Consider the following 71,647-nt stretch of genomic DNA (forward strand, 5'->3'; position numbering starts at 1 on the left):
ATACCATAGCTGCTTATTTTCCGCCACGTTGAACTCTGTCGAGACATGGTTTTCCTGTGAGTCACACTCCTGAGGTGGAAATTCCACAACATTGTAGATTACATTAGGGCCTTGTCCGCATGGAAACAGAACTTTCCCTAGAATCGGTTTCTTTTTTGTTTTCCATAAACACGGCGTAGTTTCAAGAATTGTCTCCTTACGCACATTAACCCCCAAATCTCTCTCACCGTTGTTGCAGTGAATGTAAGAACATTGTATTCATGAAAATGCAATGGTGGCGTTTGAGGTTTTCTCAAAACGTCAGTTTTGTTCCGCCCAGAATCTTCTGGGCTATTCGTAATATAATAAACAATGGGACCAACAGTGAGTCACAGTCATGTGAGTGTCGGTGATGTTCAGTTAAACCTGTTTGGTTACAGACTGGTGTCAGTGGTGGTTTCTATGACATTTATCCAGGTTTCAGAGTAGATGAGGAAAAGATAGTTGATTGATCAGCAACTTTTTGATGATTGAATAATGGGTAATTATGTGGCTCTTTCTGATTATCTGGTTTGTAGACAAAACAAGACGTTTAAGTTCCTCATAATTTTAAGTTTTAGGAAACCAAATGCTTGTTTGGTTCATTTGATAAAATGTGTCTGGTAAAGTATCAGAACATGTGGATCAGTTGATTCTTTGTTATGAGGAGCAAAGAAACCAGAAAATAATCACATTGAATAAGCTGAATAACTTTTTTTTAATTATTTGAAAACCAGTAAGTGATTAAAACGATTAACAATCATTCAGTTATTGTGGCGGCCCTAACAACGAGTAGAATGAGTAATGAAAAGACTTGGGACCCAACACCTAAAAGTGTAAGAGTGATACATTTTGGGAAATTAGCAACTTGCAATGGCTGGAAATTTGGATATATGTTGACTAACACAGCCAGAAATTGTTGTGTTGTTTTAGATGATTAAATGAGCAAGAATTAACACATTCATTGCCAACTCTTTTGATAGTTTAATATTTGGTTTAAATGTTTTTTCATGTAAAAAAGTTTCTGCCAGCTATGTAAATGTAATCTGTTTTTCTCTCCTGGCTCAAGGAAACCAGATTTTTCACATTTAAGAAACAGAGAAGTCTGAGAACACAACTGCAAAACTGATTAATCGATTATCAATATAGTTGACGATTCATTTAAAAATTGCTTAATAATCAATCGATGGATCATTGCAGCCCTAATCGAGACCATTGAATAATAAAAAGATTTGGACCCAACACCTACAACACATCGCGACATGGATTTGTTTGTAAAATGTTTTTCATTATTATCTTTCAGTATTGCTCAGATTAGCAACTCAGATTAGAGATTAATTGCAAACTCTTTTGATAGTTTATTTGGTTTATGTGTTTTTTCCACTTTGGTTTGGTTTGTGTGATTAGTTCTGTAAAGACGGAGCAGTGACTCTGGTGAGGACACAGTCGTTTTTCCGTCACTCTTGGTGCTGTGTCATGAAATAAACACCAAACAACACAACGTGGATTAAACGCTGGTCTCTTGTGACGCAAATCGAGTCGACATTTTACCACAAAGAACCCCATCCCAAAGAACAAGACAAATTATGTCATTTTTCTTTACCGTGTAATCAGCTTTAACACGACAATGGGTAATTTTTTCTGCTCATTTCCTGATGAGTCAGTCTCATGAAAGGACACAGGAGTGACAGTAGGACACGAGTATCTACGTCAGAGCGGAGAGTTATTATTGTGACATAGTCAGCGCGTGTGCCATTTGTTTCAATGGAAACCTCGTCCCATTGTTCACGAGGATAATCTCGTGGCAGCACAGTTGATAGGGGATCAGTATTGAATTTTTTAACCACTTTTGCACTGTGCAATCAGTTTTTAGCATAAAAATGAAAACTTGAAGACAAAAGGTTAGGTATTTCACCTTTAAATAAAGGGCACCACTTTCATCTATCTTACATCTTTGACGTGACAGTTTTTGCACCTTTTTACCACCAACTTTTTCCTCTGCATATATATATATATGTATATATATATATATCGCTTAATCTTTCCATCGTTTTCTCTTAATCTTGATTGAGAATATTTTTGAAATGCATACGTTTCGAAATGTTTGTTTACAAACCAACATTTTTTAATTTTTTAATGATTTCTTTGTCAAATGGAACAATGAAACAATGAACAAAGAAAGTGTTTACATTTAAGACACTGAAAAATCCGAGAGCTTGTTTTGGTTATTAAAAAAACCTAAAAATAGTTATCAATTAATCGCTGCAGCCCTAACATATATACTGCATACATTTATATAAAAACAGAGAGAATAAATACAAAAACTATGATCAAAATAAGGTGAAGTGACTTAAATAAAATGAAAAAAACAACAACACTCTGGTCCCATTCGTCTTCTGCGCGTTCTATAGACGGAAACACCTTGCTGATGACAGAGGTGAGAGGGGAAAGGTCAGACTGAATGGAGCTAATCATTCTTTACAAAAGTGAGGAGCACAAAAGCAGCTCAGAAATGGCAACATCACATTCCTGTCAGCCAAGAGTAGAAATGTGAACAGTGGCGCTTTAAAAATGGACTGTTGAAGAAGCGTCATCATAATTTTAAGGTTGAGAAAACAATTTCTGACATTTGAAAGCGGTAGAAAATGGATGGATGGATGGATTAGGTGTATGTGTTTGGTCAGTAAAATATCAGAAAATGTTAATCATTGATTCTTTGTTTTATGGAGCAAAGACACCAGGAAATATTCACATTTAAGAAGCTGAATAACTTGTTTCCATTATTTGAAAAACACTCTGATTAGACGATTAAACATTTACCAAAATAGTCGACAATTCATTTAGATATAACTGAACGATCGTTCGATTAATGATTGCAGACCCAACAAAGAGGTTGTAGCTAATCATTCTTTACAACAGTGAGGAGCACAAAAGCAGCTAGGCTACTTTCATTGAATATTCTAAACTTCAGTGCATGATTTAGTGAAAGTACTGCAGGCCTCACAGTGTGTTAAGCTGAGGAGATGCATTCAAAGACCCTGGTAAATCTCATAACTTCTACAGGATCTACAGCATTATTTGTGGGCCACATGCGGCCCACAAATAATATCAACTTATGAGTTATTTATTTTTTTATGAATATATTCGTTTGGCATCATAAATACGTTTTTGAGCTATATCTTGTTCCATAACAAAACAAACACCTTTATTTTGAAGTTCTGTGAGATATCGTTACTAATATTGTTATCGTGATATAATTTTAAGATCGTATCGCTCACGCTTTCCCCCCCAAGAAGTTTGACTCTTTTTATGCTCAGTGGCCCCCAGGTCATTTGAGTTTGAGACCCCTGATCTACAGCCTGTTTAGCTTAGAGGAGCAGCTTCAAGATGCATTCAAGAAATCTCTTAAATTTGCCACCTTGTTATAATAGATGGCACCACAAATTGGTTGTGAATACAATCATTGATAAAACATCATCCCGTCTTTCTATTCCAACAATTTATCGCAAAATTATCCTCATGTGCGGTCTTTGATTTTTTTGATCTCTTTAGAGTTCTCAACGGGAAAAAATGTGGTTTGGTCACACTTTGGTCATGTTAGTGTAATTTTTGGAGCCCTTTTATGATGCTCGGCGTGAACTGGAGGGGAACAAATATCCCACTATGGGCAGAACGTCTCGTTCCCCGTTGAGAACTCTACATCACTTTATGCCACCATTCCCCCATTATGCCCCATGTCCTAACGACGGAAAGTCATCTTAAACTGGTTTTCAAGAACATGACAAAGAGTTCACTGTACTCCACTTGCCTTTTGCGTATCATAGTAGAAGCTCTACGATGCGGTTGAGCAGGATATTGGCATTGTGACTAATGCAGCTGACACATCACAACCGAGCTCATGTAATTGTGCAGTCAACATGGACCAGAATCTCAAATGGAAGGTTTCCAACTTCTTGTGGAATCAGTGCCATTGAATAATGATAATGACTTAGATTTATAAAGCGCCTTTTCACGAAACCCACGGTCGCTGTACAATCGAGAACACAGAATAAAACAACCAATCAGGTGGCAAAAGTGTCGCTTCAACAGAGATTTAAATGACTCCAGAGTTGGTGGCTGGCAAACAGCCAGAGGGAGTGAGTTCCAGAGGGTTGGAGCAGCGACACTGAAAGCCCTGTTGCCAAAGCTTGAGAGCAAAAGGAGGATCTGTACGTACTGGGTGTATTGTTGCAAAAAGAAGTAGTAATGAATCACGAAAAAATTGTGGTTTTTTTTTTAGCTAATTGAGAGAAAAGGTAACACTTCCTGGATTTTCTTGGCTTAGAAATGCTTAGGATGTCATTGGCTGGGATCTTGTTAGACTTAAAAGAAGTCCAAAACAATGGTGTGAAAAGTTAGGTTACATTGATAAGTGAATATTCCTTCATTCCCTCGTTAGTGTGAAGTAAATATGTGAAAAACATTTGGTTTGTGCTTTTTAACTGATGCCATTGTGCTGCCAAGAAATCAAAGGGAAGAACAGCATGTGCTAAGTATGCGTGACAGCAAAAATAGTGATGGTAATTATTTGATGAATAGCAAAACAGCATTGCAGCCTAAAGGTTTCTTAGAAAAGGTAACAATTCCTTGTCCCGGTACATTTGAAAAGTGAAGTGACTTTCTTCATTTATATTGTTACTGTAACTCAAAGAAAGGACCTTTGACTCTTGAGAACTTGGACGTAACTTCAACATTTCTGTGGTTTTGAAACATGGTCCAAATTTAAACCAGTGGTAGTCGCACAGTGTAGGCCAAGCACTGGAGGCGGGAAGCAGCGTAGGATCATGGGAATTGTTGTCTTGTTTGGTTTCCCTGTTTGTTTGCACTATAAATAGGAACAGTTTCAGTGGCAGTACCTGCACCAACAACATGAGAAAACAAATGGCAATATGTCCGTTTAACTTGCCGTACCAAAGATGGCTCAACACTGATATCGCAGTCTTGAGAATCGTCCAATACCGATATCAGTACGATACAATCTTTTCACGTCTTTCCAATTACTTACGCTGTATGAAGTACTTTGTACTAAGGATTTTTCTGCTTCCAAAGAAGAAATTAGTTCAGTTTGAATGTTGGTGTTACTGCTATTTGTTTCATTTTTTTCAGTCTGTGCTTAGGGATGCAGTTATGTGATATTAAGGGTTGACAGATGTTACGTTTGTCTTTTTACGAGTACCAAATATTTCCTTTGTCACACATATGGATTTCTGTGGAGTTAAAATGTTGCATATTTTAATGCTGAAATGTCACATATTATATCTTGAACTCATGCGTCGTCATGATCACATGACTGAAGATGGATGTTGAAGTCTGAGTTGGAACTGTTGTTGTGGGAAACTCCGTAGTTGGTTATATACAGTGCTTAACAAATGTATTGGAGCCACACCCAAAGTCACAGCAGTCCTAAATTAACAGCACTGGTAAATGTGTATATATATGTGTATGTATATATACAGTATATGTATATATATATATATATATTATGATTCACCGCCATAACTGACCAACTTTTTTTTATGCCCCTCCCTGGCGTATATATCACCCAAGTTGACATGAAACTGGCGTCACACCTGTGTCTGGTTATTGATGTGTAACAGAGCGCTACTCATCACAAAACTTCCTGCTTGTGTTGTCGTGTTTGCTCAAGGTTGGTTTGAGTGGCCTATGAAGCAACAGCAAAAAAATCCAGCACTGCCACATTGTCTGGAGTTTCTCTATGGCAGATGCAGAGTCATGGCATCTTCATATCCTGTCACTCTGTTGACCTTACCAGTTTGTGATCATGCACTCGTCTTGGCAACCTGTCAACATCATCGAACCCGCCGGTCGGGTCCGACCTGACGCTCATGTTGGAATGGAATTCATACATTGACGCAAACAAATGTTCAAGGACAAAAGGCAGTCGATGTGTCTCTCTCCCCTGAGTATGCACCGAGCTGGCAGTTCAGAATCGCCAAGCTCAAACAGATAATGCAAGATGAATGTGATAAATTCCCCTCGAAGGTGTGTTAAATTCGCCTTTTTAAAAGGGGATTTGGAGTCGTGTCAGCCGTATTTTGATAGATGTGGTGAAGCTTAAAGATTCTTCAGTTTTATCAGCCCTCACTGACATAATGGGATTAGAAACATGCGCATATAATAATAATAATAATAATAATAATTACAACAAATAAATCTTGAATCTTATTAACAGTGATAATAATAGTACTTGTATCTTTAATTATACAAACAAGTTATAAAAGAGTAAAATCAGTACTACTCAAGTACTATTTATGTCTGCTAAATAACTTTTTATTTTAACGTTTTTTGAACTCAAAAATGTCGATTTTAAAATGATACTGAAACGGCTGCAAATGTGTTCAGTGTCCAAATCTGTGTGCGTTTGTTAATAATACAAGAAATTCTGAAGCACGTCAGACTCAGTGACGCAAGAGAAAGGTAAACGGTGAATGATTTCACCACATCCTTATTGCCAAGGATCTGTGGTTTACTGTGTTTACTTCACCGACAACAACTGAACCATGGACACGTTCACATATATGGATACATCCGTATTCTCATTCTCTAAGTTGTATCCTACATTTTAAGTTGATCAAAAATAATGCATATGTTTGAAATGATTGTATCAAAGCACAATGTTTAAATTAGGAAATATTAATTTAATCCTAAAAATTGTCATGACAGTTATTAAAAGTCAAAATATAATTGAACTAATTAGCTTTCTTCTGAGAGACAAGTTAGATTAACAAATATATTTGACTGTAAAGTAGATAACTTTTACTAAAAGTTTTTTTTTTGAAGATTTAAAAGCTTTACAAGACTAATTTAATCCTGAAATACCGACTTTAATATTGATAATGTCTTTGATCTTTCGTTGCTACAATAACCTGGTTTTAGTGATAATTTAGTGAAACATACGTAAATGAGGATTTTTTTGTCATAGTTTTTTTTTCCAGACAGTAATTATATGGTCTCGGATGCGTAGTTGTAGTAGTTTGGCCTCAGGGTCTCTTTAGGTCTCTGAAAGTCAGTTTTTGTTACCTGTGGCGACACTGATGAGTTTTCACGTCACTCATCTCATTGAATTGTTGCCTCTTCTGTGTTCACAAAGTTGTTGTGGCTATTTACCGCCTTTAAATGGGGTCATGTTAATGGGGCTTTTTGTGCTTGGACTTGACTGAAAACCCTAAATTTGCTCAAGTTTGTTTTTGTTTTTTTATGAATAGTGATCGTCATAATCTTTCATTTTTCATTAGATGGTTATTTCTTTCCTAGGCTTCTATCCACACACACCCATAATGCTAATATTTGCACCCATGAGCCACTTTCTCACGACTTGATCACATGACTTTTTTTTTTACCCAGTAACCAACAGGCTGTTGAACTAGATCGCAAACTATTTCAGTTGCAATGAAAAACCATAGTGTTGACAGTTAATTGGTACATACAGCAAATCTTGTGGTTGTAATTAAATGGGAGACAAGAGCGTATGATACCATATATATAAATTCTGGCACAGTGCAGGTCGTCTTCAACATGCTGACATGGTGCCATGTGATTAGCTAATTAGATATTTGAGGGTGAGTGTGACTGTTTGTTAGCTCTGTGATAACACCCAGGATAAGCCAGTAGGTAATGGATGGATATTTAGTGAAGGTAAATATCAGGTCACGCATTAAAAGTCTCCCCAACGTGCAGCAGCACCAATTCCAGACTTGCTAGATATTTGCTTAAAGTCTGAGAAAACATGTAAAGAGAAAAACAAACACTGAAGCAATAAAATGTCTTTTCTTCTCTTACGCAAAAGTTGTAATTTATTACTTCTTCTAACTTGGTCTTGCTCGATAATGCATCAGTTATTTAAAGATGGATTTTTGCTCCTGGGTGAAAGTTGAAGAAGGCAGTTAACGTCTTAATGGTCAGAAAACATAAAATATTTGTTGCGTAGCGATAACTATGTGGTGGCACGTCTCAAAGCACACACCGTATTGATGTTGTATTGCCGTCAAGTGAAATTCCATTGGGATAAATGTCATTGAACTTGCTGACCTTCTGTCTGACGTAAGATGAAGTCTGAAACTCTCAGTTGAGGTTGTTAAGAATGAACAGCCCATTGTTTCCTTCCTTTGTTGAAGTTGCTCAACCTTTTAGATTTGTGGTTGCAAATTCATTGGGTTTAAGCACCACAGGTTTTGTCAAATGTGTGTCGTTTACTTCACAGTAGTATTTTATAACTTTTGAAATGGCAGACGCTCAAGATCTTATTGACACGGAGGGATTAGTCAAGGTCGCCCGTCTACATTTTTGTCTTTCATGTGTGTACTACTTTCTGATAGTTACTCATCTTGTGCTAATCATCTGATCAAACTTTGTCTTCCTTATCACAAATGATGCACATAAAAGTAATAAGGAACAAGGAAAAACCTTTATTTCAAAAAAACATTTAATAGCATAGTCACAATAAAATATGGTAACCTTTAATGAAATAATTAAAATGACTACAACAATAAATATGCACTACAAAGCTGCTAAGCGAAAGTACAGCTGTCATTAAATAAAGGCAGTGATTGTGAAAACTGGTGTTTTTTTTGTTGTGGTCAATAATCCTCTTCAAGCTCCACAAGTTTCTTCAGATCAGACTTCAGTTGCTCTTCGTCTTCTTCTTCTTCCACCTCCACCTCGATCCCGTCCATCGTTTTCTGCAGCTGCTCCTTGACGCTGTTCAGCTGGAGCAGCCCGTCCTGCAGGCTCTTGCAAACCTCGCGTATTTTAGCAGCAAACTCGGTCTTGGCTCCCTTCCTCAGCTCCATGGAGTCCTTGGCCAGGAAAAAGACGTCGAGAGCCAGGAAGAGGCCCGACATCACTCCAGTGGTGACGCTCATCACCTGCGCTGCTTTAGCCGCCCCGCCGGCAACGGTCAGGACTTGAACGGTGTTGATGAGGCTCTCGGTGTTGATCACCAAAGACTTACCGGCCCGGCCGCCCTCCTTCATGACATGTTTGACGTTCTGGTTGAGGTGCTTCTTCGAGATGCTGTCAGCGTACTTCTCAAAGTCCCACTCCTCAAGCGTCTCCATACCGTCCTGTCAAGCAGAGAAAGAAAGGAGCACAAGCTTCAAATTCTATAGAGATAGTCGGTTTAGGCTTACTTAAACCCCACTTGTATTCAATTTCTGCCTCTTAAATATTACAGTTGACCAGTTATTACCTCATGTACTTTGTTTATGAAAGACCACTAGTTGAACTATGTGTTTGTGTCTGACGAGCTGAAAACCCGTCTTCTCACCTGCAGAAACTGAAGACACTCCTTGATGTCCCTCATCTCCTCCTCATAGTCCTGGATCATCTTCTCCACCTTTTTGCGGTCCGTCTTTGAATGGACCGTGTCCGTGATGTTGGCGGAGGCCGACGTCAGCCCACCTGCTGTGGCGACGCCAATCCCCACGGCCGTGACGATGAGCGAAGTTCCTGCGGTGAACGGCGCCAAGATGAGGCCGGTGATGGTCGTGATGGACCCGGCGATGCTGGCCACACCCCCGCCGACGCTGGCCGTGACCGTTTTCTTATGAAAACTGTCGGCCATGTCGGCCAAAGCCAAGAGTTCCAGGATGCGCTGCTGGAGCGTGGCGCCGCGCTGGTTGAAAAAACGGACAAAAAGACGAGCCGCCATGAAGACGCGGTCAGCCGCTTCTTCCACCACGCTGAGACAAGGAAACAAGAGGTATACATGTTCATTTTTTTCAATTTATATTGACCAATTCTATAAAGTGACATATTCTTCTAATTGACAGCTAGTAGTGTCCAAAGAGTGTCTGGTTGCAGGTGAAGTCTGTTAACATACTACAAGTTTGTTTTGGACAGCGTCCACTTTTTAAATACCATCAAAAATATATACATTTGTAATATTCACTTACTCTTCAGGTTCATCGTCCTGGTTTGTTGCGTTCCACTCGTCCCATCCTAACATAAACAAAAAACAACCACTGTGACATAATCAGAGCCAAAAAAGGCATTTTCGGTTTTCGCCTGAAAGACTTAACACCGAAACGAAGCGTTTTAACGACGCATCGCGCCTATTTATTAGATCAGTTTGGAACACCACTGAAATGGTTCCAACAGGATGTGAGTACACGGTGGAACAGCACCTATTAAATGCTGGAAAGTCCCTTTTGCGCAAAAGCAACACTTTCACTCGGATCCCCTGCGACTGTACTCGATCCCCGTCGTAAAGATCATTACGTAGGGGTTAAAGCAGCGCGTCGAACATTATCCAGGCTGCGCTGGATACGGAGAGCCCAACGGACATGTTAGTCGTGACCTTAATAACCTAAGGTGGAGTGCAGAATAAAGCCAGTGGTTGGCAGCAGAGACCAACTGACCTGCTATTACAAGGTTACTAAAGCAGTTAATGTGGTACAGCTTGTAGGAAATACTAGCGCGCATACCGTCAACTGTTCTCCACCATGCCAAGAGTCCTTCTTCATCCTGGAAAAGAACAAATTAGAACAACTTTAATGACACACCACCGGCATCACACGATGACATCACTACAAGACAATAGAATTCCATACGTCCAGAGGGTCCAGAGTTGTCCCTTCAAGGGGCACCGGTACTTCAGCCAGGTGTAGAGTCTCAACTTCAACGGCCTCCTGCAACAGAGACGCGACAACATCAGTCACTCGTCTTTGGACAGAATTTCTAAAGAGCTGTTAAACAGTTACTCATTACACACAGGAGACAAAAGGACGCTCAACAGTTATTTAGCAGCAGAAGGATTTTCCCTCTATTCCAGAATGCTAATAAACCGTTGTGGTTTGATAGCGAGAGTGCTTTTAAGGTACTAAACATTAACCAACTGCCTCTCATTACACGTCTATCTATGGGCTAAATCTCATCGGGGTCACGGTGGGGGCTGAAATCCCAGCTGACCTTGGGGCAATTCAAACCCAGTCCATGTAGGACACACTACTCACTAAGTTTTTCCTCATGGTAAAGTCAACAAAACTGCAGACTCGGATGTTGGCTAACGGCAAGATTAGCACAAGTACTACAAGGTTGATCTAAGGACTTTATGAATCATGTCTTCCTAATTAGATAACATATTTGAACCCATGTAAACCTGCTTATAAAAGAGTCCTTTCCCAGTGCGTGTAAATCTGTTTTCCGGTCATGTTCGATGCCTAAAATGTACCACAAAAAAAAACAGTGTTTTTTCTAAATTCAACTGTGCAGAGAGCAACATTAGCAGCTGTGTGTTTTTTAGCCAGTGAAAAAGGAGATTTAGACTCTAGGAAGCTCGAGAGGAACACAGGAAGGACATGAAGACTATTTAAGCAGGATTTGAACCAAGAACCCGTTTGCCAGTGCTGCACAGCCGAGTCATACGTGTGATACAGGTTATAGGAGCGAGTGAAACGATCACAGTTGGGTATATTGAAGAACAGGGTGTGTCGCGCATAGCAGAGAGTCCGCGGATTAAACAGTAATGCCTGGAGCGTACACGATGGCCTCCAATCACAAACCGTTCAGGCCTGAATTCTTAGGTAAATACGCCTCACCCTTGCAGCAGAACAAAGGCCAAATGTGGTTTACTGTACAGAACATCCAATTAGTTTAAGATCTAACATGTTGTGATGCACTGGGCGTGTTGCTGTAACTGATAATTTATCTAAAAATGAAACAAGAGATTGCCTCCATTAATGTGACTAGGTTTCATTGTACTGTACGAGCGTCATCGGCAGTTTAACTGTAATTAAATGTGTCGCTGGAAGCAATTTGACTGACTTTATTGGTCAAAGTTGGTAATGCTGACTCTTCTTGAACTAAGTTGATTCAAACTAGAAAATAATTGCGTCGGAAAAACAGACGCCCAGCGATTCTAAGACTACAATCAAACATGTTTAGATAAAGAAACTTCTGCTAGGTCAGAAATTATACAAGCTTAATTAAACAAAACTTTCCTTTGAACTCACACCCTCGGAAAAAACAAAAATAGACGCCCGAGTGGCTTATTAAGCAAACAGAAGGCTTTTATGTCCGCTGTTTAGCTAAAGCCACTGTGCAAACAACGCTACATGTGAGAATTCAATTTCGGCTCTGGTCAAACACAGCCCGCTGAGCTGTCGTCAAATCGGCGCGTCCTTCATTTAAAACACAGAAGCGGCAAATTTTTAAAACCGCTGAAAAACTACATTTTATCCCGTTGCCCCCAAAATTTAATTTGCTTTAATGGATTTTTGTACGTGCTTTCAAATTCTGTTAAACACACTGCATGACCTTAACTTACAAAAACCGATTTGCTTTGGCTACATTTTAAACATGTTTGAATTCATTACTGTATCTTGATACAAAGCAGGGATGAGCTGATACTAGTTAAAAACAAACAAACGCTGGATCAGATATCGGAACACAAATGCTTCACTGAGCACGTGTGGATGTATTTTCGGATAAAAGCAGGCAGAACGTCGAATATTTCTTTTCAATTTTTATGGACGCAGAATCTGAAACACGTGTTTAGAAAGACCAAAAAAAGGCTTTCTATCCTACTAACCTCAGGTAATACGTCTCCTGATGCTGGTTCAGAACCCTGTGCAGCGAAAACAAACAATAGTAAACATTTCATCACTCGCAACTGCAACATTATAATAATAATGACTAAAAGTTTATTCCCCAGGTGACGTACCTTTGAGCCAAACAGAGCCTGGGGCAGAATCCGCTTTATTCTGAAAGTCTTGCGATTAAAAAGGAAGGACAAATATTAGCCGCAGCGCGTCATTAACTTTAGTCACACTTTTAATTCACATGCTCCACTAACTTATTTAAATACAATTCGACCGCACCCAGCCTGCGTGTGACGTACCATGGTTCGCTTCTTTGGCACCTCCACTGGTGCTGGATTCTTCACGTCTGAGCTGGTGTTGGAATCTACATACCAGGTAGACTAGTAACGGAGATTAATAGTTATTACTACAGTATCACATGAGTGGTTTTGAAATAACATCAGACATGTACCGTTTGATTTTTATTTGGATTGTTTCCAAAAAGATTAACTTGAGAAGCTGAAAACGGTTTCCTTTGCTTCATATAACAGAGAAATCATTAAGACTGAATCTTTTTACTTTGTAGACAAATTTTAGGAACCAAAACCATTCATAATTGCAGCCCTAGTTGGCCATATGATCCATATGAGATCTTAAGAAAATGTTTCCCTGCTTTATTTTCGCAGAAGATGGCCCGTTATGACTGGAAACTGACCTCTCACTCTCCTGCACCAAATCCCATAAGGAAAATGGTCGTTTTTAGCTCACGGGGACACAGGAGCTGCTGTTCTACTGCCCTGTCAGGCAAGTTTTTTCCTTTACTTTATTAAAGTTGAGCATGGAATTTCAAACACAAATGTCACCAAATAACACGTGTTAATCCACTGCTGCCTCAGACAGTAAATTCACTGCTCCCGTGCGCCGTGATATAAAAATGGCTGATTTTCTCTATGGGATTTGGTGCGGGGAGATGAGCAGTTTACAAAACAACACAATCTCCAGTTTATTTTCAGTAAGAGGTGTGTCTGCCGATGAGATAAAGCCGTTGACACATTCTTAAGATGGCAAGCACCGCTATTGTTTTTGTGCCCTGCACCTTGTCGAATGCTTGTCATTTTTCCCGACTAGACGGTTTAGTTTTACCTGCGTGTACCATCAGTCCCTTCGTACAGCGGTAAAGGCAAAAAGGAAACAAAAACACAATAAGCTCTCTGTTAATGTTAATGACTGTGCTGAATCAGCCGTCTGCTAGGTCAGACATAAGTGAGGTAATTAAGTGTACTACGTGGCTTACATGTCGCTCTATGGCACTGTCGTCCAGACTTTCAGAGCTGGACGAGTTCTCGCTGTGAAGGTCTTGAATTTCCTGATGAGAAAGAAGTGACAGGAGGAAAAGGAAAGAGCTGCTCAGTATTAGAACGTTTAATATATATATATATATATATATATATATATATATATATATATATACATACATACATACACATATATATATGTATGTATGTGTGTATATATATATATACACATACATACACATATATATGTATGTATGTATGTGTATACATATATATGTATGTGTGTATATATATATATATATATATATATAAATATAAATAAAATGATGTTGTCATTGGAGTCTTAATCTTTAAAACTCATTAAAACGTGGACCAAGTGTTTCCAAAAACCACCGTACCTGCGTCTGGAGTAAGGAGCTCGTGTCGGGACCCACAGAGTCGGTCTGACATTCATCCACTGGCGTCTGCATCGTAATATAATACAGATAATATTCAAGGTCACGGTCCAATCTACTGTATTTATATAGCACCTTTAAAACTAACCCTGTGTTGCCCCAAAGTGCTTAACATGCATAAATCAAGTAAAGGAAGCTAAAAAAAAGGTAAAAGTCAACAAATAAAAGGAGTAAAAACAATAATAAAGACATAAAACTTTTTACCTCATAAAAACAACTTCAGAATACTTAATTTGTTCAGAAACGCCTGCTTTCACATGTTGAGGCTAAAGTTGCATAGCCTTGCTTTAAATCCGGTTTTTCTAATCCAACTTTAAAAGTAAAGAGAACATTTTAGTTTGATACAGAACCTGTGTGTGAGATTTAAAGGGGTTGACTTTCTGCATCATGCCTTTAAACATCCCGGGGTTCTGAAATAAAGAAAGAAAAGAAAAAGGTCAAATATCGGAATAAATAATAATCCTTGTATGGCATGTGCACATCTTTCAATCCCACGATGACTGTTGCATTATCACACAGTGACGAAGTAAAATGTACATCTAAGGAGAATTAAAAGGACAGTATGTATATGTTTGGTTTTTTTTAATTTATGTAGATTGGCGTCACTCAAAGTATGTCCTCTGGCACCATCTTGTGGTTAAAGGGAGAATAACAGCAGTGAAGGAGATCTGGTCACAAAAATAGCTTTGAATGCTGATTTGGGATTTAAATCCCCTGTATAACCTCGAACAAGGGCAAGAAAAGAATGATAATGATAGAATGAATTGATTGTTTTTTAATTTTCTGACTCGTTATTGGCGAAATACCCAATCAATTAATCAAGAAGATAAACAGATGATTAGATAATAGAATAGAAAGAATAATTAAGTTAATAAAAGGAAACCCGCACACAAATTCAAAATAATTTGTACTACCTCTTAAGATTATGACAGAAAATACCTTGTTTGGTAAGTAGATTTAGTGTGTTTTGAGTAATGGCAGCTAATCTGATAGTTAAGGCTAATCCTGTGCCACATCCAGCACGACATACGAGTATAATCTACACGTTCAAGTGGATTAATCCGCACATTTACCTGCTTCTCTGGCAGATTATTGTTCTCTAAGCTTCCACTGCTGGAGGAAAGGTCACCGTGCAGAGGTCGAGAATCCTGAAAAACACCAACTATGAGTTAAAAAAAAAAAAGAAAAAGGAAGAAGATGAGAATACGAAACGAATCGCTCTGAGTTTTGTAGCTCGTACTTTTGGCTGCGAGGATTTGAACGGATTTACTTTCTGCATCATGCCCGAGATCATCCCTGGATTCTGAATAATTCAAATATTAAAATTGGACAAACACTCTTAATGACTTAATCCCATTACCATATGATCGTACCACAAAGGAACACGTGTCAGTGGATTAAGTGGATTATGAAGCAGAACAAAACAAAATGTGCCTGTTTGGCCGGATTTTCTCTTCCAGTCTCTTGTGGATCTGCACAGTCTTCCTGAGGATCAGTCTTTGGCAACTAAATCAGAGAGAGAGAGAGAGAAAAAACATAAACATAGAACTCAAAAGAAAACAGCCTTACAGCCATTCATTATTGTCGTCATTAAGTACAACCAAAATTCTGAATGTGTTTTTGGCTTAATGTGATCCAAAAAAGCTTTCTTATTTGTTTTTTTCAAAACTTTCTTTCTTAGGGGAAAAACTGAATCAAATAGCAGTAAGGTCTGCAACGATGAATCGATTACTAAATCAATCGTCGCGTTTTTTCTTTAATAATTAAAAGAGGCTCAAATTTTTCAGCTTCTTAAATGTGAATATTTTCAGGTTTCGTTGCTCCAGATAACAAAGAAACCATTTAAACTGAATAATTATGGTTTGTGGACGAATCAAGAAAATAAAGAAAATCAATAATCCTTTGTCTTATTAGCCATGACTATAAATTGCATCTTTGCTGATATTTAGCAATTCAAATTCATCACGTTTCTTCTTGTTTTGTCCATAATTTTGTTGTAAAACAGCCACAAAATCATACATCAAAGTTATCTTATATCATCTTACTTGCACATAAAAATAGAAACAACAAACTATGAAGTAACAGCGCGAGTTAAAACAATGCTATCGTGAGGGTTAAATATAGAAAGTGCAGACAAAGTTTTGTTGCCATAGCGACCCAAGGGCACAGATCAAATTATGGACACAGATTAGGCACGTTTGAAATGTTAGCAGTACCTGTGCGGACGACTTGAAGGGGTTGACTTTCTGCATTACTCCTTTAAACACACCGGGGTTCTGAAATAACAACAACAATAGACCATACAGTGCAGTGTCAGGTCTCATGACATTTGAAAGAGTAATTTCCAATAAACCGCCCTCACCACAATTCGGATCAAAAAAAAAAATTTCTGTGACGATGAAAGTTTCTTTTTTATATTAAGAGAAACCTTTAAAAGTAAATGTCTGTCTATAAGGCTAACTTCCTGTCGTGTCGGGGACATTTATATTTATTTACCAACAAACAGCCTAACCTAACCTTCTCCTCGACGTACTGCTGGCGCATAAGTAGATCACATTATAGTACACTTTACAATAAGGGTACATTAATTATTAATAATAATAATAATAATAATAATAATAATAACTCATACATTGTCTAAGGGTTTCTAACGCTACTGGTTGTCGGTGTCTGTGGGAGTACTGAATAAGAATTACTGAACTAGAACGAAGCATTTATTAGCCTTTATTTTGCTGTAAAGTTGGTCATAAATCACCTTGTATTGACCATTGTTTATCTGTATCGATGCTCCTTGTGACGGAATACTTGAAGAAGACAAATTTAGTGTCACTTAAGGAAGATGATTTTCAACTTTACAGACACAGTAAACCTGCTTTTAATGTTACTTTAACTGCATTAACTGTTGAGAAATGCAGCATTACTTAATGTACCCTTATTGTAAAGTGTTACCGTGTTGGTTTAAGTGTACCGGCACAAGCACGCCATCATATCCATGAACCAGTCTGACACGGACACTTGTTTACTGATAAACAACTAGGTAAAAGGTTGACCGTGGAAAATCTATGCCTGCTTAGCTGCAGCTCTACCACTGGTCCATTCAAACAAACGTCCCAATATCCCAATCCCAAACATTGAAGTCACAAAATAACACATTTTAAGTTAATGCTGGAGTGTATGGAGTGTTAGGAGTGTGGTGCAGGGAGTATGTTTTTATGCTTTTAAGATGCTAAATAACCATATTTCCTTCTATTTCTGACGTGAGTGAGTGTGCAGATTTTTGGACATAGCTTCAAACTTTTGAGGGAAATCATCGCCCGTCATCACCCACCTGATTAGAGTCTGAAGCTCTGCTCTGCCCCAGTGACTCAGAGGACGGAGCTTTTGAAACCTGCACGAGGGAAGGAAAAAACAGGTAAGAGAACACCCCGTTATCTGACTCCTAACATCTTATTAGAACAAATGAAACACGGGGACAATGCTGTGGTTACCTGGGAGGTAGATTTGAATGGGTTGACCTTCTGCATCACTCCCTTCAGTTTACCAGGATTCTGAAACACAAAGACAAAAGACGAGACGCTGAACAAATGGACTCAAAACATATGATTGCACACACCTAAGAAGAAGAAGAATTGTTATTATTATTATTATTATTATTATTATTATTATTATTATATAGCACCTTTCAAACGGACTGGTAGGTAAACCAAATGAACACAGCTGTAAGCAAACACAAAAGACGTAAAGCAGAATGAAATAAAAGGAATAAAATGACCCAATAAGATCAAAGTCAAGGTAAAAACCATTACACAGTGTTAGAAACCACTCTGTCTGTGATTTGGTTTATCAAACTAGTAAAAGAATCTCTACTTATTTCATTATTTATGGTTTATGCATTTTAATACCAACCACAACGTTTGTTGCCAGCGTGTTCTTCACAGAAATACTGCCTTTCTTCCTATGGACACGTCGTATTTAGAGCAAATTATTCACATTTTGACATATTTTCCCCAAGCTTCCTTTCCAACGAATTCACAGACAGACCGTGATGTGATTTCCTCATAATTTAATTAGCATTGCGCCTGACATGACGATGCGTTGTAATTCGCATCTGAATAATTCTCCACACTGTCGCGCTCCCGCTGTGCAAAGGCCTTTAGAGTTAAGCGTCAGTGAACTCGGGAGGTCAGAACTCCGAGTGTTGCGTCACCCGAGTTCACCACGTTCCAGTTGAGAAGTCGGGAACAAAAAGTTCAGATAATAAATAATAAAGCAAAGTAACTGCTGCGTCCACTCTCACCTGTGTGGAGTCTGTCCCTTGTTCGAGTGACTCTGAAGAGGAAGTGTTGCCGACTCTGGGCGGAAGCTGAAGAAATATAAGAGCCAGAAGTTAAAGCCATGTGATTGTATTTCGTGACACACTCAAAATAGTCCATTTTAAGTGTGATCAAAAAATTTAAATACCGGCGGCGTCGACTTGAAAGGATTGACTTGCTGCATAACTCCCAGCACCCCGGTCCTCTGATGTGTCATTTGTTAAAAACATTAACAAATCACAGACTTTTGAGAAGACATGTTTAATAAATATGTAGATATCACACTGAGTCATGACTGTTTCTCACCTTTGTCTTTGGGTTGACTTCATTTGTGACTGCATTGTTGTTTTCCTGCAACAAAAACCCTTAAGTTGTGTGTTTGATTGTGTTGACATTTGCAGGTGAGAACATATTTACCAGTGAGGCTGGATTGTGGCCGTGTGTGATGGGGTTTTCTATCTCCTGGTGATGAATAATGACGTAAGTAAACGGCAAAAAAACACACGTACCCAAGTCATTTCACTAACTTTTTCAACTCACCTCTTTGGTGGGTCTCTGTGGAACCGCTGGAGTTTGGACTTTTTCTCTCCTGAACATGTTCATGCTGAAAAACTAAATACATGAAGTTTTTAAACATTACAAGTGGTGAAGAGGGAACAGAAACACGGCAACGCAAAGCAAACTGAAAAGAAGTGTAAACATTGCAGTAGTTGACGTCGTAAAATACGCTAGCTAGACCACACACCAAACTCCATTCAAATATTTGTCGATCCAGGATTTGACGAACTCTGGTACACAACAAAAAAGCTGTGAGGTTTAAAATGTGCGAGTTTCCGAAGATGTTTGTAGTAGCTGACGAATTCGGCTTAAGTTAATCCCACATTACATGTTGTTTTGACGTGTTGTTTTCAATATACGGGGGCTGCATTACGTAGCAGCGCCCATCTTTTTACCCGAGTGACGTTAGGAGAGTAACGTAATAGAAGTTCAAATCTATTAGTAAAGGAGGCTTTTTTCGTAAATATTGACGAGACGAATTGTTCAATGGGATCAAAATTAGCCGTAACACGTCCTAGATACAACGCTTTATGAGAAGACGCAACTTATTGAAGCTGAAGTATCCAAAATTGGCAGAAATTCGAACAGGGTTTGGTTTGTCACTGTCACCGAACCGACATCACACTCGGTGGATGACAGTATTTAGGTCACCGTGTACAACACAATGAAACGAGCCGAGAGCTTACCTTATAATGCCGAGTCAGCAAAAACTAAACAAGAAAGAAGTGGGGGAAAACAAAGGCACGTCGCAAAGCAACAACGCGTTAAAATGTAAACAAGATGAGAAAAAAAAGTCGGATCAGCTGAGTGTCTTTACTTCCCCTTCATTTCAAACAAACACAGTCACTCAGGTGAGGCGTCAAACAGGTTTGGCAGAAAGTGAGGCGGATCCTGGTGGAGTTGAGTTACAGTCAGGTGATTATTGCACTGATTCGATTTCAGTGGAAAAAAAGGTTTTAGTTGTAAACAAAGTGAGGAACAATGAACAGAAGAGACCAAAGACAGCCACGAATAATTGGGGAAAGTACCGCCCTACGTTTTCATTTAAATCACCTGGGCGAGGGGGCGTGGCCTCTGCTCTGTGGGACCCAATGTTCTTTTCTTGTCGTTTATATAACGATTGATTTTAAATAGCACACTTAGAAAAACGACATTACTGAGAATCAGCAGATGTATTAATACTCAGTCTTTATTAAAATAGATAACCAGAATCCGTCAATTACACAGCGAAAAATGTACTTAATTGTCCACTATTAGCAACGTAATAAATGATTAATACAACTTTATAGGGGGGGTTAAATGAACAGGCTGATGAAGTGACACCTGCAAGAAAAATGTGTTTTGTTTTGTCACAACCTTGGTGGCAAAACATTTTTGTACATCAATAAGAGCACTGTAAAAAAAGTCAAAATGTATTTCTGGCAACACATAGGAAAAGGACAAATAATTCAAATAGTACTTGTAAAGAAATCATGATTTATTCTCAGACAAAAGTGAACAAACCCGAAACTACAGTAATATCAAAAATCAAAAGCAGTAGTTGTGAAATCAAATGATGATGTGACAAATAAAATCAATCAAACATGAACCCATTAACCATATATGTATATGTAAAAAAAAAGTGCTGCTCCCTGCGTGGACCATCAACATGTTACACATATATTTACAGCAACAATAAGTAACAGTGAATTAAAAATACACATCAATTTTGTACATGACTGTGAATAAAACAATAAAAAGTATTCCCTCATACAGGCAGGAGGTGGCAGTAGGGTGGGGTCACGCGGAACCCGTCGCGTCCTGCAGCTCCTCTCTTATGACGTTGAGCTCCACTAACGAGTCATTGAGCTTATTGGCCGCCATCTTGATCTGACTGACCACTTCTCTCCGGCAGCCTTTCTTCAGCTCCCGCGACTCCTTCACGAAGTAGCTGTCCATGTCTTTAAAGAGTCCCTGCAACATCGCCAGCGCGTCGTCGATCAACTCCACCGCCCGCATCACGGGTCTGTCGACCGCGGCGACGACCTGCACGGCGTGGCGCGTCTCCCACTCGGACGAGTAGTGCTGCGTGCCGGAGCGGAGGAAAGGGTGCCCGCGAAGTCTGTACACGGCCTTGTCGACGAAGTGGAGGATCTTCCCGATGTCCTGCAGGTGGACCTCGTACTCCTGCAGGACGTTTTCGATCTGGGGGAGGAAAGGTGGGAGAGAGTGAGCGGTTAAGCGGAGGAGTCGGCGATCCACCGCGGCCTCCATCAGTAAGTTAAAAACAGGGCTTTTGTCTAAGGAGTTTGGTGCGAGGTTAAGAAAGTGTCTCACAGGACTACTTGTATGAGTGTAACCGTCAACAGGTGTGAAGCGTGTATCACCAGGTCAGGGTTAGGGTTGATTGGCCAGAGGGGCGTGGCCGAGCATAAGAGGAAGGGCAGGTGGTGAGGCGGCAGCCGAAGCGGCGGACGAAGACAGGACAAAGACAGAGGAGTCATGCAGGAGTCGCGCAGGGGAGCCGGGCCGGGCGGTACCCCCTACATCACTTCTGCCTCACTCTGTGCGTGCTGAGAGAGCCACGGTAAGGCAATGGAGTAAGACCTAAAAGCCCTTCTTTTCTTTCATTCTCTTCTCTATCCTTCTTGAACCACCCCATTTCACTCTGTCAACTACTTCACCAGAAAAGTAGAAGACATTCACAACCCCACCTCCTCATCTCACCCCTCCATCTTACATTCACTTTCTGATAAGCCCTGTCCACCCGCCCCTTCTCATCTCATTATAGGTGACATCGAATGCTTGTATCGCACATAGGTGTGCGTTATGGAGGTCTACTTACATATGTCAACTTGTTTTCATGGTTGAATACTTCCTAGTTGCTGCTAACGAGCCTATCAAACTATCTCCTCACTGATGCTCTCGTCAGCCGCACTGTTTCAGACCTACACCACACCCCCCCAACGTGGACTGTCCTGTGATTGGCCAAGTACCAAGAAGTGACATAATTGGTAGGCCAGCTCTCAGATACACAGCTGCATCTCAGCAGCTACAACGACAGTAATTCCTCTTCTTCTGCGGTTGAATGTACGCAACTGGATGTGCCCACACCAGGAGACGCTACATTGTTGAGGATTTCTGATGACATCATCAGCATAGGGAAGTGCCGAGCCGCTTCGCAGAGCACAGGAAAACAATGCTACACTATTTTCTCTGCAGTAGCTGAACTGTTTGTTCTGAAACTTTACAGTTTCATAAACAAGGTCATGACGCTGATACACACACAAATGCAGCATTAATTGGAGTTCCGATTCATGTCCCCTTTAACATGTGTTGGATTGACTTGGTTACACTATGTTTGCCCCGGGGGCGTCCATCAGGACACAATGACAGGAGATGAGAATTCTACTGGTTCAGTTTACTGAAGAGTTGCCGGCACAGGTGAGTTACAGGCAGATGATGAATGAAGAATGAAGAACAACGTGTGTGTGTGGAACTAGAGGACAGAATGAGCCTCACACAACACTGCAATTACAAACATCACATACTACAACACTTACAATCGCAACCATATGATCAGCTCTTAATTATAACACACTAGCCTCTCCATGCTCATCAATCGGCTCGCTCCAATGTGGTGTTGGGAAGTTGGACTCTTTTTACTGACTTGGATCTTTTCTTCTCATACACTAAGTTCATTTTTACAGCAAGTGGCTATCTTGTGGGCATTAACGCTGAAGGCAACGTGGTGAAGTATAATAAACTAAATGCCACAAGCAATTCAAACCATATGAATACCTAAGAAAGCAAATACACACCACAGTAAAGTGACTTGTGTCCTCCCTGCGGTTGTTGTTTAAAAGCACGACGGTGACTAGGTAGCTGTCACGTGACCTGAGGACGGACGCGCAGTTGAGTGAGTCGTGAACTAATCCTTTCTGTTTCCTGTACTGCTGATGTGGCCAAGGAGGGTACTGCATGAAAATGAACGACTCACTCACTGAGACAACTCATTACTTCACAGTCATAGAAAAGATTAGTTCGGATTGAACAAATCGTTCACGGACGACACGTCACTAACATCGGCCACAATGAGACATTACATCACAGAGGGATTACGATGAAAGGTCATTGAGGCACAACAGAAACTAACACAAGTTAACGTCTCAACAGCTTCTAATCACAATAAGCCCTTGACAGTAACAGGAAATTAAATATACATCACAATGACATCACACCCGTTACTGAACTGAAATAACGCGCAGTGCTGCATGATAAGCTTCAGCCAGTGATTACAGTAAAAAGGAACACACGGGAGATCCCTGCGCTGCTGTGACTACATAGACCGGAAGGCTTTGCGCTCTTCAAGTGACACAGGCACACTCGACTGGGATGGAGAGTATTAAAGGAAATAATAAACAATACCAATGAACTGAAACTTATGGAGCCTTTCTGACAGCATCTCGATCATCTGGTTGGTTTCCTGACTCTCTTAAAGGGGCCACAGTGACACCCGAAGTAAATAACTACAGACCTGTCTCTCTCCCTACCTTTACCAGAACAACCTTCTCAATCCTCGTCGGTATGGTTTTAAGGCAGGTCGCTCGACCTAAACTGCACTTCTGCCGGGGCTGCCTCTCTCCCCTCTGTGCTCATCCTTTTGGACCTTTCTACAGCATTTCACACAGTTAACCACCACATCCTCACTACCTTCCTTCAGGAAATACGTGTCATACAGAGTAACCTAGAGAGGATCTGTGTCCTCTACCTACTCGTGTCCCTCAGGGTTCTGTCCAGGGCCCTCTCCTCTTCTCTCTGTACACCAACTCTCATGATGAATGGCCAATGAAACACACCTAACAGAACGGATCTCCACGTGTCTGACCATCATCTCTAATTCTATCTCAAAAAGACCAAGTCTCTTTTTCTCCCAGGAAAGGGCTGTCCCACCACAGACCTGACCGTCACTCTGCGGTAGCTCCGTCTCATACCGCTAGGAACCTGGGTGTGACGCTCGACCACCGTCTCTCCCTCACTGCCGACATTGCTGCAACAGCTCGATCTTGTAGATACGCGTTGCACAACGTCAAAAGGATATGCCCTTTTATAACCCTGAAGGCGGCACAGGTTCTGGTCCGGGCTCTTGTCGTCTCACACTTGTGCAACTCCCTCCCATACGACCTCGACTGGTCTTCAGCTTACCAAAGTTCTCTCACGCTACACCGCTCATCCGCTTCTAGACTCTAGTGCTTGCGCTCCATGCTACAAACGGATCCGGGACGTGATCAAAACCTACACCCGAGCCCGCCCACTCCGCATCAGCAAACCGGCTTGTTGCCCCCTCACTGAGATGATCGCAGACGCATTCGTGTAGTTTTCATTAGGTGTTTGTGCCTTTGTAAATATATTGTATAATACATTACCTTCTTTCTGTCCTGTGCGTTGTGGAGATTATCGGAGATGGCCGCTGAGGCTGAGGTGATTCCTCCTGCTGTTGCGATCCCCACGCCGATGGCAGTGATGACCAGGGAGGTGCCGAAGGTGAAGGGCGCCAGGGCCAGGCCCACGATGGCGGTCGCTCCGCCGGCGGCGGACGTGGTGCCACCGGAGATGACGACTTTCTTGGCTTTCTCGTGATATTCGCTGATGTCGTCTGCGATGGTGTGGAGCGTGATGATGGCCAGCCACAGGAACTCGGCTCGCTCTGTGAAGACCTGGTGGAAGACTCGCAGGCCGCGTTGGACCTTGTCGGATAAGATGGCGAATGACCTGGAATTCAAACCGAGGAAGAACAGATTAAGCAAAATATCAAATCCCCCATTTTCCTTTGTTATTTTCAAGCCGTTACTTGGCGATTACTACAGCAAATAACATCCCTTGTACAACGTCATTACTGTAAAGTGTTATATTGTATAAACAGATGTACTTGGCTTCATCCTCCATCACGTGACCCTCGTCGTCTGACGGCAACTCGTCCCACTCTGAAAGACAACAAGAGTCGATGACGTTAAAATCGCGTCTTTGTTGCTCTGTTTGTGCCACTCGAGCCTGTGTATAAGTCCGACTGTGACTCACGTTCCACCGTGTGCCACCACTCCATCAAACTGTCCGTGTCCTGTGAAACAGGAAATCAAAAACACGATGGTTAACGGCTGGGAATGACACAATGGGAAAAGTGTAAAACATCTCTGTTGAAAAGAAACTGACCCCTTCCTCTTCATCATCCTCAAAGTCACCCACAGCAGAGTCCTTCTGAGCAGCCATCCACTCCGCCTGAACAAGAAAAAGGGTGTGTGTAATTCTTTTTTTTTTTTTTACTACATTCCCACAAGATACACACAAGGGAAACACTCACCTCACAAAATCTACACCTGCTTAAGCCTGTGTAAGTGAAGAATAGATTTGCCTGCTTTATGTCAGATAATTGGCCATTTTTGACAAAAGACTTTGTAAACGGCTCACTCTCCCACACCAGAGTCCATAAAGAAAAACAGCTGGTCTACTGCTGCTTTGTTTGCCAGGTTTTATCAGTTAGGTAAATCCAGAATGAAGGAGACAGCAGGGGATTTAACAACTCCTGTGCGATGAGATGTAAAAATTGCCGTGTTGAAAGTTAGCAAACTGAGTCCCCATATAGAAAATTGGGGAAACACTGCTCTGCAAAATGTAGCGACAAATTTACAGCCATATCGGCAACTATTCATATCATTTTGAACTGGTTAACGAACCCAGAGATGTGTGGTAAATAAATTAAAAGTTGAAATATGTATTGCACATAAATCATCAATAACAGTTCTAGGAAAATGAGACCAATTTGTTTGGGGACCCAGAACAAAATGTGACTCACAACAAACCCTGTTTAATCTTCAATCTAGCAGAGATGAGCTTTTTGTCTAGTGTCACAAAAACACTGCAAACACTACCTGGTTTTGGGCACAGGGGGGCGCTCACAGCTCAGGCCACACTGACTGAGTGCAACATCATACAAGCGCACTTCTAATAACCTGTACTGTTCCTTTAAAGCCGTCTCTATGCTCTACTTGTTGCATATGCTAGTTATGTCATCAATGTTGTTGAACCGGTTCGAGTCACGTGTCGCAGGAATGTGTCCCAGACAGACGTCAGGAGACGTCAATAACTGAGGAGACGTCCGTTTCAACTTGACAAAATCCCACTTGGGAGAAACGGTTCAAGACAAACCGGTTACCGTGGCGACGTCGCGAGAGCAAATGAGTTTATAACGCTGCACTGTAAACCAGAGGAAGTTTATCTTAGGACCAAAGACGTGTTGTGATCAGATAGACATCATTTCTAACCTGAGCAGCCTCTGACAGGTAGTCGCTCGTCGTAGCTTCCGACAGGTTCGTGGATTTGCTCTGGTAAAAAAAGAAAGAAAAAACAAACAGAAAAAACATCAGCATGTGCGTCGCTCATCTGACCTTGTAACCTGTAAAATGACCTTGACCGTACAGACAGACCTTGGTGCGGAAAACTTTCAGCCCTTTGAGTTTCGATGACTTTTTCTGTTGGGAAGAAGAAACAGTTTTGAATGTTGCGTCGTTACAAAAACACGGGTGTCACGATTTCATTCTTCTTCCTTTTTTTCCACTTCTTTTTTAGCACAGACATTTTTAGACTTGTGTAGTTGAGTCTGGGATCACTGGTTTTACGTCGTGATAACTAATTCCTTTTTCTAATTTCCATTGTCTACATGATGTCCATCATTTGTTTACAGTGTACCCCACTATTGTCACATTTAAATCAGCTTGGCATTCCGTAGCTCAGTGGTTCCGTACGTCAATTAAATGTTTAATGTTTCGTGTCTGATGCAACAAACACGTAGCTTTAGCGTGAGTTTAATTTTGAGGAAGTTTCGCTTAAAAATGAGGGCAGAAGAGTTTTCTGTGTTAATGGAGTTGTTGTCATGGAGACATCCTGTGCTTTGCTACACGTGCATAAAGTGTCAATGTGTCACACAAATCAGCAGTTGCCGTGGTTACTGTTAGTTGGCGGGTTTGCGGGAGGAGCTGGCGTGTCGTCGTGCTACAACAGCTACGACCACAACTCTGTGTTTTTGGCCCCACTGGTACGTCTGCAGGACGTCACGCTGGGGCCTTGGCTAAATCTTAGATTTACAGTTGAGATCGTGACACCCCCTACATAAAAAGGAAAAGTGGACGTCATCGCGACAAGAATACCGGTTTGCGGATTTCGTCGTCCACGTAGTCGTTCAAATCTTCCCGACTCGTGAAGTCATTTCCTGTGATTTGGTCCTCGGTGAAAGCAGCCTGTGGAAAGGAAGACAAAACTTTTCAACAAGTCTGCAGTAATGTTGAAGGTTTTGTTGTGTTTCTATTGAGCCATCGCATCACCAGGTGTGACGTTTCATTGGCTACAGGGGAGTGGCCAACCCAGCTCCTAATCATGTTTAAAAAGCAGCATTCACTTTGAAGCGGCAGACTCATCCTCCGCCCACTCAGGCCTGCTCATCAACCCCAACTGGACTTTCACTCTTTACCCACTGCCACACTTCTCTTCGCAGTCGTTAGAATTTCATGCTGTACCTGCGACTCATCCAGTAAAACTAATCATTGTTGTCATCTACCGTCCATCAGGCCCATTGGGACACTTCTTGGATGAACTCCTTTCAAACATCCCAGAAAATTACCCACCACTTGTTCTTCTTGCCAATTAACTTCTTTTACTTTTCCTCTCTTTCTCTCTCACTTGCTCCTTCTCCACCAACTCACAAAGCTGGCGACAACCTTGACCTCATTTTCACCAGAAACTGCTCCACCTCCGACCACACGGTAACTCCACTTCAAGTCTCTGATCATTTCTTCATATCTTACTCCCTCCCACTCTCCCAATCTGATGACCTCGTCTCATCAGATACTGCACTTGTCCGTCGTAACATTCGCTCTCTCTCTCCCTCCCTCCTCTCCGTCCTCAACTGTTCTATCAGCACTTCCTTCAGCTGACTCCTTTTCCCTCATGCATCCCAACTCTGCCACTTGCACCTTCCTCTCTACTCTGTCCTCCTCTCTTATGACTGGCACTTTATAGTTTGGCTTGCTTGAAGCACACACTTACTTCTAACTCATTTGTACTCAAATGTCTAAATGCACTTATTGTAAGTCGCTTTGGATAAAAGCATCTGCCAAATGACATGTAATGTAATGTAATGTTATATTATAAAATGCATTACACTTAAACTGTTCACCTGCTGCGGTGTGTAGTGACTCATTCCGACCGGCTCGTCCCTCATTCTGTGTGTCCCAGGTACGTGGTTGGCCTTTGATTTACGTGAATTAAAACCTTTATGTTTGAATGTTTTCTGATGAAAGAAAAAACGAAAAAACTTATTTGTGTTAGGTCTTTTTACAAAATTAAAGTGTTTAAAGTCGCCGATCCACTTTACCATCTCATCGTCCAGTTCCTCGGCGGAGAAGCTGCCCTTCTTCTGAGGACTGAAGGCGTCCGGCATGTCCTAATTCACGGCAACGGTGAAACAAATTTGGTGATAACACGCAAATCAGCAAACAGGTCTACGATGGTAAGACACAAATCTCACATTTACCTTGGAGCTTTTGCGACTTGAGACTGGGAATGTCATCTTCGACGGTTTCTTCTGGAGGACGAAAGCGTCAGGTGAAAACAGGTAAGAAAATGTTGACGTTTAAAAAAAAGGGGGGCGCGAAAGAAGGAAATAATCACCGGTCTGCAGTCGTCCTTCCCACAAGAATCCTCATCTCCATTTAATCCAGGAGAGAAATAATCTGGATGCTGTACGTGTTTGTCCTCCATGAAAGCAGCCTGAGAATTATAGAAGGAAAACATTATTCCTGTTACTGAGGTAAGTCACACTGACAACTTCTGCTTTATTTATGCTAAGTACAAATTTACTTTGTGAGGTTTATGTGAAGACTGAAGGCAAAGGTTTTTATTTTTGTTATTTTATAATGACTGAAGTTATGCTTCACATTCTGTTTGTGCTTACAGTTTATCTGCTTAAATGTTTTCAAATGTATTTTATTTATCTTTGCATTGCCAAAAGATGTCCTTAATGTGCACTCCAACAATAAAAATTCTTCTTTTTGTAAAAGAGTACAGTTTTATACTTTAGTATGTCGTCCAAAATGAGTCAAAAAAAATCATAGTATGGTATGTCGTCCAAAATGAGTCAAAAACGTCATAGTATAGTATGTCGTCCAAAATCACTCAAAAAAGTCATAGTATAGTATGTCATCCAAAATCACTCAAAAAAGTCATAGTATAGTATGTCGTCCAAAAAGTCATAGTATAGTATATTGTCCAAAATTTCACCAAAAGATCATAGTTTAGTGTCAAACATCAGTTCATGTCATGCAACAAAGAAATCTGGTACCTTGTTATAAGACTGAAGACTGTGGGTTTTCATCTCTTCTATATCCTCAAACGCATAATCCTTTGGGTTTAATGAGACATTATTTTGTATTTTGATGCTACTTGTATGTATGGTAATCCTGTATTTACTGGACTGACGGTAACTTTTACCTGTGACTTTTTAGCATATGAACCGACATCATCATCATCTAGTGATTTCACCTGAGGAAGAGCAACACAAATAAATGACTCCACATATAGAAATCCTCATACCACAGATATAATGGATATGAGTGCACACATTTAATACAAAAACACTATGCGTTCAATTTTATACTCATGCCTTTGAGCCGTTACGAGGCGTGTATCCATGTGCACCTTTTGGTTCATCATCATTCTGGAGAAAAGTTTTATTTATTTTTTTTTTTTAAAGACAAATGTCAAAGATTTCACATAGAAAGCAGTGTAATATGACATTTTCTCGTACAAGTAGTTGACTAGTACCTTTTGGCCACTGATGGTAAATCCTCTTTGTGGCACAAACTTGCTTTTCATCCCACTTTTTCGCCTCTGGAGTGACAAAAGATTAGGATGTCCAAATTATTGTCTTTTCATTGCCCATTAAAAACATTGAAATGATTTAAAATAAGGTTAACTATCATTAAGTTTTGTATGCCAATCAATCAGGACATTATTGTCGGCTTGATGTGACAACATTTATACAACAAAAGCAATTCAATCTTTAAGTGTTAAACCTCTCCATGATTGGCCTCCCCTCCATAATCGTCTTCACCAGCACTGTCATCCAACACTTTACCCTGTTCAAAAAAAAGACACTGCATTAAAAACAGTATTTGGGAACTTTTTTTTTTTATAAAGAGCATGGACAAGTTCCTAAAAGGACATATTCCTTCCTGGAGTGTTGAGTCCATTGAACATTTATATAAAATCTGAAAGGGTTCTTTCAAAGTATGTTTAGATAACAAGGCAAAAAGAGAGTCCCAAGGCAAGAAGATAAGGGTGTTTTATGATGTCAAAGTGACCTTAAGCATCAACTACAATCACCAAATTCGTGTTCGAGTTCATCTATGAATCCAGGTGAACATTGGTACCAAATTTGGTTTCCTCCTGGGGTTCCTGAGAAATTGTGTTTACAAGGAGAACAATGGGTTTTTTGGGTCACAGCAACCTTTGCCGTTGAACGCTGGTGAACATATGAGGGCGTTGTTGTGAATGTTTTAACGAGAATGGGTGGTTCGAGAAGGCATCATCAATGTCCTTCCGTGAAACCACATACGAACAACCACGTGAACGAACAAACCTTTGATTCCTGAGGTAAACGTCCATTCATCTTCTTTCCCTCCGGCACTGAAGAAACTGTAGATGCCCTCCTCAGCAGCTGGTTCACTTTGGTCTTCAGAGGTTTCTTCTGGTGACAAAAGACGACATGAAACCAGTACAAGTTTAGTGATCCTGTTCAAGAATAAAAAAAATAAATAAATACAAAGACCTAAATGATGACATACTCTGTAGTCCAATCGATCTTCATCCTCTTCAGCAATGTGGACTTCTGAGAAATAGTCCTGAGAAACAAAAAGCATGCAACTCACTAAAACTGAGCAGTCAGACGTTCACAACTAATTTTTGATCGCCAGGAGCAGATTTCACTTCAGTAAGTTTGTAAATCAAAACCTCCACCAAGGTTTAAACACTTTGTTGCCTAAGTTTTACAAATACTGGCACCTAAAACTTCTGTAAAATATCCAAACCCTTAATAGGTTCCCCTCTAAAGTTTGATGGATTGTTCCTTGAATCAATCTTCTGAAAACCCATGCATACATGGGGAGAACATGCAAACTCCATGCAGAAAGGCCCTTGTTCCGACCGGGTCGGGAACCTGAGTCTTCTTGTCTTCTTGCCGCAAAGTCAAAAGTGCCATCTTTCACCAAGTCATTGCATGGAAATTAGTACAAATAATCTTGTAAACGACAAAAAGCAAACACCTCAGCTCTATTCATCTGAATCTTCTAATTCCAGCTACACGTGTTGGTAATTGTAAGACTAAGCTTTGATTCCAGACACCCCGTCCGTTACCTTTGATGATTTACGGGGGTTAGGTAGAGTTCCCCCTTTCTGCATATCATCAGGAAATTTATCCTAAAAAAGTAAAAAACAGGAACCAATTTAGTGACAAATACACACACGCACAAAGCACAGGTGTTATTTTGCAGACACTGGATTACCTTTGAGCCTCTTCTGGAGAGTAGGGACATTTTGAATTTCTTGTCTTTTTTCTGCAATAAAATGTGTGCACAAAACCTTAAGCTGCATTGTGGAAAAATAGATATGATTGAAACCGGTGAATTTAAGCTAAGACCATTGGACTGCACCTTGCTTTGAGTTCTGTAGCCATGCAGATCCTCACCACTGCCTCCATCTGAGTCCGATCGCATCTAAGAGAAAGTTTTAGCCTCTTAAGTGACGTTTTTCGTGACTTAAAACGTGCTCCACAATGCTAACGAGAAGAACAAAGTCCCTCCTACCTTCATTGACTCTCGTCGTAATCTTAATTTGCCAGACTTGAACAAAGAGACAAACATCATCAGTTTCAAATGCATCAAGAACATTTCGGAGACTTCCAGAAAGTTCTCACAGAAACAGAACTTTTTTCGATCTTTTTTGATTTCTTACTGGTTTAAATTCGGGGTTAAGCTGAGGACTGTCCTCTGGCCAGTCTTCAACACACCTTTCCTGTTTGGGGATAATAATAAAACAAAGGTCTGTAAAAATACTGTATCTGTATTCTGTCTTATTAGCAGTACAGTCAACAGGTGGTGGTCACTTTATGATTGTATATGCAAATCCTTTTCTAACAAAGAAAATTACACTCTAATAAAAAAAACACAAACACACCTGTCCAATAAGCAGGATGTCCTCAAAGACAACATAGTCGGCAGGCTCCACATCCTGTAGACGACATGTACGAAGCATTAGCACCTCTCTGCAGTGTGTTTTGAAAGTAGCAATAGGTGTAACTAGGCAAGATTCAAACAACATACGTACCGTTTTCTTAGGTTTGCGGGGAAAGACTGGCATCGGGAGGGGCTTGAATGCCAGTTTAGGAGACATTTTAGGAGTAACTGGTTCATGTTGAATCTAAACACAATCCAAACCAGACAAAGAAGTGTAACAACGACACAGAGAATTAAAAAAAAACCCAAAATAAACAGTGATTGTGATTTAAAAGATCATGTTAAACTACGATTTCTGCATACAGGTTTTGGTGGTGGTGTGGGTGGATTTTCTGGTCTTTGTGGTTTTTCTGGTCTGGGTGGCTTTTGTGCCCTTGGTGGTCTGGTTCGTGGAAGTGGTCTTGGTGGACGTCTGAAGGTCTGCAAGTTCAATTATTCACATATTTTAAATTAGTATGTAGTAACATAATTTGTAAGGCTGGGTGATACATGGTACATACATGATTCAGTTCTGGAGACTGATCCGGTGAGACGGGCGCCTTCATGGCTTGGCTGAAGGGAGTGGGCTGAAGAATAGCATGTTTGGTTCCCTGTGGATGTGAATTGTTCGAAGGCTTTGGCGGGACAGCTGGAGGAGATACTGATGATGCTGCTCTGAACAGATTTGGTGGCAGTTTCTCTGACTTCACTCCGGATGGAACGTTGAGTGATGGTCTCCGGAATACAGCCTTAGATGCAGCATTACTGGGGTTTGTCTCAAATAAATCCTTGCCGTTGGTCTTTGAGGAAATTGGCTGGAAAATATCTGGTGTCCCATTTGAAATATGGAAAGTGTCAGATTGATCTGAGAGGGGAGTGGCAAATGGGTCCTCCAAACTGTCTGGGAATATGGATGAACTATTGAATGAAGATCTGGGGAATGAAGCCTTGGAGGCTGTAGAACTGCTGCTTGTCTCAAAAACATCATTGCTGTTAGTCTTTGAATAAAGTGGCTGGAAGATATCTGGAGTCCCATTTGACATATCTGGGAAAGCGTTGTATTGTTTTGAGGGAGTGGCACCAAATGGGTCTTCCAAACTGGAGATGTCTTTGAATAAATCCTTTGCCAGTGGGCTTGGGAAGCAGTCAGATGTATTTGTGGATGAAGATGAAAACACATCGTAAAGTTCCTTAGATCTTTGAGAACGCCAATTACTTTCTGAAGATGATTCTTGTTTGTTTTTTGTAAAAGCTGGAAACAAATCATCTTCATTGGTGAGAGAAGTAAAAATCTGGTTCCCTGTTGTAGGCTGGCGCAGATTATCCTCCTTGTTTGGAGATCTGTCAAGCAGATTCTCCTCCTTAGCTTGTGCTTTACTCTGTAAATCCACTGTTTTAGAATTTTTTAAAAGATCTCCCCCCTCACCAGAGTTTTTGGACCACAAGGACTTGAAGGGGTCTTGTGTTTGAGGGGTGATTGCGTTAAATACATCTGGCGAGTGCAGATGCCCATTGGCAGATGCCTTTTGGGCCAATGTAGATTGCATCAGGTTGCTTGTGAAGTCCTTTTCAGGTTCAGAATATGTTTTCATCCCTTCATCTTCCATCGTGTGGCCTTTGCTTCCCGATTCCTGATGGTAGAACACAAGGGTATTAGCCATGTTCTCAAAAAAGTGTAGTTCTTGTGGTATTCTGTGCTTCAAAAACAGAAATTGCTATACACTACGTACCAAATAGTATGCATAAAATGGGTTCACCCTAGACGAATCTGCGTTGACTCCTGTCTGAAAAACAAAGAAAAGGAAACAAAGAGAAGGAAGAGGTGTGAGATTACAATTGAACCTTTGGCAGATTCTCAACATTAGTGAGGCTGGCATCTAAAAAAATAAGCATTCCCTGCTTCTCATTCTCACAGACTGATAGATGTATCTTATTTGTAGGGCAAAGTTTAAGAGCAAGCACCAACAAAACTATGTAACACAAAATGAATTGCTGGTGGTAGGCTATTGTGTAAAACTACTAGACAGTGCAGCTGATGATACTGTTTTTCAGGGTTCACACGCTGATAATGCAGTGACTCAGTGCCTAGTTGGACTTGTATGCAAACACACCTTCATGCTGTGAAGAATTTAGCGAAACATGTAGAGCGATTGTTTTGTTGATGCAAGAACAAAACAAGGGTGTGGATTCAATCTGCACTGCAGATGGTTTGTTTCCTAACCATTCTGAGGGCAAGAAAGATTTGCGGTGATGAAAATGCAAACAGTAGCCTCAACCGTGGCGTTGAAGCTACAGTTCACAGCTGTTGTGTATGAACTCTACCTGTTCTAAGTGCAGCTGTGAGTTGTCTGTAGCAGCTGAGACATCACGGAGAGGCTCACCATCCTGTAGGGGAAAATCATAGCACATCATAGTTAACGTGCTTTCCGAGTCAGCATGATATGAACATCATGCGTCACTCGTTGGATGGGCAGAGGGACTGGTGCAGCATCTGCAGTGATGTAGTCTCTGTACCGGTCAGCTGTGGTAAAGAGGGAGCTGAGCTGTAAGGCAAAGCTCTCAATTTACCAGTCCATCTATTTTAAGCTCTGGGTAATGACCAAAAGAATGAGATCACCGATACAAGCAGCTAAAAAGGGTGGCTGGGGACAGGGTGTGGAGCTCAGACATCCAAGAGAGGCTCAGAGTAGAGCTGCTGCTCCTCTGCATAGAGAGGAACCAGCTGAGGTGGTTCGAGCATTTGGTCAGGACGCCCCCCGGTGTTTCCGGCATGTCCATCCGGGAGACGACACCTTTGGATCCCCCCAGAAGAGCTTGTGGAAGTGCATGGGAAAGAAGTGTCTGAACTTCTCTGCTTACATTGCTGTCCCTGTGACGCAGACTAGGACGGACAAGTGGCTGAAAATGACAATGATGCTGCGTCCCACGTTAGATATATTGTGTCAGCGACTGTCAAAAGGCAATAATCATCTGCCAAGACGACAAGACAGGGAGATCTGCGTGACAGCAACTGGCAACCCATAGTGATGTCACCCAAAAGAATGTGAATCCCGAGGACCAAATGCAGGATGCGGACTACAATGCAGGGCATTGTGGGTAAACACAACCAAAACATACGCGCATTTAGAACATAAGCTAGTAAACGTTAGTAAATGGCTGAGCCCATTGTTGCAGCGTATTTATAGTATGTTCGGACCAGCTGAAGGTTGCAACCCCCAATTGAACCGAGTCCCCAATTGTCCGAGCGGACTATTGGGTGTCAAAACGACCTGATTTAAAGTTGCTTGGTAAAACTTGGTAAACTTGGTAAATAATAGTGGTCAACAGGAAATAACAACAGCTTACTCACCTACACTCTTGAGCAAACAAAACAAACCAACAGATGCAGGTGATCTCAATGATTATCACGCCGCACACCCGTGATGCACTCACTTATTTGCACACAAACACATTCCTTCCTATACCTTTGTCAATACAGATAACGTTGACAAACCTTTTTATAGTCTGTGTTAAAACAAAAACAACATAGCCAGGAGTGTCTTACAATCCAACTTGATAGTACGCAGACAGATACAGATGTTTTTTTGCGATTCAGCGGTTCCTGCAGTAACCTGTTTGTTCCTAGACTCATTCACAGAAGATCCAGGGGAAGAGTGTCAATTCATGGCTCGACCTCGGACTGTAAACAGTGGTCAAACCAGGCTTTGTGGGTATTTGGATGTGTGATTGAGATGTAAAATAAGGGGCGGATACTGTGTGTGACCGTTTGTTCTGCAAGTTTAGCCACTCACCTTGTGTTGGCTGTGGAAGGGGCTTTGCGAAACCCTCTTCAGCATATTTTGGAGCGCCACGATACTCTGGAAAGGAAACAGAAACTCGTGAATTGCACACATTCATAGTACAAGTCAAGACATATATTTGGAGAGTGGTCAACTCATGTTGGCAGCTTTGACTGCGTTTAAATGCAAACCACAATACGTCAAAATAAATCAAACTACACATTTTTAAATAAATGGAAATTGTTCTAGATAAGAATATAGCATGCAGTTAGTTTTCTAAAATGTTTTCTAACATGTCTTAAGTATTTATTGTTGTTACCAGAGGTACTTTGATGAAGCATTTAAGTCAAGCTGAAACACCAACAATAAGAATACAGAAGTAGTTTTGATGTATTAATGGATGACTAAATTATCAATAGTTTTATTTGTTTTTATTTGAAATAAAAACAAGTTCTGTGATTTTTGCTTCTGAAATATGAACATGTTCTGGTGTCTTGTCATTATGTTGATGTTTGGGAAACACTAATTTACATTTTTCACTAATACAACAATCAAATCAGATAAATCACAAATTAAAAGTACATGTATGGACTTTGTGCTCGGTGTTGTCCAGTAGGAGAGCGCAGAAAACTCACAAGTCATTCAAAAGGGGTGTGTGACGACAGCAGATTCTTTCTATTTTGTTCTCCAGCTGACATTACAACACTGGGTTTGGCTGCTCATGTCTGTCTGTCTGTCTGTCAATTTGTCAACTCACAGTGTGTCAGCAGCACAGTGTGACGCAGACTAAAAACACAGTGTCCTAAAAACTCTGAGAACTGATTGGGGTTGTTTGCTGGTTGTTTGCAAAACACTGAAGCGGGTGGTAAAATATTCTAGTATAGTTGACTTCCACTTTAATGTCAAACAGGGACGGCTTTCTTCCACGTTGGTCGGCACCAATGGAATTACCAAGCGTCCGGACAAGTGGTGCCACATTTTTTAATATTCACATTCAGTAAAGTCTAATTAAATAACAAAATGTGAGCCATGCAGGTGATGTTTTTAAATTCCCAGCCCAGCCTTCTTCTAATGATGATGAAGCTGCTGTCATCAGGTGATTGATTACATTTCATATCTGTGTCACACTGATAAATGCAAAAAAACAACAACTGTGGAGCAAGTACTTAAAAAAAAGAACCAGGTACTATCACTAATGGAAAAGCACAAAAAACAGAGTAGTGCTAGAACTGTAAACTGCAAGTCACTTTGCTATAGCAACATTAGCATCTCGTTAGAAAATTGCAGTAACATTATATAATATACAGTACAATATACACCGTCCATAAACTACAACCACCATTACAACTTTTTCTATGATACTTTTTCTCTTTTTGCTTTCCCTTGCCCGCGCTAGAACTATATAATGTAAAAGCGTTGTTAGCTAATTAAATTCACTTTGCTTTAGTAACATTAGCATCTCCTGTCAGAAAATAAGGGTTTTGCAGTTTTGGCAAAAACCCGAAAATGACAGAACCGATAAGTACCGGTTTTGTACTGGTGAAAACTAAATGGTAGTCCATAAACTCCATAAACAACAACCACCATTAAAACAAAATCAAAACAACTTTCTCTTGACACTTACAGGTCGTCTTTCCTCTGACGCAGCTTCTGTCACTGATGTTCCCTCCTCCTCCACATCGTTCTCCTAAAACACATTTTATTTTTTTATTCTTTTATAACATAAATTAAGAAAAAAAAAAGTAATACTTTCAAACACAGAAAACAACGTTTTTTTTCTGACTGAAATATCATAATTTCCCGGACTTACTGTAGCTGTGTCTCCCCTCATTGTTTTTTTTTTTTTTTCTTCTTTGATATTTAAAAGTTACTAGAACGTGAAATTATGGATTATATCCGGATTAATTAATTCCCATGGATGAGATTTATCCGTTGAATTAGGAAACTTATGTTTGCATTAAAACGCAGCAGTGTGTCCTCAGCATCGACAGGTTAATCTGCGGGTCCGACGCACCTGTGACAGGAGTTTGCGGCACACGCATGAACACCTACACCCGGGATTTTCAAAATAAAAGGCCCCCTGTTACCTTTCCTGTATTGACTCAACAAGAGCATATGAAGAAGAGTTGTCAACCAGCATTAGAGTTTCTTTACTTTTTTAATATGTATAATATTCGTTACTTTAAAGCAGACATTCCCAGAAAATTAGTCAAATTTGGGCCATTTTATTTTATTTTTATGTATAAAATATATTATTTACATGTTTATGTATTTTACATATGATGTATGTCTTTATGTGTGAAATAACATGCAAACAATTTAAATTTATCTTGGAAATGTTTGGGTTTACTTGAGCAAAAAAAAATTATTTTGAAAAGAAAGGGGGAAATTACGTCATTTCTGTTATCTTTTTCTGGCAGCTTCAATTCGACACATGTTGCTAACTATACCCACAAAGCAGATCAATGCAAACCGACCGGTTGTCCCCGCTCAGCTCGTCCGGGCGGACTGCGGTCACGTAGTGTGTGCGTGTGCGCGTGCGTGCGTGAGGAAACTAATTCGCTTGAAAACGAGTAGAAAAAACAAAACAAAAAACAAAAAACAACGTGATTAACAGCCCATTATGTAAAACTATTAAGAGAAAGGCAAAGTCATGGTTCCTTTGTTCACTGTAAAAACAAAACGGTTGACAAACCTTTTTTACATAATAAATGAAAGTTTGTCCTCTAGATTTTTGTGTTTACATTTATTGCTTATGAAAAGTGCTTTTCAAAATAAAACAAAGATTTATTTGATGATCAAATGATGAGGTTTTTTTCTCCAAACTTGACCATTATTTAAAATACACTTAAATGGATCATGTTTAAATAAATACAAATATATTCTTAAACTGTTTCTAAAGGAGATGTAAACATACATATATATTCAAACATAAATAAATAATAATAAATATTGATAACAATAAAATTGGTACACAGGCCTTAGATCCATCAAGGGTTTTCCATTCCAATTAGTTTTGTATTTGGGAAAGTGAATAAATGTATAAAATGCTAAAATACCTCTTTTTTAATTATTTAATTCTAATTATATGTTTACGGGTATTGAAAACTCAAAACAAGCCCACTCAGTCCTGAAGAAGTTACAATTTTTTAAATTTTTATTTTTCCTTTGGCTCCTCCCTCTCCAGAGAAGAGTCAGAAATAAAAAATTAGAAACAGCATTTTCTATAGTAGTGAGAAAGCGGATGGTGAAAACCTGTTTTTAATTTTTAGTGTGTATATATATATATATATGGTGTTATGGCAGTAGCTCATCACTAATAACGTTTAAATATTCCAGTCCAGACTGATGCTGCAAAAACAGACAGGAAAATTAGAAAATATTAAGGAAAAAAGAAGAAGCTAAAAACAATAAATACAAACGCGTCAATCTCATTTCAAATTAAAAGTAAAATCTTGTTTTATGACACAAATGAGATTCAATCTTTTAATTCTGAAACGTAAGTCGTAATTCACGGTTCAGACTTGACTTGTTTCTGCCATTTAATGAACGTGAAAGTGAAACGTGTTAAATTTCCATGGTGGAGCTAAGGGTTCGTGTGGGGGAATTCTGGCGACCTACTTTTTATCCGTCACGTGATCATTTACAACTTTATACTGCAGTATGTATTCATCTCTGCTGCCCCTGTGATTTATGTGTATATGTTTGAAATGCACACACAAAAACAGTGTTGTGAGGGAAAATAATAATTTTCCTTTGCATTGATTTTTTGCATTCCCTTGCAAAATGTTTACATTCCCTTGCAATGGTTTTCCCACCCCGGTGTTACCCAGTGTTACCTGGACCTCCCTGGTTCTCCCCATGCCTCAGGTGGCCCTGCCCACTGAGGCACCTGCAGTTATGGTAATACATCAATTTACAGTAAATCTAACCTTACAAATTGAAAGCATAGCCGGAGTTTGTGTTGTGGGTGCAGCCTGGGGAATTCTGCAAAAAACAAAAACAACCAAAGGGAATAAAAGAAGAGGAAGGCTTTCGCTATTGCAGATCATCTCTCATCTCATGACACAAACATCACCTCTTACCTTCTTCATCCATTCAACAGGTGAGTGTAAGAATACGACCATAATATAACAAAATCACTCAGACACAGTTATACAAAGCGTGAAATATGTGTGTATATTTTTTTTCTGATATGAGTGATAATACGGTCACAATATTTGAATCACACGTTCACATTTAACTTCTTTAGACTTTAAATTTGTTTTTGGACAAAATAATCGCAGTATATTGATTTTGATATTTTTTATTGACATTATTATTATTTGACTTTATCACTTTTCATTCTGTAAAACTTTTTGTGATAAAATTGCTTGACACATAAAAATGTGTTTGATTGATTACGTTTGGTTGGGGTATAGCGGCAAGGAAAATGCACGATGACGAAGCAACTTTAATACAATTTACTATTCTATTATTCTGTGAAAACAATCTTCACTTCTTTTTAGTATGAAAGTATGACATAAACAAGTAAATTAAAATGTAAAGTAAAATGGAGTAAACAGACATTATTAAATATTAAGAAAACAATAAATACAAACACATCAATCTAATTTCAAATTAAAAGCCAAGGAGTTATGACACAAATTGAGAGAGATTCAATCTTTTAATTCTGAAATATAAGTGATAATTCACGGTTTTTGCCATTTAATGAATATTTACAACTTGCAAAACAAAAAAGTTCTACTTGTATGTGCATATGAAGTGATGCACATGTTTTAAAGTGAAGCGTGTTAAATGTGTTATTGTTAAGAAAGCAAAAGTAAAACCGCGGTGGAGCTGAGGGTTCGTGTGGGGGATTTCTGGTGATATGGTGTGACTTTTTATCCGTCACATGATCATGGTGGTACACCCATCGCCAGTCTATCACAGGGCCATAAATAAAAATTTATGAATTCTAATGAACAAGTTAACATTGTTAGTGCCAAGTGCCAATAAATGTTTAAATGTTAAATGTTTCAATACTGAAACATTTATTGAATTACCTTTCATGGTCCAATGGCAGTACAGTCACAACCCACTAGGGGGTTGCGGCCCACACTTTGGCTGGTTCACGTGACAAATTATTTTGTTGGGTCTCAGGAGGTTTATTTAAAAGCAGAAAGTGAACCTTTAAGTGAAAGCTATTAAAATATATTTATTTAAAATCTAATTTATTTTGTCTTTTTTTCTGTTTCAGCAGTTTTCTGACACAATGGCTGACTCTGACAATGAAAAGCTTCTCCTGGACAAGCTGAAAGGGCTAGTTACTAACATCTATTGGACACCAGCTGAAGTTGGTGCCTTGTTTGAAGCTCTTCTGAAAAGATTCGAGTCAACAAACCAGGACAGATCACACCTGGTTTTATGGATGATGGAAATGTTGCACTGTATACAGATTCATTTCATCACTCCCAGCTGGAAGTCAATAGGTCAGTCGGGAAAGACGCTGATCCAGCTGGTCCAAGACCAGGGAGTCACAAATGAAGACCTTAAGAAATGTTTAGGTGATGACGAAGAAAAGGAACTGGATACAATCATTAGGGAAATGCGGCATAAGTTAGACCAAGATGACGACAAGCTTTTGAACGAGGCGAAAGACATCGTATCATTCGTTTCCGAAGCACTTGCTTCAGGCGAAAGGGGATCACTGCCAAGTGGTTTGAAAGGAGACCTGCTGAACCTCTGTGAAGCTGTGCAAAAAACACACTTCAGACCACGACTGACTCAGATGGTGAGCTGGTGCCTCATGGCCCTTTCCAAAACAGGGCGGTTGATTCAGGTTGGTACAGGAGAGGGAAAGTCCTGCATCGTGGCAATGTTCGCGGCTTTCCGAGCGATGAGGGGAGAGAAAGTCGACATCATGACCAGCTCGTCGGTCTTGGCGGAAAGAGATTTAAAAGAGTGGAAAGAGTTTTACAAGGTCTTAAATATCAGTGTAGACTGCAACACCAACAAATCAACAGATGAGCTTAAAAAGTGTTACGAGTGTCAAGTTGTTTACGGTACCGTGGAAGAGTTTGCTGGAGACTGGCTCAAGCACCACTTTGAAAGGATGGACATATTTGGGCAAAGGAAGTTCCAGTGTGCAATTGTGGATGAAGTGGACTCGTTGATGCTGGATAAAGGTCTCCATGTGGTCTATTTGAGTAGCAATATGCCTGCTTTGAGACATCTCAGTCCACTCTTGGCTTTCTTATGGGCCACTACAAACCAGTACAGTAAGACACGCTCAGGGACAATCATCGGTCCCAAACTCCCCTTTCTTGAAGTTGTCCTGAAAGCAACAGGCACAGACGTAGACACTGTCCGTCAAATGGCAGAGGACACCGGATTACTGGCAAAAGGTTCCGTCTCTGATATTAAAAGTGACTCGAGAACGAGAATGACGGAGAAAACGAAAAGTGTTACCGTTAGCCAGCTAGCCGAGTTCTTCACGAAAGTAGAGAAGAACTTCCTCTGTTGCAGGTTTGCTCTGCACTACATTAACAAAGAGGGCGCAATCAAGGAGCTGAACAAAGAGTCGACAGGAGAAAATGAGCAGCGGCAAGGAGTACTTTTACTGGACGGGGGCTTGTGTCAGCTCATGTATCCTGATGAAGAAGGCGCGCACAGAGCTTCAGAGGAAGAAGTGAGAAGCGCCCTGTGTTTTACACCATGTGAAGTCAGCAAAGATAAAAGTAGCTGCTACGTCCCAGGCTTCCTCTCTGATCTGGTCGAATCGAAGCTAAAGGTGTGGATTGAAAATGCGTTCTACTCACAAACTTTGACAAAGGGTCATGAATATACTGTTGAGGAACATGGGATAACCCCTGTGGACTACAGCTGCACAGGTGTTGTTGAAAACTTCAGGCAATGGGAAAACGGACTACACCAATTTCTTGAAATCAAACACAAATGCAAGATGACTGACATGAATGCCATCACAAACTTCATGTCAGACCTTGGCATGCTTCAGCAGTACAAAGACCAGATCTTTGGACTCTCTGGAACTCTTGGCCAACAAGCAGAGACTGAGACCTTGCAAAAAATCTATGAAGGCATCAAGACCTGTCATGTGCCTTCATTCAAACGCAGGAAACTATTTGAGGTTGAAGGAGTGATTGTGTCTGATGAGAAAGAATGGATTGAAGAAACCGTCAAAGTTGTCATGGCGGAAATCAACCCTACTCCGTACAGGCAGGGGAGAGCTGCGTTGATCATCTGCGAGACCATAAATCGAGCACAGGCTCTCCACGACAGACTAGGAGAAGCTGTCCCAAGCAAAAAGCTTTACATCAACAACAACAGGGACAATACTCCAATCTTTGCTAAGAAACTTGATGCAGGAGAAGTCATTGTCGCAACAAACCTCGCAGGTCGTGGAACAGACCTTCAGGTTTCCGAGCGTGTGAAGGCAGCTGGAGGATTGTTTGTTGTGCAGAACTTCTTGCCCAATAATGCCCGAGTGGAGGCGCAGGCATTTGGCCGCACAGCGAGACAAGGATCCCCTGGGTCGGCTCAGCTCATTGTCTGCAACAACCATCTGACCAAATCACTTCAGTCGGGGGTTAAGTTAGAAAAGAAACCACTACAGGTTTTAAAAGAAGATCCTTTTATGAGGCAGTTGAAGCTGTATCCAACAAGCCACAGCAATGACAGGTCCAAAGATCTGTGCGAGTCACTGGTCTTGTCTGAAAACTCCAAGACAGAAATAAAAGCATCTAAAAAGTTCAGAGACAACTCTGCGGCTCTAGAGCTTGCCAGGTACTTGGAGCATGACATCCTGCAGATAAAGAAGAAAGAAGACGTCTTCACTCACTATCTGGCCACACTAGAAGAAGTGTACAAAAGCAGAAACGGCAACCCATCAGCTTCTTATGTGTCTGCACTGAATGAATTCTGGGGCATGTGGCTACTCACAGAGTTCAAAACAGATCAGAGTATCACAGAACTGAAAAGCAGACTGAGCAGAGACCTGGAAACAGCCCAGCAAAAACTGAAAAACAGAGAATCACCGTCATCAAACCTGCACCACTACACCACCATGGGCAATGAGCTACGTAAAGAGGGAAACCTTGCAGAGAGTATCAGGATGTACACAAAAGCCATAGAGCAGGATCACCGTTGGGCAGCGATTGCATATTACAACCGTGCTTTTGCTTCTTTAAACCTGCGCCAGGATCCAAACTGCATCAACCAAGCTCTGGGAGATTTGAGAAACGCGCTCAAGTCTTTGGATCACTACAGTGAACAAGCTGAGGCCACGCGTCGTTACGCCACACAAAAAACCAACGAACCTGACAGGGATTCACGCACCAGATTTGAGGACCACATCAATGTCAGATTGCTTGTGTTGCAGTTTTTGAAAGATGAAATAATTGAGGCCATGAAGACGATAAACCTAGCCAAAATTAGAGGTGGAATTCTAGCAGTGTTAAAGTGTCATTTCATGTTCCTGCTTCCACTAGAACATTTATCGCTTTTAATAGAACCTAGTGTTGAAACTCTCCTCCATCGACACGACCATCTGAGGATCCAACAGATCATCAGTGGCCCAACATTTGATATAGTCTGTGAATTAATGTCTCTTGAATCTCTGGGCCTGACTCACGTCTATTCTTCATACATCCTGCTCCCTGTGAGGGCCCCACAGCAAAGCAAAAAAAGCTGTCATATTTTATGACTGGAGGATTTAGAATGGTTCAGTTCGGTACAGTATGGTAAGTATTTTTTGCGTTAATCTTAGAAATAGTACCAAAATACCTGGCCCCAACCATTCCATTCTTTAATACCCTTTCCTTGGGGTACTAGAGTAAAATGGTCTCATATAGTCAGGGCTCCACCCATGACAATCAGCTGATTGAGAAAATGTCACTCATTGCTCCCTTCTCTTCAACGGAGATGACCAAGGCCTGTAGGCGGAGCTTGACGTCTTTTAGGGACAAACAGCCACAAACCAAGCAGGAAAAAAAGGACCTGCAGGATGTCCTCCATTGTGGTCTGTTGTGTCGCGTTCGATTTTGGCGTGCAACCCCTACCTACCAAGTAAAGGTACTGTTCTCAGTCGAAATTCAAGTCTGACCCAGGGCGTTACCACACTAAACTGAACCGTACTGTACCGAAACCAAACCCTAAGTCACTAAATTCAAATGAGTTCTTTTCCTACTTTGGTGTTTGAAATCCTTTGTACAGATTTAGCAAAGTGTTGAGGACTTACGAGGCAGTAGTGAAGCAGCTGCTTCTGTGTCCCTGCGAGCTAAAAATGCTGATTTTCTCTATGGACTTTGGTGTGGGAGAGTGACCGTTTTCAAACCTCACTTTCCCAGTTGGAAAAGGCTGACAAACAGTGAGATAAAGCAGAAAACAGTTGAACTACACTTAAAAAAAAAAACCTGTTATTTTAAGTCTTTAAAAAGAAAAACGTTGTACTTGTTAATCAATGCACTGATCAATTAAGCCAGGATGTATATTTTAATCCTTTGATGTGGTCATATATTTTTTAAATTTAATCACTATGATTTTGACATGACACTGACACTATTTACGCTCTATTGTCATTCCGTTCTGAAAACGGCGTACAGTAAGTTCAAAATTGTTCTTTTTTGATTTAACCGTAACTCACACAGGCAGAGACTTGTTGCTCTGCTCTGGCGCTGCTGAGAAGTCACATGACTTTTAAGAAACGGAGATGAAGAATGTAGACTAATCTTTGGTATGATTAAGATTTGATAAGAGAACAAAAGAATAAGTTATCTTTTGTCAAACATCAGGCATTTTGTAATTGGGAAAGTCCAATCCTATTAATATCCAAACAAAACAAAACCCACAGAATTGTGGTTTTCTGTTTCAATGTGTATAAGTTGTTTTAAATAAAAAGTAAATGTGACAATTTTTTTATAATCTATAATGTGTAACAAGCACACCTGTTTTTGATTGAAAGGCTTTTATTGTACTACTAATGAACACATTACTATTTCAAATGTCTTTCATAATAATAATAAACCAAGATTATATTCTCACACCGTGTCCAAATGGTTATTGTGTCATTTTTAAAATCCGATGTTAATTAATTAATTGACATATTTAGTCATGTTTATTCTTTTTACACAGTGATTACAAATGAGTGCTAATGAACAAACTCTTTGGTCAATTCATTACTGTAACCATGTGGTAGAGATGTGTTACTTCAGTTGATGACTTGGTGCAGAAACAACATTTATTTGCTCACTCAACATTTTCAGTTCAATTTGTTTACATTTGTTAAAACAAAATGCTAATAGAATTTCAAATTTCAACAGAGGTTTAACATTGATAATTTTGGATGAATCCATTACACAAGACTAATTTTCAACTGTATATTATTCTCTCAAAAAAATACTATTTTCGCTGTTGTTGAAAATGTACAGCAATATAAATACATTTTTACAGTCTCACTTTTTGAACATAAAAAGCTGCAATTGGCAAAATCACAAAAAAAAAAAAAATCAACATAAAAAAGCAAAACAGGACACAGGATTTTTTTTCATTCAATCATTTATTAATATTTAAGTTTACTTTTCAGGGTGCTTATTGTGTTACATTGAGAATTTAACCACACAATTAAACTTGATTGTATTCTCTTTACCTTTTTAATTTTTTTTTAAATGTTTTAATTTTTTTATTTGTTAATTATATTATTCTCCCTTATCGGTGCTAATGCTAAAAAAGTTTCACAAGAGCTATCACACAGTTAAGTAAGTTGTGAGCACACTGGGACGGTAAACTGACACTTCACAGAGCAGAAAAGAAATCCCCCCCGAAAAAAAAACACAAGGGGAAAGGGAAAAAAACAATAAAGTAAAAATTAAGTGAGACAAAAAAATGGACGAGCATTTACAATCACACAGCCCAACGCTCCAAAAGAAGCTCTGCTCCTTTTTCGTTATTTGGCTTTTTTTTTATTCCATGCTTCCCTCCTTTATCCCATTTCTGATACAAAAAAAAAAATCAATTTCCATCGGGGAGGGGCAAAAATATTTACACTGTTCACTCTGGACAGCGGCGAAAAATCCATTTCGTAGACCTTCCAATGACTTAACCGTCACTCTCCTCATTCATGTGAACTTCATCCAACAGGTTTGTAGTAAAAGAAGAGTTAGCATGTGGAAAAAAACAGGACATAAAGATGATACTGCTTATTTTTTTTTTTTGTTAAAAATGCACAATTTGCTCCACGGATACTGGATTGTTTTTAATTTACGGGTCCTTCACACGTACGGTCAAGTCTAACGGCTACATGTACCCGTCAGACGGCAGTGGTTAAGCTTTGTATTGATCTGCTGTTGAAACATGAACGAAGATTCAGTGACAGAGACGCAATAACTGATACTCAAAAAGATGCAACATGTTTTGCTCACAGCCTTTCTACCGTTGAAATTTTGGGCCTTCGGTTTTTGGCAGTTGAATTTGTCTTTTTTTGGCAGCGATTCCAGGTCAGTTGCTTCAGATACTGGCTGATTATATCGCAAACATGAGACCTTTGTGGCAACGCTTCTTCTCCACCTGGTGGCAGTGAACGGGCTGGTTCATGGTCAGGAATACGGCCTTAGCCACGCAGGAACATAACGTTCCCTGTACAAACGTCTTAAAAAGCTTTCTGGAAACGCAGAACAATTTCAAGAAATATGCCAGACCTGTATGTGGTGCTGAAACACCATGTTAGCTTGTGTGCTAGCAGTCGAGGTGCTGCATTTTTAGCTAAATTTAATTTAAAGTGAGACAAAACTAATCTAACTAGCTACACGTTGAACCACAATGAGTGCTAGCTTCAGTCATTAGGGCAACATTTGGGCACTTGTTTGCTGGAGAGTAAACTACGTAGCACCACGTCAAACATAATCGTGTTATGCTAGTAGCGTCTCATCATTAAGGTATGGTTGGGAACCAGAAAATGTCAGCAAAGATGGAATTAATGTGACATAAATACTGATGACAGCACCGTTTTTTATATTCCTGACGCTAATTGATACCCATCTGATATCACTAAACCTTTGTAAAGGTCCCAGACATTTGTCCTCTTCAGGCTGCATCTGTGCTAACAAGACACACACCGCATACTCTTTTTTAGATAAACTCACACACAGACACACACAGAATTCTCTTGAATTATCTTGTTGAATAAAGTCGCTTGTTGCTGGAAAGGAGTGCATGTTCATTTTACCTCTTGTCGCATGCACAAAAACTCAAGTATGCTGGGTTTGTGAGGAGGTATCCATGTACGGGTATGGCTAATGTCAAGTTCACACCGAACGTGAATTTTTCGCGCTGATCGATGCAAATTCTGGAAAAGGCCGTATTTTGGCCCTAAGACAGAAGTACTGGGCATTTCTTTTCACACCTCAGTACGCCTGCAGAGAAGAAAACCGCCGTTTTGTGGGGTTTCATAACACCATCCGGAGCCGGAAACAACTTGGTGAATTCACTTTGGGAGCTCGGTACGGATGAGAACCGCTTCTGACGATACTTTCGTATGACGAGCAGACGCTCCACATCTGGGACGAAACGCCCGGAGTTGGTATCACCCCGGGAAATTCTGGCCTGGCCGCGGAACGAAGCTAAAAAGTCATCAAATTAGCTGCTCGACTTCTGGCCGATTTGTGTCGTAGAGCCGCGGTCTGGCCCGCCAGCAAGTACGTGACCTCACCGGGAGAATCTCAGTGCTGATTGGTCATCGCGTCGACGCAAACTCTTTGCCAAGGTTGGATGACATTTCCAACTCGAGCGTCGTCACGCCATTCGCACAAATTGCATCCACTCGCGTCTGTGTGTTGACAATTTTTTACGTAAACCCACGCCCTGTGTGAACACAGCATAAACTGTTTTACAACCCAGAACGTGAGCACAGTGATCCCTTCTGGCCACATCGGACACTACGGTACAATATCCATCCTCGCATTACTACTCGGTGATGTAACGCTCCCTGGTAAGTAGCACACAGGACTAAATATTAGCACGGCCAGCAGTGTTGGAAGCACTATTCAGTGTGCAACTAGCGTTAGCAACAGGGTGCTATCTAGCTAGCTAGCTAACGTGTGCAGACACCCTCAGTCTTGCGTCTTTGCGTTTACCTGCCAACACTTTCATCACAAAAACCCCCCAAAACACACCTGCATTTTCAAATCCACGCAGCTCATATAAAAGATCATCTGGTCAGTATTCACATGGGCGGATACCACACATGCAACTTCCAAACTGAAAGACGGAAAAAAAAAACAACTTCCGCTTATACTTCCTCGAATCCAAAGGGAAAACAAGACAGTCACGTACAAACGGGGCAAATGGAAGACGTAAAGAACCAGGCAACGTTACGCAGGAAGTACTGTCACGGATAACGGGTCCACCATGTGACCAATCAGTAGCTCCCTTTTCTTCGCTGAGGCAGGTTTACAGATTAGAAAATAAAATAAAAAAAACTAAATAAACATAACACGATAATTATAAACTAGCTTAAAAAGTAGTACACACACATTGTTATAAGTATCTCTGCTATAGTATGTTTTTTTTTTAAATCTAAGTTATTTTTAAACTCGTTGAGTAATAAAGAGAAAAGTGTTGTTATTTTTTTTTCTTCTATTTCATCAACATCATCATTAATATTATTATTCGCTTCAGTATCATGAACAATAGAACCATTAGCATCAAGAGCAATAACATTTTTTCTATTGGTTAACCCAAAGGTGAGCAGTCTCTATCGACTGTGACCTTTGTCTTCATTAAAAGGCTTTTCTATTACACAGTTCTAGCACGACTCGTCTTTTCCATTCACGATAGTACCTGCTCTGTTGAGGGTTCCAAGGAAAAGGATCCGATACTAAAATGTGACGTCGACAGACTGCCGGCTACGGATTGGTCAGAGAGTGTCGTCACTGGAAGAGTCATGAGCGCGACGTCCGACGCAAGAATCAAAGCGAACAATGCCTTGATCACGTGTTAATCTCCAACATTTATCAAAGGAACTGTCTAATATCTCAATATTTAACAGAGGAGTCTGGTGTATTTAGCGACAGCACTGCTGAAAGCCGGCGGCCGTGAGCCGAATCACGACCCGCTCAGTCGTATTTCAGTGAACAAATCTTTTTAATGAACTGATTCTAACGATTCAGTTACACCCAAAACAACTGCTTTGACCGTCACTGACTATTTGTGTTGCGTATTAAAACGACGCCGCAGCAGTTTCGCGCAGCCGTGCTACGATGGCCCCGCCCATGTTGAGGATGGGGAAGTCATGGGAAAAACGGCGTGACTGATACCAAATGAGCCGAGCCGAGCCGAGTTGTGCTAGAACTGTTTCATGGAAAAGCGGAGGCTCCAACAGAGGGAGGGAGAGTAAAATGGCCGCCATTCTTTCCCCACCTCCACCATTTGGCGTTCAATCTCTTCTCAACTAATATTTTCAGGGATTTGAGGAGAAAAAAAAAAGTGGAGGATTCACTTCCATCTTCCTCTCTCCCTCCGTCTGTTTCTCGTCGGCTCCACTGGGGGGGGGGGGGTGACGGGGTTTTGTTCACTGACAAATTCGTAAACCCACTCGTTCTTGCTCCTGTGTTATTGTCGTGCATCATCAGCTTTCCCTCACTCCTTTCACTCCCTCTCACTCTCCATCATTCTCTCTCACTCTCTCTCTCTCTTGCTATATTTCTTCAGCAGGACACCTCCATGGTTTGGGAGGGGCTGGACGGCATCTGGCCGCCCTGCGATCCCTGCGACAGCGTGCGGGAGCGGGAGCGAGAGCCGTCCATGGAGTAGGACGAGGAGAGGGAGGTGGTGCGCGAGCGGGACAGGCGGGTCATGCAAGATGACGCCACTGTGGAGAAAAAGGAAATGCAGATTCAATTATTATTATTATTGTTGTTGTGAAGGAGATAGGGAAGGAAGCAATGTAGCGCCCTTTATTTTAGCGCCAGGAACCTAATCTTACGATTCAGGTTAATTTATTTCGGGATCTGACCACAGAGAAAGACAAAAATGAAGAGGAGGAAGATTTTAGGAAAGCAGAATTTCCCTGTTAAGACTGAACCCAGCAGGGAACAAGACATTCTTAACAGAAAAATGCATTCAAATACAATCAAATTTGGCAATGATTGTTTATTATATCACTCAATTCTTTATCTTAGAGGTGAACTTACTGTAGCCCATGCCCTGGATGAAGTACTTGAACGCCTCGGTCAGTTTAGCGGGCTGCAGACACAAAGATAAAAGACGGCATTTAAATTGTCTGTCACTTATTTTTATTTGTATGATGACCTGAACTGTGGCAAACATGCGTAAACAGCATTAAATTAAAGGACTTTCCACTTTATCATATACAGTAAATGTGAACTTGAAGTTTTAGTTTTTTTTTGTGGTTTTTGGGGACAAGAAAAGTCCTTTTTCCTGTGTTAGTGGGGTGTTTTTTTTGGCTATTTTTTATTTTTGTTTCGAGGCCAAACTTCACGTGCAAGTAGATATTCTGCTGTCTTAAAGCTGTAGTGTGTAACTTTTAAAGATAAACAAAATTTGACTCAAGTTTTCAGTGTTCCGTTAACTTCGGGACTTGTAAGTCGGAACTTTGAGTAACATCATTTCCGACTTTCCGACGAAAAAAGCATGGAAAATAACGAATAACATCTCAGGCTAGCCAGAGTTAGCTATACAAGTCAATAACAATGCTCTGCGTTTACGGAGTTCGGAGGCCGTTCCTGTGTAAGAAACGAGCCATGACCTCGGAAATTCCGAGTTCCGATTACAAATGGAACGCATTGAAATCCTTCCTGTCCCCGCCCTTCCCTGCTCTGCTGCTGTATACACACACAAACACTCCCTCAGTCAGGCCTGATTGAGTCACAAAGACCAAACCGAGGCAGAATAATAACAACAAAAAAATATCGACAAAAGTCACGCACTGCAGCTTTAATCTGATTATTCGGACTAAGCTAATCAGAAAATCCTGTTTACACATCGCTTCTTACACAGATTATTGTCTTAAACTGAATATTGCTCTTGTCTTTTGTTTATTTTATACAAATTAATTGATTTTAAGCAGGAAAAGACAACAAATCAACAAGAAAACAACAATTTCTTTCAGCTGTGGTGTTACCTGTGTCAGCTGTGGGAGACCACCAGCGTCGGCCATCTGTGGAGGAACAAGAGAGAAAAGGCACAAATATTTATATTTTTATATATATATATATAGATATAGATATAGGAAAAATGACAACATTACATTTTAATAAATTAAAATTAAAATTTCTTTAAAAAACAAAGAAAGAGAGAGACAAAAAGAGGATTTTACTTTCAGGAATGAGGTGGTTGTTGGGTCCAGTTTGCTGTTGCACTCCACCTGGTGGTGACAGAAGGAAACTCAATACATTTTTAACTACAATTGACACAATAAGTGTCAAGGCACATGAAAAATATTTGACGTTTCGGGCATAAAAACATTAAAAAACTTGTTAAGACGTGAAAGAAACTTACAGCGGCTTCCTCGTACGGAGCCTGATCACCCACCACCAACATCACTGGGCACCTGAGAGCAAAGAAGGAGGAGAATTTATTGTTTATTTAAACGATAAATAATTAGAATATGTGTAAATAAGGAAGTTAAAATCAAATATTTACTTGAAGGTGCTGCTGCGGTCGATGCACAAGTCTCTGCGGCTGAATGTGAGTGAAAAGAGGAAGATAATGTCGTTTGTCGTCGGAAATATTATGATTAACTATTTGATTGACTTATATTTTTTTATTTCTGTTCATTTTCTAATAGAAAAAAATGCACATACAAAGAGAAATTAACGTCTGTGTGGTCAGGGGTAAACAGAAAAGGAACATTACACCACGTATTCATATCTTACTTTAAAGAAAGTGGTACATTTCTTTTGACACTAACTTTAACACTTATATTTTTACATAGTATACATGATCATTTTTACCATTTGTTCATATCTTTAATTTTTTGTCCATGTTTTTGTATTGTATTTAACTAAAATGTAACGTTTCTCAGATATTTTTGTAGATTTACAGTGAAACATCCCCACGGTTTCTGAGCCGAGAGCCACAGTTTTAAATAATGGTGTGACTTTAACTTGTTCCCGTCCCTGATTTTACTGTTTTTGCCCATGCAAACAAAATTATTATTACAACAATTTGTTTTTACCTGTTGTACGTTTTCCAGAAAAGCTCAATGTTGACCAGATTCGACGCTTTATTGATCCTGTCTCTGTGAGTGTGCACCAGCTCTGTGTTTGAGCACAGCTCCTCCTGCAGGACAGTCAGGGAAACAACATCATCATCATCATCATTATTATTCATATCATTATAATATATATATATATACACATATACATACACATATACATACACACATATATATATATACATATACATACACACATACATATATATATACACACACATATATACATACACACACACATTTTATATATATATATATACAGTACATATATATACACACATATATATATATATATATATATATACACACACATATATATATATATATATATATACACACATATATAAATATAACATACACAAAAGACATTAAAACAATAAGAATGTGACTAAGAATGTAACCTCAAAACAAAAAATGTCAGTACCTGACTGAAGAGGTGAGACAGGATCTGATCTGTGAGCGATGATGTCACTGAGCTGAGCTGGAGAGAGAGAGACAGATAATGACAGTATTATTTAATGAAGTTTATTGAGTCAACAGTTACATAATCAAAGGAAGGAAGGAAGGGAGGAACCATCTGACGGAAGGGGAAGAAGAAAAGAATGAAAGGAAGTCAGACAGGAGAGAAAAAACACAGACAGAAAGGAAAAAAGGAAGGCAGAAAGAAAGAAAGAAAGAAAGAAAGAAAGAAAGAGAGAAAGAAAGAAAGAAAAAACATCTGAAGGAAGTGAGGAAGGAAAGACAGAAGAATGAAAAGAATGAAAGAAAGACAGAAGGAAAGGGTGGAACGAAGGAAGAACCATCTGAATGAAGAGAGGACGGAAGGGAAGAAGGAATAAGAGATTGACGGAACAGAAAATTAAAGACAGAACTCTTGAAGGAAGGAAGAAATGAAGAGAGGAAAACAATCATAATGAAATAATGAAGTGTAAGACAAGAAAGAAGATAAAAGAGGAGAAGAGAGTGAGAGAGAGAGAGAGAGAGAGAAAGAACCTTCTGAGTGGCCCAGTCGATCCATCCTCGAGCGTTGGGGTCGATGTTGACCAGAACCAGACCTTCCACTGAATCTGGGTTTGCGAGCTGAAGACAAAACAACAACAACAAATAATTCATGATTTCACTTTTCAAATGACTAAAAACTCAAATGACAACTGTTCACAGTCTGAATGATCGGACACGTTTATGTCAATGACTGACGCGCAGAGAAGTTTTATTCAAATGTCATTTATGAAATATGACTCACTGTGAACTTGGAGAGGATGTACGCTCCCGCTCCAACACCGATGCCAATAACGGTGCGGAAGCTGAACGAAGGAGGAGACGACGAGTTAGTTACACACACACACACACAAACACAGCGCTTACTGGCCACTTTATTAGGTACACTGCACGCAGGAAAACTGCTGCCCTGAGGATATTTTCTCTGGTTTTTTTTCCCAGACCTGTGTCTGTTAACATGAGACATTGGTGATAAATAATAAAAGAAAACACATATAAGATTAAGGTTCATCTTTAGTTAATCAAGACGGACTTTGGGGTAAAACGTGTTTGCAATGGTTGAGCTGTCACTCATCGTCCATTTCTAAACGCTTCCGACTTTTCCTTCAACACATCACAATAAAATTCCCAATTTCTTTCGAAAACAAACGTCTTTAACTCACTTGAAAAACTGGAGGACGGCGGGAATCATCTCAGCTATGGTGTCCATGGAGGGAAACTGGTAACTGTGAGAAAAAAATGAAGAGCGTGCGATCACAATAAACTCATGACGACAACTGCTCTGGAAATGATCACGAGGAGAGGTAAGAATGGGGTGGAAGAAGAGAAAGAAGAGCACGGACTTTCTTTAAACCTCTGGACAAGAACGTATTAGACTCAGATGCGAGAGAATTCTAAGTGTTTTTGGGAAAGCGATTAGGTTTAAGCTAGAGAAGATTAAGATTGTTTTCCACTTCTGAGGAGATTACGCTTGAGGAAAAGAAGGTTACTGCGGGACACGTCGTTAATACGTCGTTTTTTTTTACCCCGTTGGGTAGGCAGCCGCGCCCTCTTCTTGTCCCGGAGCGTCGACGTGAATCACGGTGAAGTGCTTGATGATCTCCTGCATCTCCTCGAACTTAAAGAGCGGCGAGAAGCAGCTCTTACCTGACAGAGAGACAGAGAGAGAGAGAGGAGCAAAAACATGAACAACATGAACATGAGTGAGAGATTATGAGAGATGAGTTCTTACGTACCGTCCAGGCCCACGTCGTGGAAGGTGAGGATCGCAGGTCTGCGGGTGGTTCGCGTGCCGTGAAGGGTCACATGCAGAACTCCATGAGGCGTCTCAACGCTGTGCTCCTGGAGAGAAGAAGGACAAGAGTTAGAGGGAGATAAGGGAGAGGAAGAAGAGAGATGAAGACAGAGTGGGAGAAGGACAACACGGAGGAGGAGAAGACGACATAGGAGGAGAAGAAGCGTCAGAAAAGAAACAGGAGAAGAGGAAGTAGGGGACAAGGAAGAAATAGGAGGAGGAGAAAAAGCAGGAGGTAGAAGAAGACGTAGGAAAAGTAGTACAAATAAGTAGGAAACGAGGAAGAAGAAGAAGAAGTAGGAGAGTAAGAAGAAGAAAAACGAGAAGGAGAAGGAGAAGGACACATCGGTGTAGGAGGAGAAACAGGGAAAGTAGAAGAAGTAGGGGATGGGGAAGAAATAGGAGAAGATGCAGAAGAAGAAGGAAGAGGAAAATAAGTAGGAGAAGACGATGTAGAAAAAGACAACGACGTTGGAGAAGAATTAAAAGGCTGATATTGACATTTGAGATTTATCAAGTGAAATACAGTCAATTTTTTTTTTTTTTTTTTCGGTGTTTTAAGTCTCTGAAGCAACTGTAACAAAACTACACTTAGGAATCAATAAAGTTATTCCGGTTGTGATCAATGAACAGTTTTTGGGGGAATTTCCTGGGGGAAAGACTTAACTATATCCTCTATTAAAGTCATTTCCTTTGTTCCTGATTCTTTATCTGATGCGTCGATGTGTGTGGCTGCCGTGTTGTGCGTCACCTTAAATCGATAAACCCTGATTCTGAAAGGAAACAGTCTCACCTGTCCCTGGTCCAGGAGAATCCTAGCCGCCAGTTCAGCATCCTGTAACGATACAAGGGTGGACTTTTAAACAAGTAGACTTTGTGGCAGCTTTTAAACCTTGTTAAGTTTATGTGGTTGGAATGGGAAACAACAAAAAACTAAATCCACATCCAAATCCACGCCGGATTCATGACGTAAACATGTAAATGACTCTGATTACCAAAATACGACCAAAATACAAGTTCTTGCAAATCGGGGCACTTAAATTCTTATAATGAAACATGTTTTTGGGCGTGAACATATAAAAATACACCTCATTCACAAGCGATCTGCTTCCTCATGAACATCCACACAAGCAGGACGGGCGACTTCACGCTCCCGATGACGCAGCGGAGAAAAACCTCTTCAGAGGAGCAGGTGGTTATCGAATGGCGGCATTGGTTGTGAGGAGAAGCCATTAAACCGGCTAATGAATTCTTATTGGTGTTGAAAAAGCTCTTAGAATGGATGAATGAGCAGTTTGGGATGTTGTTGTTGTGTGGGCGGGCGGGAGAACTTCTGCAGGTTCTGGTGATGAGACATGATGGGATTATATAAAGGTCGCCGGTTCAGTCAATAGAAAGCATATTTGCAAACTCGATTATGGAGCTGAACGTGCGTCATCAGGACGACGAGGATTCTGAAAGCGTTTGAAATCTGTTGCCTTTGGATTCCCATCGCTCGGTCTTCTACGTTCACTTTAAGTGTGTTTTATGGCAGTGTTTATTGTCAGTGTTGAGTTCATAGCTCTCGAACAACAGTTTGTTTTACTTAAGTTAATGCATCTTAGTATATGGTAGTTTTCAGGTGAGCTCGGGGGCCATTCCAAGTCTTCCTACCATCCACAGACTTAAAAAAATCTGATTCTTTAAGCTTGAATTTCGACACGTTTTTGTCACTATTGCACCAACGTCCTCAATTATTTCCATTGTAAGCCAGTAGAGAGCGCTGTGGAGCATGTGAAAATCCATCTGTGGTTCAACCACATTATCTGGGTGTGTTAGTCTAGACTTTTTTAGTCATGTGACATGTTTACCCAACTGTGATCTGCATGTCTTGTTCAACACGCAAACACGGAAAGAGACTCACAGGTTTGGATTAATGCCACAAAATTCACAGCTTTTCTCCCTTTAGTAAATCTACTGTCGCTACAGAGCTGTAGTCCCCCATTTGTCCCCCAGGTGTCAGCGGTAAGGAAAGAAAAAACGTCTCCATTCTGCAGCGGTGCATCTGCACGGCAACATCATCAGTGCAGCAGAGCGGAGGAGCTGCCCCTCGGCGCCTCTGGGCTCTGACGTCAGCCTGATAAATGTGAGCCAGAGCTGCAGATATATGCTCACACACACACACACACACACACACACACACACATTTATAGACATAAACATGTGCATTTGCCCAGCAAGGGCATGACTGCTCACTCACTCACACACACACACAAATCTGCTTCTGAGGACACAGTATTGTCTTAACATTAAAAGACAATACTAATTTTATTGTGATATGTATGTAAAACGAGAAGAGTTCCTCGTGCTATTAAATAAGAAATGGAAAAATAATAATATTACAAATGGAAATTGTAATTGTGCACTGCTTTGTCTCTTACTCTTAACTTAAAGAGACGAGTTTAATGAAGTGGGTGGTTTTAAAGGTCGTGATACAGAGTCAGTGTGCTACAGTCGGCACAAATGAAAGCCCCAAAACAAGAAAACAACAACAGTTAGGTTGTTTTCGTTCAGCTTTTTTTGGCCCCAAATCCGATCGTTTTACAGCAAACTATCTACTGATACTGAATCTTGATCTGATTCTTCTATTTGTTGAGATCCATGGTTCTCAAACTGTGGTACGCGGAGCTTCCTCTGGTGGTACATGGAGGAAAATCTGAAATGCTTAAATCTCTCGCTCCATCTTAATCTACTTTGAGAGCGCAAGATGTTTCTCAGGTGGTTCTTGGTGTAAAGAGTTAGAGATAGATAAAAACACAAACACACCCTTTGGTGAACTGTCAAAAGTAAAATAAATAACATTCCTGTCTGGAGTTTAGAGAGAAAGAAAAATAAAAACAACTTTTAAATATGCTTAAAATTTAATTGGATTTTAATCAGATTATATTTGCATTTTCACATGCAGCATGTGTACAAATTCACACGTGTGTGTTCTTGTATTTGTTGCTTTTTTTTTAGGACCTTTTCTGGCATAAACACTGACCTTGTCAGGACCAGAAGTCCTCATGGAGACCAAAACCTGGCCCTACTGAGGTAGAACCTCATTTGTGTGGAACTGGTTAAGCTTAGGGCAAATATTTGAATTGTAGTTAGGTTAAGGTTAAGCATTAACTGGTTATGGTTAACATTAGGGATGTCCAAATGAATAGACGTCAACGTAGCGTCCTAAGAATAGCTGCACAAACCTGTATGTTTTGTGTGTGTGTGTATTGCACAGTCGCTGACCTTGGTGGAGTCAGCCTGACCCGTAAGTAAAGGCTTGTCCTCAGTGATGGCGATCTCCTGCATTTCTGTTGTCATGGTGTCACTTCCTGTAGAGGTGAAGAACAAAAACAGAGCATTAATGAAAACAGAAGAAAAAAAAAAGAAAAAACTGCTGTGTGATGTTCTGTCTGTATCGCAACATCTAAACAAACAAGTAGACTCTGTGGAACACACACGCGGAGTGATTAAATACAGTGTGTAGCTGTTTCTCCTGGGGGACATGCTGAAAGTTAATTAGTGATCAGTAGCAGCAGAGAAGCGCTCGGAAGGGTTTGGGAAGAGGAACAAAGAAAAACAGGGAGGAGAAGACAACAATCTTTAGCATATTGTAGAAGCCAATTTAAGTCAGACTTAAGTCTGTAGAAGCTGCTAATTTAAGTCTGAAGGAGCTCCTAACTGATGTCTGCAGAAGCCAATTTATGTCAGATTTAGTAATGTAGAAGCTGCTAATTTAATTCCAATTCAAGTCTGCAGAAGCTGCCAATTTAAATCTGTAGAAGCTGCTAAATTAAGTCCAATGTAAGCCTGTAGCTGCTAACTGATGTCCGTAGAAGTTGCTAAGTAAAGTCAGATTTAAGTCTGTAAAAGTGGCTAATTTATGTCCAATGTAAGCCTGTAGCTGCTAACTGATGTTTACAGAAGTTGCTAATTTAAGTCAGACTTAAGTCTGTAGAAGCTGCTAATTTAAGTCTGTTAAAGCCGCTAATTTAGGTCTGAAGGAGCTGCTAACAGATGTCTGCAGAAGCCAATTTATGTCAGATTTAGTAATGTAGAAGCTGCTAATTTAAGTCTGTAGAAGCCGCTAATTTAGGTCTGAAGGAGCTGCTAACTGATGTCTGCAGAAGCCAATTTATGTCAGATTTAGTAATGTAGAAGCTGCTAATTTAAGTCTGTAGAAGCCGCTAATTTAGGTCTGAAGGAGCTGCTAACTGATGTCTGCAGAAGCCAATTTATGTCAGATTTAGTAATGTAGAAGCTGCTAATTTAAGTCCAATTCAAGTCTGCAGAAGCTGCCAATTTAAATCTGTAGTAGCTGCTAATTTAAGTCCAATGTAAGCCTGTAGCTGCTAACTGATGTCCGTAGAAGTTGCTAAGTAAAGTCAGATTTAAGTCTGTAAAAGTGGCTAATTTATGTCCAATGTAAGCCTGTAGCTGCTAACTGATGTTTACAGAAGTTGCTAATTTAAGTCAGACTTAAGTCTGTAGAAGCTGCTAATTTAAGTCTGTTAAAGCCGCTAATTTAGGTCTGAAGGAGCTGCTAACAGATGTCTGCAGAAGCCAATTTATGTCAGATTTAGTAATGTAGAAGCTGCTAATTTAAGTCTGTAGAAGCCGCTAATTTAGGTCTGAAGGAGCTGCTAACTGATGTCTACAGAAGCCAATTTATGTCAGATTTAGTAATGAAGTAGCTGCTAATTTAAGTCCAATTCAAGTCTGCAGAAGCTGCCAATTTAAATCTGTAGTAGCTGCTAATTTAAGTCCAATGTAAGCCTGTAGCTGCTAACTGATATCCGTAGAAGTGGCTAATTAAAGTCAGATTTAAGTCTGTAGAAGTGGCTAATTTATATCTATGGAAACTGCTAACTGATGTCCACAGATGTCTTTTTTGCCATCATTGTACATTTGTTTGTACGACTACGTCTACAATAATAATAAAAACAGAAAAAAAAAACAGCACTTTTATTTGGAACAACTGTGATCAAATACAGGACGTTATCGTATGTGACAGCGCTGAGCCTAATAGGACATTTAAACCTGAAATGTGTCGTCTTCTGACGTCACCTGTGTGTGACTGTGTCCGTGCCCGTGCCACAGTTCACGCTCTCTTGACCCGATGACTGTATGTGAACTGCAGATCTGGAGCTACATCAGAGAAGAGGACACAACCGGTCGATGTGTGTAGAATATAAAGTGCCGCCCGGGGGAGAAACGACTCTTGTGCGCCTTGAAGTTGGAAATGATTAGTCACTAAAGCGACCCCCATCTCCACACACACACACACACACACACACACGCTGCTTTTATTGCCTGCCATTAATCTCTCCTGGCCACACACATCTATTTATTAACATTGCACATATTGTACTTTTCAGTATTTCTCTCCATCAATAAAATCTACTATTTTTCACTTTTACACTTCGACTCGCTGAACAACAAAATCGATATAGTGAAATCGTGATGTTAATGCTTTCAAGACAGCAAGTATCAATGTTTTTTAGCGTGTATAATTTTTTTTTAAACCGATACTACAAATAAAAATGTTACTTTGACGGATTAGCGTAAAAAAAAAATAATCAATTGATGTTTCAGTCCACTAGATGGTGCCAATTGCTCAATCGTTGTGCACAACATAAATAGTCAGTTTTTAGTAGTATTTTGCAATACTACGATAATATTGTATCGTGGTGTCTCTAGCGAATCCCAACCCTAGTGAGTGCGTCCTGGATGCAACAACAACTTATGTTGTTTATCGTATCCATAAATAAACGCTCCGACCGCCGTGACAGGGTCAAAGTATGTATCACTCTACTAATGTTACCCGCCCTGGTGTAAATGACACACACCGCTGAGTGAGCGCGTGTTAGCCGACTGTGTGGCTGAGAAAATTCAAATCAAATACCCGATCACTGAATGGATACACTGGTTCTGGTTCTGCGTCTTCGCCACCACAGTTGTGTTTGGAGACATTCTAACAAGGTTGTGGCAGCTGTTTGTTGATGTGCAGCCTCTGACTGATGGTCAGTGTCTGTCTGATACTATTTATACACGTCTGGCATGTTGTGAATTGACTGCAGAGTGAAACTGTTTATACACACACACCTCTCTGTGTATTTAGAAGGCTGCTGGTGTGACGGTCGTCAGACAGCATTTTTCCCCCCATTATGTCACTTTAACCCTCTTATGACCGTCATGATATTCATGCCACTTGGATTTATTTTGATTTTATGGCTGGAGAATTGTCCAAAAATGTTCCTTTTTCGAAAGATAGCTTTCATTCTCTGTTTAGGAACTGCGGTACTGAGAAGCTGACGTCACTTGTCTGCGATTGGATGGTCGTTCCGCGGAAGTCCTGAGGTTCTGCCGTAATGACAATATGAGGGTCGTTGGGGGTGCTGTGCCAATCTCCGCTGACATAGGAAAGGCAAAAGGCGGGGTCACACCACGGACAGGTCGCCAGTCCATAGTTTTTGAATTTTCTAGATGTCGCAAACGGTCGAGGAGCTACGCTAATGAGAAGTACGCATGCCAAGAAGGGTAAAACAAGCGGTAAACAAAATGTACTCAAAGAGGAGCTAGTTATGCTCGTAAAGTGTTAAACAGCTGCTGAACAAACGTAAAATACAAAATGATAGGTGTTAAAAGAGTTTTAAACTGTCACATAAAAGCATCCAAATATTACAATTTGATGAATTGAACAATGAATCAAAGTTAATGTTAAAACTTTGATTCATTGTTCAATTCATCATATACAATACAATATTTTTTAAAGCCAAAATAAGTCAAAAATGACGGATTTTAGATCATATTATATTATATATACATAATATTGTACTTATACACATCATATTCTAACTCAGGGTTGTCAAACTCATTTTTGTTTAGGGGCCACATACAGCACAATTTGATCTCAAGTGGGCCGTACCAGTAAAAATAGTAAAATATCTATGAACAACAAGAACTTTTTACAAAACATGAATGTTCTTGAGAAATATAAGTGAAATTTCAACAATATCATGCCTAAACTTACTATTTACACATCACACTGGATCTATAAAGGCACAAACCTTTAGTCACAGGTATCTGGAAGTGAAAAATATTGTATTTGACATTACGTTTAGATTGTAATCGTAGTGTGAAATTTTAACAAATTCATCCTGCGGGCCAGATTGGACCCTCTGGCGGGCCGGTTCTGGCCCCCGGGCCGTATGTTTGACACCCCTGTTCTAACTCATCTTTGTTTCTCACAGATCTGCACAGATATGACACAGCAGTCACTTTAAATATGTTATTCTAAGGAGTAAAACATGGAATTATCATTTACCAACATTATATCATGATATGAGATTCACTCATATTTATTCTGCTCGGTTTAAATCGGCCTAACACTCTCCATCCTTCCTGTGTGTGTGTGTGTGTGTGTGTGTGTGTGTGTGTGTGTCGGGGAGCGTAATGACTGTTAAACTGCACAGGAGGCGCCGTCTGTCACCGCGGAGGGAGAAACAGAGGGACGGAGAGATTCGAGTGGAGAGCAAGAAGAGAGGGAGACTGAAAAGAAAGAGGGTGTGTGTTTCTGTGTGTGTATGTGTGTGTGTGTACTGTGAGCTGCGAGGAGGAAGAAAAATCCACTCTACTTCCACCTCTCAGCTGTCACATCACAGTTGCCCAAGTTCATCTGTTGCACTGAACAGGTTTCACGTCTCAAATATCAGACCGAGCCGCATAATTAGTCCAAGCTTGTTTTTTTTTTCTTCCCTTCCCCTTATCATAATCACAGACTGCGACTTTCTGCAATCTGTTGTTGTCAATCCTTCCCTGTTATTTACCCCCTCCCTCCTCTTTCTTCTCCTCCTCCTGCTGCTGCTGCTGCTGTGTCACTCAGACTCGTCCCTTTATCCTTTAATGTGATGCAGTGTCACCCCACAGTAACTGTGGGTTCAGGCTGCACTCGACTCTCTAGAGGCCGATTACCAGCTTTTTCGCTTTAGCACCGGCGATGGACAATAAAACATTTCCACAGTGCACTACCTTCTTATCGAGCCGAGTGACCTTCAATTTTTACAACCTCAAAACTCTTGTAAAAGTCTTTTAATTCATTAAATAATAAATAATTTCAGGCAGTGGAAGTCTGGATGTTATAGCTGCTCCGATAGTTTCTATTAAAACCTTTTTTTTTTTCCCCTCTGCGGTATCTCAACATTACACAAGGCTTTTTCTGTCTGGAAACTTTAGTTTGTAAAGCACTCACTCTCCTGCACCAAAGTCCATAGAGAAAATAAGCGATTTTAGCTCACACTGACACAGAGCTGCAGGTCTACTGCTGCCTCATTTGGTAAGTTTGTGTCACTGAGGTAAATCCAAACACAGGAGTTTATTAGCCTTTATTTACAGGCAAAAAACCTGTAACAGTGAGATGATAGAGTGGCAAACATATTTGTACTTATCGTACCATGACCATTATATTTAATCGTTAGAAAGCCTTCACTGACTCGGAACCGTAAGTGTGTAAAACGCTCACTCTTGTGCACCAAAGTCCATTGAGAAAATCAGCAATTTTGTCTCACACTGATTTCAAACACAGAAAAGAGAGTGTGGGAGAGTGAAAAGGCCTCCTTATAGCAAGATAATGAGGCAAAACATGTTTTTTTTAAGACTTAAATAAGTCTTAGATAATATTAGGCGACACTGTTTTTAATCGCTTTTACTTCACAGTCGTGACATCTTAAACTTTTGTCTCCAGACTGCATTTTCAGCATCTATGGAAGCTTGTATTCCTGCAGTGAGACTAATCTTCCTGCTTTATGGTACAGGCAAATGTGAAGACTGAATCACTGAGACAAAAATAAAACAGCCTCACCATCAAATAGCACCTTTTTTTTTTTGTTGCTTTTATCAGCTCATCATTAGACGCTGTCAGACTGCAGGGCCTCGTCTCACACTCCTCTCCGCTTTCTCTCCACTTCTCACATCTCTGCACCTCATCGCCCTCCATCGTTTTGTCAAAGCTGCTGACTTTTTCTTTGTTGTCTTCCTCTATTTTCTGCCAGTCACCACTCCTTCTGCAGCTCTTTGTCTGTCTATCTCTCCCCCCCCCCCTCCTCCTCCTCCTTTCTTTTTCTCTGCACCCAACGCCAGGTGAGTTTTTACATTTCCCTCTCCTCACTCCGTCTGTTTACCAGCTCTGAACAAAGAGACACGCGCAGACTCCGACACACAAACAGTGCACGCTAAAAGTGGGGCACAGAGCATTCAGGTCACCTATATCGAGAATGTAGGCTGAAGGCGGAAATGCTGAGTGGTTAAAGCCGTGGCATTCAGGGGGACACGAGCGGGTGCTGCAATATCTGAAGGTGTTGATGTCGAGGTGTTTAAGGCTGCATAACATGGGAGGGTGTAACACTGAGGAGGTGTTAGTACAGACGTCTCGAACTCAAATGACCTAAAAAAAAAAAAAAGTCCCAACATTTTGAGAAAAATATATCGCGAAATAATAATATTTATGATGATATTTCACAGAATTTCAAAATAAAAGTGTTCGTTTTGACGTGGAATGATAAATGGTCCACAATATAAACATATTCATGAAGTAAAAATGTATCCATTTATTAAAAGAAACACACAAAAATAACTCATTATAACTTGATATTAAGCGGGCCCCAAGTTTGAGACCCCCTTTATGAGTATTATAAAGTAAAGTATTATTTTACTAAAGTTTTATAAAGTAGTATCAGTTTTCAACTTTTAGAAAGCCACTTTCTTTTACGTTCAAGTCAACGAGTAATCATTTTAAATAATCATGATTAAAACTTTGACCCAAATCATTGTGATTATGAATTTTTTCCACACCTAACCAGGTATTATGCACCTGATTTTAACTCAACCCCCAGAGAGAGTTCCTTGACTTGTACTTGCTCCAAAATGTCCACTAAAGTAGAAGTTCGACGAGAAGAAGTTTAGATAAGATTGACCGGAGCTGTATTATTTTTCCCCTCGACACATTTATCACCTGTCTAACACACACACACACACGCACACAGTGGTGAGACCCAGGGGCTGAGGACATAAACACTCTCGAGAGAGATTGTGTCTTCTGCCCTTCAGTAATTAATGTTAGTCTGGAGCCTGTCACTGCTGTCACACCTGGGTACCTCTGTGTGACTCTGCAGTCCAGTCAACAGCGTTAAAAACGTCTAAACCTCCGTGCTTAACTGGTGTAATTTGCAGCTAAAATAACATATTTGACACTTACATTTTAAAAAATGGAGCGACACTTTCCGCAACATAAACACAAATATTGCCCCTCTTTACGAGCAAACAAACTTTGCTTGTACAAGTTACGGTTCTAAAGTACGCAACAACCGCTTCCCGGTGGACTCGCTGATGCGTCCGATGGCGCCTGTTAATCCCTCAGACTACGGGATAATTTTGCCAGATAATCTGTTCAAAATCAGCCTAAAATCAGAAGACACCCACGATTCTTGGAAGGACCGGATTGGGACCAAAATCTGGACAATTATCCTCCAGTGTGGGGCGGATTCCACACAAGAATTCCATTTCTTCTAACATCATATAAACCAACACAACTGTCTGAGTTTTGACACAAAAATCTCCTTCAGACACTTTCACTAGTTTGTTTGTTTTAGCAGGGGACTTGTTGCTAGGTCTGCTGGAAAAACCAAAACACAACCCCCCCGAGCTGAAAACGAAGGAGGAAAAACGAGACGACAAATGTCTGGAGGGAGCGGGAGCTCAGTAGTAGCCACCATGGAGACCCAGAGACGGGCCAAACCTCCTCTCTATTTCTTTTTTTTTTGCTTACTCTCCGTACTCCACATCTCCGCGCCGCTTCCCACGGTGCTGGACGGGCACACGTTGATCACCTCGGACTCTCAAACGGACACGAACACACACTCGCGCTCGAAATAAATGAGCAGCTTAGAAAGGCTTGTTTTCTCTTGGCACATCAGTCTCGGTCCCTTGTCTCCTCAAATCTTCGGTCGCCCATCACTCAGAGGATTAGCTCATTTCATTTCCAAAGACCAGCTATTATTCCCTCCAGCATGACCTCACCTCCACTGAGACGTCCAGACTCTCCGTCTGCCGACAAAGGTGAACTTTGACGAATGTGATAGTTTTCCCTTTAAGAAGATATACCAGTTTAAGAGGCTGTTGCACTTATAAATACAATAAATATAATACATTTAATAGCCAAAAAGCTACAGTTTCACATATTTCGTAAAAGAAACTGACCCAAAACCCCACAGAAAATTTCTGTCATTTTCTGTTTTTATCTTTTATTTTGTGTAACATTATACATTATACTCTGCGAACGCGTTTCCAGCTATACGAGAGGAAAGAATGGAGAGAGAGAGAGACTCAGACGCTGCATCGACTGTTTTGATTCAAGCTAAATGCCAACAGCTAATCACAGACACACAGATTATCAAGCAACACACACACACACACACACACACACACACAGACACACTAAATGACCTTCAAGCTATACTAAATTGATATGTTGGGGCTGTTGTGTAAGAGCTTATAAAGACGTTATGTTGATGAAGGACTGCCCTTGCAAAAAAAAAAAAGAATTATCTACCATGACAAGGTAGATATGTATTATTTCTTCTATCTTAAAGTTTAAATTCACTTATTACCTGTTGTGTTTTTAACCACAACAATCTTATTTATCCAAATGTACCCCAGGGGTGTCAATTTCAAATGACCTGCTCAAGAGGGGGCCGGACTAAGGAAAAAAGTAGGGGGTGGGCAACATCACATAACATTATTATGTGTATTTAACAGAATTTCAAAGTAAAATGACACTTAATTAATCCAAATAACAATCTAAAATAACGTAAATAAAAACTGTAATAGAAACACTAAACAAATTTATGTTATATAATGTTATATATTTAATATTGTGATGAGTGTCAATTAATGCATTTTTATTATTATTAATAAAACAATACTGCTAACAAACATATTTAGTATTATAATCTGTCCATATTCTAACACCTCAGCATACGCACTGTGTTTACTGGGTATTGTTTTCTTCATGACATGATATTAAATGGTGGGTCACATAAAATCAACTAAGGGGCCACATATGGGCCGTGAGCCTCGGATTTGTGACCTCTGATATACTCCCTTACAGCAGCTCAACTGGTTTAAACTCCATTTTTGGCCTCATGGTATGGTTAACTTGGGCTTAAATGCCTTGCTATAAGGCAAATGAAGTAATTTTCACATCCAAGTATGGAAGTAAATGAATAATCCTGTATAATTGTTTACAAAATGTCAGAAATATTAAATAAAAAAAGTCAATAAAACAGCCATAGCAGCCTGTGTTATAACTGTTCTGCATTATCCACACTACTATCTGTTGTGGTTTCACACCGTCGCCATCGCGACAGAGTCACATGGCGCGTCCTTTGTTTCCACTTCCTCTTTATCTTGAAATGAAAGTGATGGTTATCAGAGGAATATTAGCGCACTTCATGCAACTCGGTGAAGAAATGACGTCAAACCCTCGCTGAACATTTCGATGACTGTATTGTCAAAACTGTTGATGGGTTATGTGGATAAGTTGAATTTGGACAAAAGAAACTGGACTTAAATAAACAGAAACTACACATGTCCTTGTCAGTGTATTCAGAGATTAGAGGAGATGGAGTGAACGATTATGAGGCGGCAGCACGTTGTATCGATCGCTGAGGAAAAACAACAATGAGAAAATGACTGAATGAACTCTTGTTAAAGTGATTAGGAAAATGCAGTTCCTCTGAAAATTGATTCCTCAACATCCTGTGGACGTAAATGTTGTTTTGGGATCAATCGCTAACTGGATTTTAATCCAGTCTGTGTCAGAGTCTGAGTCTACCGATTATTTTCACCATTACTGGTCCAGTTGTTGTTATCGCTACAAGGTTGTTGACTTTAATTTCTTTTTTTCTTTTCCTTTGTAAATTGTCTTGAACAAGCACTTTTCATGTAATGGTGAATAATTTTTCATTACCTCAGTAGATGATGGCAATACCTTGTGCGTTGTTTTTCTGGATTAATCGTAGCATACATACATCTTGATTAATCGATTCCTCATTTTATATAAAATACCCAAAACTACACGTGTAAAACGCCCGTTATGTGGCAATGTAGCTTGAATTATGATTGAATAAAAATTTGTCAAACTATCAGTCAGTCGTGAATTAATTATTATTATTTGGTATTATAATATTTGGTGAAATTGGAGGCTCAGTGATTGTTGACACCAATTTACATGATAGTTTTTACATCACGCTTCCAAGACATTGAATTCAACTAAGAAATTAAACTAAATTAAACATATAAATGTTCAAAAACTAATAAATTATAGAAAAATTGTCCGTAAAATGTTAGAAAATGGTGAAAAATGTTCTTCGTGTTTCTCAAACCAGGAAATGATGACGTTATCAAATATCTTGTTTTGTCTACAAACCAAAAACGTTATATGGAGCAAAGAAAACTTGAAAAGATTTACTTTTTGGCACTTTATAGGCGTCGTACGATAAAACCTCTTTGTCCAGAATTAATCAGATCCACTTAATATAACTTCGATTGTTAAATATGAAGTTGTGTTCATAAAAAGTGGACACCAACACCTCAGCACACCTCAACTGCCTGACGGCCTCCTCTTCAGTGGACCTCCACCGTGGCAGCGGGCCCCTGTTGCTAGGAGATCTGAGACACAACTGCAGACTATCTACTCCACAAAAACACACTTGACACAGATACTGTGTGTACACCAGCAGGGGGAGGAAGGAAGGTACGCTGCTCCGAACATGTTCTGCCCCAACTCGGCTCTCTGCGGTTCTGTTGTCAAACATGCTCGATTATGCAATGGCAGGAATCGCCTTTTGGCAGCGCCGGACTGGACGCACATTTGGACACGTTCGCAGTATAAAGTAACATACTGTACACATCGAACCTGAGCGGCATGAATGGAGTCCTGATAAGAACATTTGTCTATTAATAGGAAAGTGTGAAGAGCTGTTTGGACTGGAGGGAACAGACGGGGGCATTGTGCAGCCCCTGGTCTATCTGTACCTGGCCTCCAGCCATCAGGCAAAAGACTGAGCGCCCCCCCCCCCCCACGCAAACACATGAATCCACACATCGGCCAGAGAGGCGAGCATTGGAAGGAGCACTCACTGTAATCTCATCCACCTACACAACCCATATACACATTGACCCAGATCCTGAGACTGGTGTGTGCTCACGTACACCTACACAAGACACAAGAAAATCCATATTTTCGACAAGCAATACAGACGAATGTGTTCTAGACACAACCACCACTGGCCAAGACTGTGATGCCGCATGAGATTGTACTCGCACAGTCAGAATTTATTCAGACTAGACTGAGCTCAAACACCTACACCATCTCAGATATCTGCTAATGTGCTCGCTGTAATTAGGGCTGTGAGAACAAATCTTATCACAAAGTTGTTTCACTAAAACTGAATCATTTTGGTTTGTGGAAAATGTGGAGCAATCATAATTTGAAGGTTCATGAAAAACTGATTCTCACATTTCAAGAACATTCTTCAAGAACATAATCAACAGATTAATCATTAATGAAAATAATTGTTAGTTAAACGCAAGTGTGATATCAAACACGACTTACAATGGAACAAGTGACAGAAAGACAAATAATCCACGTTGTAAAATCCTGCGTACGCCAACTAATTTTGACGTAAAAGAGGTTGAGGTGAACCAGCTGTACACATCTGTTGTCCTATCACTAAATAAAGTTGCTATGGTCAATATATGAGCAAATGTTTTGTGAGATTGTGCACCAACACTAATCATACAGCGTTTGTGTACAAAATACCAAAATCCTCACTTCTTTCAGCTCCATTTTTGGTGCTCGGGGAAAATACGAGGCCCTTCAGCAACTAAATGCTCCATTTTTGTTCAGGAGATACTCGCTTGCTTTGTCCTTGGGGCTTTAAACTGTAAACTGCAAGGTTATTCTAAAGAGGTAAGGCTGTAAAAGCAGAACAAGGAGCTAAAAGTGATATTGAATTGCAAATAAAAAGTGCAGAGTCTGCTAATGAATTCTTTGTGACAAAGGGCACAAAGCCGGTACCTTGAGCCAGTGTGTTGACGGAGAGAACATTTGATAAATGCAGATGAATTTTTTGATTCATGGGGCAAGCGAAATAAATTGACCACCAGCCCTGCGATGCCTTTGACTTCTCTTCAAGCCGAGCAGTAAACAAGTCTGAAGGGGCAATTACACCGGCAGACATAAACATCAGCTCCCGAGCACCATCACCGAGCCGGCATCACTAACACTGTCCACTTACAACACTTGACATTCAATCTGTGGCTTTGGCAGTGATGCAGGATCTTCACACTGACGGCGCAATATACACTCAACCAACAGCCGGCGTGTACTTCCAGTGCCATCACTACCTCAACATAAGAACTGAGGCTGTTCCTGAGCCTGGGCGACACAAAGAAGACTGCTTACCTCCCTGATATCCTAATTCACTGAAAATCCACACATTCATGTACATTTCAACTGTCTTTTCACAGTTGAATGATTAATAAAACATGTAGAATATTCGGGATCTCCATGAGTTAATGAGGCGGCGGACAACTTCCTTTTCTCGAGCAGCTCCATGTGAATTATTGTTGGGTCGCTGTCGTAAAAAAGATGCAGCCGTAGTAAAATGGTGGGGGTCATAAAAACACAACAGATGACAGATGAACACTATTCTCTCTTAATTGTTTTGGATTGGGTATAATGCGATCCCGCA

General features: G+C 40.3%; 3 protein-coding genes across 5 annotated transcripts in view; all 3 read right to left on the reverse strand.

Annotated features, from left to right (window-relative positions):
• Positions 1-8,463: 8,463 nt before the first annotated feature.
• Positions 8,464-19,141, reverse strand: apold1b (apolipoprotein L domain containing 1b). The gene is made up of 21 exons (XM_058625086.1): positions 19,077-19,141; positions 18,966-19,010; positions 18,808-18,864; positions 18,644-18,709; positions 17,835-17,894; positions 17,675-17,734; positions 16,563-16,622; positions 15,781-15,852; positions 15,587-15,649; positions 15,420-15,494; positions 14,697-14,756; positions 14,290-14,355; positions 13,891-13,962; positions 12,917-12,997; positions 12,740-12,787; positions 12,608-12,643; positions 10,629-10,706; positions 10,503-10,542; positions 9,972-10,017; positions 9,344-9,758; positions 8,464-9,140 (listed from the first exon to the last, which is right to left on the reverse strand). The coding sequence occupies exons 3-21, from the start codon at positions 18,841-18,843 to the stop codon at positions 8,655-8,657; spliced, it is 1,920 nt and encodes a 639-aa protein (XP_058481069.1). The 5' UTR covers positions 18,844-18,864; positions 18,966-19,010; positions 19,077-19,141; the 3' UTR covers positions 8,464-8,654.
• A 1,371-nt stretch (positions 19,142-20,512) lies between these two features.
• On the reverse strand, positions 20,513-38,310 carry si:cabz01007807.1 (nucleolar protein dao-5). 3 transcript variants are annotated; one of them, XM_058625084.1, is made up of 33 exons: positions 38,105-38,310; positions 37,919-37,981; positions 36,307-36,372; positions 34,838-34,900; positions 34,246-34,299; positions 33,037-34,146; positions 32,840-32,956; positions 32,628-32,720; positions 32,478-32,531; positions 32,256-32,315; positions 32,108-32,143; positions 31,955-32,017; positions 31,808-31,858; positions 31,659-31,721; positions 31,091-31,147; positions 30,886-30,993; positions 30,320-30,382; positions 30,069-30,134; positions 29,908-29,961; positions 29,736-29,786; positions 29,587-29,646; positions 28,917-29,015; positions 28,780-28,830; positions 28,621-28,689; positions 28,423-28,536; positions 27,398-27,487; positions 26,678-26,722; positions 26,516-26,575; positions 25,407-25,472; positions 25,275-25,314; positions 25,126-25,180; positions 24,623-24,968; positions 20,513-21,401 (listed from the first exon to the last, which is right to left on the reverse strand). In XM_058625084.1, the coding sequence occupies exons 1-33, from the start codon at positions 38,123-38,125 to the stop codon at positions 20,997-20,999; spliced, it is 3,813 nt and encodes a 1,270-aa protein (XP_058481067.1). In that variant the 5' UTR covers positions 38,126-38,310; the 3' UTR covers positions 20,513-20,996. The 3 variants fall into 3 exon arrangements, with proteins under 3 accessions (XP_058481067.1, XP_058481065.1, XP_058481068.1); XM_058625082.1 differs by having other exon boundaries at positions 29,908-29,973; XM_058625085.1 differs by lacking the exon at positions 29,908-29,961.
• An 8,651-nt stretch (positions 38,311-46,961) lies between these two features.
• ndrg2 (NDRG family member 2) overlaps positions 46,962-71,647 on the reverse strand; it is a 29,635-nt gene continuing 4,949 nt past the window's right edge. Inside the window, exons 2-16 of the mRNA XM_058624954.1 lie at positions 59,082-59,167; positions 56,611-56,652; positions 55,759-55,864; positions 55,549-55,669; positions 55,186-55,248; positions 54,768-54,828; positions 54,518-54,604; positions 53,949-54,005; positions 53,486-53,589; positions 52,951-52,989; positions 52,807-52,858; positions 52,625-52,672; positions 52,430-52,465; positions 51,480-51,531; positions 46,962-51,157 (exon numbers count right to left, since the gene is read on the reverse strand). Of these exons, the coding sequence (XP_058480937.1) occupies positions 50,994-51,157; positions 51,480-51,531; positions 52,430-52,465; positions 52,625-52,672; positions 52,807-52,858; positions 52,951-52,989; positions 53,486-53,589; positions 53,949-54,005; positions 54,518-54,604; positions 54,768-54,828; positions 55,186-55,248; positions 55,549-55,669; positions 55,759-55,864; positions 56,611-56,652; positions 59,082-59,156 (1,107 nt within the window). The 5' untranslated portion in view covers positions 59,157-59,167 and the 3' untranslated portion in view covers positions 46,962-50,993. The remainder of the gene's footprint in view (positions 51,158-51,479; positions 51,532-52,429; positions 52,466-52,624; positions 52,673-52,806; positions 52,859-52,950; positions 52,990-53,485; positions 53,590-53,948; positions 54,006-54,517; positions 54,605-54,767; positions 54,829-55,185; positions 55,249-55,548; positions 55,670-55,758; positions 55,865-56,610; positions 56,653-59,081; positions 59,168-71,647) is intronic.

The sequence above is a fragment of the Solea solea genome, chromosome 3 (genome assembly GCF_958295425.1).
Source record: "Solea solea chromosome 3, fSolSol10.1, whole genome shotgun sequence".
Taxonomy (NCBI): domain Eukaryota; kingdom Metazoa; phylum Chordata; class Actinopteri; order Pleuronectiformes; family Soleidae; genus Solea; species Solea solea.

What these genes read in the sequence shown, in the direction of transcription:
- apold1b (XM_058625086.1), bottom strand. Translation starts at nt 18,843, where the DNA reads ATGCAGCAAGTCAATCCTTTCAAGTCGACGCCGCCG. An exon ending in CATTCAAATCTACCTCCCAG is followed by an intron (nt 17,735 to 17,834) that starts GTAACCACAGCA and finishes TCCCTCGTGCAG; the next exon opens with GTTTCAAAAGCTCCGTCCTC. An exon ending in TCAAATCCTCGCAGCCAAAA is followed by an intron (nt 15,495 to 15,586) that starts GTACGAGCTACA and finishes GGTGTTTTTCAG; the next exon opens with GATTCTCGACCTCTGCACGG.
- si:cabz01007807.1 (XM_058625082.1), bottom strand. Translation starts at nt 38,125, where the DNA reads ATGAGGGGAGACACAGCTACA. An exon ending in CACAGCTGCACTTAGAACAG is followed by an intron (nt 34,300 to 34,837) that starts GTAGAGTTCATA and finishes TTTGTTTTTCAG; the next exon opens with ACAGGAGTCAACGCAGATTC. An exon ending in CCACACCACCACCAAAACCT is followed by an intron (nt 32,721 to 32,839) that starts GTATGCAGAAAT and finishes GATTGTGTTTAG; the next exon opens with ATTCAACATGAACCAGTTAC.